The 71,144-nt window shown below is 45.3% G+C and overlaps 1 protein-coding gene and 1 long non-coding RNA gene across 2 annotated transcripts in view; one reads left to right on the top strand and one right to left on the bottom strand.

Annotated features, from left to right (window-relative positions):
- LOC132335693 (uncharacterized) overlaps positions 1-4,648 on the top strand; it is an 8,877-nt gene extending 4,229 nt beyond the window's left edge. The window contains exon 3 of the long non-coding RNA XR_009488719.1: positions 4,182-4,648. This is a non-coding gene — a long non-coding RNA (uncharacterized LOC132335693). The remainder of the gene's footprint in view (positions 1-4,181) is intronic.
- Positions 4,649-16,767: 12,119 nt separating this feature from the next.
- BMP7 (bone morphogenetic protein 7) lies at positions 16,768-57,869 on the bottom strand. Its single transcript, XM_059862544.1, has 7 exons — positions 57,356-57,869; positions 33,552-33,744; positions 23,509-23,657; positions 22,135-22,332; positions 20,823-20,899; positions 20,075-20,185; positions 16,768-19,559 (listed from the first exon to the last, which is right to left on the bottom strand). The coding sequence occupies exons 1-7, from the start codon at positions 57,867-57,869 to the stop codon at positions 19,410-19,412; spliced, it is 1,392 nt and encodes a 463-aa protein (XP_059718527.1). The 3' UTR covers positions 16,768-19,409.
- Positions 57,870-71,144: the final 13,275 nt, after the last annotated feature.

Genomic DNA, 71,144 nt, shown 5'->3' with positions numbered 1-71,144 from the left:
GGGTTTCACGGAAGAACCTGCTGTGAGTCCCAGGTTTGGGGGGCATCAGATGCATTCAGAGGTCTTTCAGGTCAGGTGATGAAATGCTGGTTTTACTTGCTGCTGTCTGCAGTTTCTCACTGGTCTCCAAACAGTCCTGAGCTGGTGATGGCTCTGGAGTGCTGGGATGTGCTTTGGCTGAGCTGTAAGGACATGTGTGTGGTGAGTTAGACCTGTCTGGAAAGGTTAAATGGGCTGGGGCTGTGCAAACCAGCCTGATTCAAGTTCCAGTTCATCACTGGATTGGCATTAAATCAAATATTATTTACAGACACATGTATAATGCCTGGGTTTTGATTAACAGATCTTGAGGTGAAGGGGATCTTGGGGATAATGACCCTACCACAGGCCTCCCCCCTGGAATCTTTGCAGGAAATCATATTTATGCAAGTGAGTCTCATATAGGCTATGAATTTTAACTCCAAAGTTCATGTCTTTAGTGTTCAGAGACAGGAAGGCAGCTTGAGATGTGGTTTCTCCCCATATCTAATGAGTGTTATTATGAGGAAATCTTCTACTGGATCAGATGCTTCCAATGAGTCTTTAAAAGGCTTTGGATGTATTTAACAGGGTACCAGAGCTCACCACAAACGGGAAGAGGAAAAGATTTATGAAGTCTGAGGCTTTGTCACCATGGTGACATCTATTTGAGTTTGGAAGCTGCATGAGTTTGAGCTCACAGATTTTTTCTTTTCCTGTCATTAAAGGCACGCCTCTTATCCTCTCTCAGTTCCCTCCTCCTTCTCTTCTTACCCCACAATGACTGCATTTAAAAACTAAATTTCCTTTCAGGGTAAAAAAAAAATACACAGGGTAAGTTGCCTCCATCCATTACTGCCTCCAGCAAGCTGCAGCTGCTGAGGTCCATGTCCAAGTGGACTTCATGTATAAAATGAGAGAAGAAACAAAATCTCTTTCCTCTGCCATGCAGTTGAACAGCTATGATCAGATCTGTCCAAGTGTGAGAGTCCTTTAATGGTCACAGGGCTGACCAGATCCACCCTGCAGCCACTCCCCAGGAACAGGTGGAGCTCACAGCAGAGGTGGATTGAGCCCAGGAAAGAACATCAGTGGCCTTTGGGTTTGCTCTGCAGAGCACACAGAGAGGCTCTTCAAAGGTTTGTGGTACAACATAACCCTGACTTCAACTCTGCTTTTAATGGCAGCTTGGAAGATGACAAGGACCACACTCTTTGGGGATCTGTGGTGGGGTGAGAAGCCTCAAAACCACAGGGCCCAAATCTGAGCAGAGCTGAAGCCTGTGCAGCCCACACAGCTGCTGTCAGGGGGATGCCAGAGCAAGCCCTGCTCCTGGCTGACAATGCAGGGCAGAGAGGCTGAGCACAGCTGAAAGGAGAAGAGTTTCTTTGATGGGTATCCAGGAGGGGTGACTGCTTCCTTCCAGGCTGAGCCTGCTGTGCTGGGAGAGGCTGATCAGCTCCCACAGCAGCCAGCACGGATGGGTGGTGTGGCAGGAGCCCTGATCCAAAGGCAATGGCACTTAGGGGACCAGGATTGATGAATTTGGGTGTTTGTTTGGCTTGTCAGAGGGAGAAGCCAAGCTGTGGTTGATGTGTAGAGGAGGACTGGGCTCATTCATTTGCTAATGGTTTTCTGGCCGCTGGGAGTCTTGGTCCTGAGCAGCAGGAATTCTGTCCTGGCACTTGGTTGTAGCAGGAGTTCTCTCCCCTGTGCTGAGCAGCATCACACACCATCCCTCCCCACCTCCATCTGTGCTCACAGCCCAGTTCACTCCCAGAAACAAGTATTTTATTAAATTTGGCTGTGAGAATGTCACCAGTTATGAAGGGGAAAGCAAGAGTGAAGGTTAGGGGGGAAAGGTGAAGGTTAAATTCAGACATTCATGAGTTTATGGGGCAGTTTGTCCTCAAATCAAAGCCAGGCATTCATGTCGAGCTACGTAAACAGGAATAAACACTCATGTGAAAGTCACTTAAGGAGCAAAAACCCCTAAGAATGTTTGCTGCAAAATATGTGCTTTCTTGTGTCTCCCTAACCCTCCTCTTGGCCCCACAGAAGGAGATTGCTCAGGGTGTTTCCAGCATGGGCAGTGTGATGCCTCCAAAGATAAAGACAAAACCATCCCTGCCACAGACACAGCTCGTGCTCTGAGCCACTGCTGGCAGCACTGCCTCAAAAAACAGCACAGGATTCCAGACCCTGGGGTTAGGACACATCCCAGGCCTTCCTGAGGTGCCCAGTGATGTTTTTCCTCAATACCACACTCTGTAAAGGTTCAGCTCAAAGTAAAGTTTTGGGAAGAAATGAGAAAACTGGTGAGAAGAGTTTTTTAAAAAGGCAAATTAACCTCAGATCCTCAGCTTCCTTTTATTTACCGAAGAGAAGAAGTTTCTCTGTGTGATACATTTCTCAAATTATAGGTTTCCCATTTCCTGGCATCCCAATAAAGTCTAGATGAATGATGAGAGAGTCTGCTGGGAGAATGAGTAAACATCTCCTACTGTCTGGAATGCAAGACGACTACTGTCTTATCCTTTGTTACAGGTTGTTAAGATAAAATTACCCTATATATCAACAGCACTGTCAATGAAATTAGAAAGGGCATTCTACCTCCACACTGCCCCCGAGGGTTTGAGGAGGGAGGAGGGAAGGCAGTTGTTTCTTTGTTTATTTTGGTTTTTCTTCTGCAGTGAAAGAAAGGAAGAAAAGGGGTTTGTTTTGGGTCGGGGGGAGAAGCTTTGTTTTGCTTCTTTTTAATGCAAATGAAAAAGAGGAGAAAAGCCAAGGAGAATGTGCGAGGTATTTCACTGTGTGCAAGCAGGAGAGGGAAAAATTGTGGTTTGATGAGAAATGCCCCAGGAGAGCTGAACTGCAGTGGCAGCAAAGCTCGGGTGCAAGGAGACCCTGGAGGTGCAACTGGTGGCTCCAAGCAGGGCAGAGTCCCCGAGCCAAGGACACCCCAGGGCTTTTGTCCCCATCCAGTGTGTGCTCTGAGCAAGGGCTGCTGCAAAATTTGTCAGCTGCAGTTTGGGGAGAACCCTCTTGTGCATGCCTATAACCCACTGACCTGTCTGGGGTGTCTTTTATCAAACCTAGTTGCTGTTGCACTTTTCCTGGTCTTTAGACAGAAGATCTACTTCTGGATTTTCTGGAAATGTGAGTCTCATGAGTGTGCACTTCATGGCCAAAATACTAAAAACACTGCATATGATCTTCCTGTGCTCAGAGAAATCCAGTTCTCCTTGCAATTAGGCTGTAGACCAAAGTCATTACCTGGTTTACATTTGTTACATTAATTGTCTTCAGCTGTCACTGCCCTTGAGCCATGAGAGTGGGGTCCAAAACTTAAATCCCATTGCCTTTTTTCCACAAAAAAAAAGATTCTCTGTTCCAGACACCTCTCCCAGATGATCCCGAAGCTGCAGGAGCTGCTGGGCTGTGGTGGAGCTCAAGGCTCCTTGTGGAGGAACAGGGCTCCAGTGCAAGTCAAAGCCTCATCACTTCCATGTCCTCTCTTGCATCCATATCAACTTCTGCCACAATCTCATTCCTTTGCCTTTTCATTCTGTTCTTCCTGAGAGCTTTGGATCACTTCTTTTTCTTTAATTTTTAAACAAAGTCATTCATTCATTTTTGAAACTCAAACATTTCGCACTTCAAATATTTTCATTTTGAAATAAAAAAAACCCAAAAATTAACTGAAAACAATACTGGAGGAAAGCTGGGCATAAAATGCTGAACTTGGGTGAGAAATGCTCTTGGATTCAAGAGCATTCCCGAGTTCCCCCATCCCATCTTGTGGCATGTCAGAAACTTTACAGGTCACTCTCCTGCACTTACGTGTGTGTGTGCACACATACACAGGAGAATTTTCTCTGACAAGCTGTAGGGCTTTGCTACAGATTTTCCATCCCTTACCAAGTCAAGGAGAAAATATCTTAATGCTCTATTCACAAAACACTTCTGGCCTGTTTCCATTTGAACGTTATGCTTGTTGCATAGGCAATTCAGAGGGGAGTTCATAAAACCTTGTTTTGCCTGAATTTGTGAATGTCTGCCCGCTGCACGGTCTTAAAATGAAATTACATTGGAAAAGGGGCTGGTTTGGGATGCATACGTTTTGCACATATCCTTTAAATAACTCAGATGTGTTTTCTAAGGAGGATGTTTTTCCTATGCACTGAAGGCCGTGTTTGTACCACCTACGAATTTCTTCAGCTTCAAAACAGCCCTGAGTAAACAGCTGAGGGCTTTGCCAACTCAGTGTTTCCAGCACTTGGATCTTCCTGTTGAAGAGATCCCTCAGCAAAGGACAACCTCTTGCTTTAATTCTTGCTGCTTAGTTCCAGCAGAAAATCCTTCTCCTGCCTCTGTTCCCAGCCTGAATCTGTGACGATGGGGACAAAGGCTCTTCTCTGCCCAGCCCTGCCAGGAGCAGCCAGCCCAAAATGGATGTTTGTATTAATCCAACACACAAAATGTGCAACCTGAACTGTGTGCAGAAACGAGTGGAAAAAGTGCAACCTGACCACAAAAGTATTATTTTATAAATAAGGTCCTTTAGTAGTAGTTAATTGGATGCACATTTTGCTGGATTCGTGGAACATTAAAAACTATCATATCCGAATTGACTGACTGAGTTCATGTTACATCTCCAAATTGCCAGTGACCATTCTGCCTCACAACATCAGACCCTGGGTTCAGCAATCTCGCTCCAGGGCCTTTTTTAAGTACATGGTGCTTTTTTTCTTTTTTTTTCTCCTAATAGAGATTGATTTAGTGTATGTTTAATGGCCCCATAAATCACTCAACATGCCCAGCTCGCGTACAAATTCTGCCAAAAAAAAAAGTTTTCATGGAAGCAGATGCCTTGTTGGTGGAACCAATTTGCCTTGCTCTCTGCATGTGCACGAACCCACCATTTCAAGAACCTCCTTATAAAAATGTTCTGCTCTCCCAAGCCTGCACATTGGTCATTTTCTCTGGGGCTGCTTTCTTACCATGCCAAGTTAAACCCGGGCGATTCCCCCGCTGTGCCCGTTCTGTTCGAGTGCCTTTTAGATCAGCAATAAATAAATTCATTGTGTGTTTCAACAAGGAGAAAGAGCTGGAGCTGGAGCTGCATTGTGCCTGCCCCTGTGAAGATCTATTGTGTGCAAAGCAGTGCGCTATCGGATGGCGTGGGTCATTTTTCATTACCCCACTGAGGATGCAGCTCAAAGCAGAGGATTATAGAAACTCATTTCCTTTGGTTAGGGGGGAAAAAAAAAGAGTTAACATTCAATAAACTCGAGGGCTATGACGCAATGTGGCCCTCAGAACCTTCCGAGCAGAGCTGTTAATAGCTTCCTTTCCCAGGACGCGGGTTTGCCCCGCTCACTTATCGACTTTGATGCATTAGTAAAAGAAAATATCAACCCCTCATAACTCTCAGAAATGATACAATACATCACTTAAAAGTAAGCTAGGATCAACACATTGTTAACTGTTTGATCTCTCCAGTCAAAATTAATGATAGGTGTTTTGCACACAAAAAAATGAATGTTAAAAGCCTATTTAGGCTAACTAAAGACATCCCTACAACATCAGGGTTGAATTGGAGGTGATTTCCTGCAATGCAGCTGTTATAAGTTTATCAGTCTGCGGGTGGCAGTAACCAGTAATCATAACCAGATTGCAGAGGGGTGGGATGGAACTTATCTTTAAATAGAAGATCTATCTGACTAACTAACTACAGAAAGCTGGTTGGGAACTGAGTCCACGGTATTATTCACTAGAACACCCAAGGGTCTGGGAGAAGCCAGTTTTCTGTATATTTTAAAGAAATGAAATGATTCTGAAGGTTTAACTGCTAGGCAGGGAGAAACCAAGGTTCATAATGATTAACAGCAGACCTCCTGCGCTCTCGTACTTGCAGCATTTACACAATGATGATAGCTAATAAGAAATGGCATTAAGAAATGACTTCAACTTTCTCCACTGAGATGTTGCCATAGGCTGTTGATGAACTTTTAGCTCATTCTCTTGTGACATGTAAAGGAAAGATCTGAAATGCAGCATATACTTCAAGCAGAAAAGCGATTGAAAAAATTCCAAGAAACCTCTGTGAAGAGCCAAAGAGAAGTGTTGCACTGTGAGACAATGCCTCTGGACAATTACAGCCTGTTAGTTTTAATGCAGCTCCAATTGCTTCCGTCTGCAGCTAATCTGACCACTGGAAACAGGCACTTTTGCAATGCCCTTTAATTTTTCTGATTTGTGTGTGGGCAGTATCTGTTGGTATTTATATGACTCTTTTCCGGATTGAATTAAGGAAAACAAGATGAGCTTTCAAAGGAGCCTCAGCTTTCTTTGAGAAACGTGAGCTGCAGAGCACGGGATCCACGTGGATGGTCTGCCCCAAGTGCCTGGTGTGCAAACACAGGAAGGAGGCACAGAGAAGTCCCATGGATGCCCAGATGTCCCCAGCAGCACCCCACAGCCTCTTTAGCCACCCTTGCTCCTGATTCTGCCAGGTACTCCAGGTATTCCAGCTCCATCCCACAGCCAGCAGGGATCCCCACAATTCCCAACTTTCTGGGCCATGCAGATCCACTGTTTTCTGTGGATGAATTAAACAGCTCATGAGTGAGCCAAAATCATCTTGCACCCCTACAGCCAGACAAATACACATTTTGTTTTTAAACTGACCCTAGTTTGCAAGAGCCTTTCCCAGATCCAGCTCAGTCCCCTTGTAGGGATTGTCTCGTGCCTGCACTTAAACCTGGCTTATGGAAACCACAGCTCCAGAGAAGCTCAAATTTGCTCTTTTTTATGAGGAACAGGCTGAAAAATGGCAAACATAAAGTTCTAATAAAAAGGAATGTATTTTAGAAAAATCCTTCACACAGCCTTCCTTCAAACTGTGCTGCAAGTTTAAACCTAAAATAATTCTTCCCCATGTCTGACATCTGTACGTTATTTATACAACACCTTTTTTCATAGAGGTTTTTTAATTATTCTTCCAGAGGTGTTTTTCAGGGGAGAAAAAGGAAATTATTGATGAAACTGTAAATTTGAAATACATTTCAATTAAGACCCTTAGTCATTTCCACTTTTTGTTTTTCAAGCCTTACTCAACAAAACCTCTTAATTATTTCTCCATGGCGATGGGATCAGCTCACTCTGCTCCTCTCCCTGCGGGGCCCATAAAACCCTCAGCTGGCAGATCTGTGTGTGCAGCAGGCTGAGAGATGTGACACATCACAAATATCTGGAGAGGATAAATTTTCCATTGAACAAAGTATCAGAGAGGCCCCTGCATTGCCTGCATGAGGACAGGTGGATGGGGGCCAAACACTTCCCATTTTCTTGACTTGGTGTGAGAATTCCCAGCTCCTGCTTTGCAGGTGACCCATTCCAGGCAGTCTGGTTCCCCTAATTCCTGTCTGCTCCACTGTGGTCACTCCAGACTCCTCACCACAACCTCAGCCCCCTGCTTGCAGGGCTTTCTGTCCTTTACAGCCCATTCCATCATAGCCATTCCTTCCAAAATTCTGCAAAATTAAAATTTTACAGAAGGGGAAATTGTGGCACTGGTGGGTGAGGCCTCCTGCACAGAGTTATGCAGTGGATGATGTGAAACAAATCAACACCCCAGGTCCAGCTCCTTCCAGTCATACTGAGTTATGTCTTGTTAAAGGACAGAAATGAGAGTGGAAATTACCAATATTCAATATAGGAACTTTTGCCAGAGTAGGCTCTGGAATTCTCTGGTGTGTAAATTTGTAGTAAGGGCTGTGTTAAGACAGGGTGTGATTTGGTGCAATCCTTAGACTCACACCCCCCTGCTAAACACACCCTGTGCAGGTGTGGGAAGTGCTGCCCAAAACCTCTCTGCAGAGAAGGGGGCACTGGTAAACAACCAGTTAAGTGTCTGGGCCACTGTCACCCAATCCCTGCTGCTCTGCCAAGTGCTGGATTCCTAAATGTGGGACCCAGATGCAGAGGGAACAAAGACCACATGAAAGTGGTGCTGATCACCCGAGCTGTGGCTCTGAGCAAGATGCAGCAGTGCTTGGGAGGCTGACACAGGGCTGGGGACAGCCAGCACAGCCAGCAATGGCTTTTGCAAGGCACATGTGAGGGGGAAAAGGTTTCTGTGCCTCCACCAAACCTCCTCGTGTGCAGCCTTGGGCATCTGAGACCACGCCTGCACACCCACACACGTGGGCAGGGCTCCCAACCCCTCTGCAGATGTGGGGCCCCCAGCCCTCTAGAGCAGCTTGGGAGAGGATTGTTTTGGGAGCAATCCTTGCTAAAATGAGCCGTGAGATGTGAAAAATCTACCTGTGTCACACCAGGCTTTCCATGGAACCAGTGGTTTCACTAGGAACTCCCTCCCCACTGCCCAGCTGGACTTGTAAACAGCCCAGAACTGCCTGCACCCCCTGATTCTCTGGGCAGGAGAGGGAGGCAGGACAGAGGCAGGTTCTGCCCAGTCCCCACAGGGATGGAGGGTAGAGAGTCCCCTTGCTGAGGGACCAGGTGTGGGGGTGGCTTCTGGTGGCCAGCAGAAGACTCGGGCTGTGTGAGACCACACCCCAGGAGGTGAAGGTGATCATCAGCACGGGTGATTGCTAATTAGTGAGGTCCTTGGGGTGGGAGCCTGGGAGAGGGGCAGAGGGAGGCTGCTCCATGCTTCAGGCATAGCACATGGGGGAGAGACAACCTGCTTGTGCCTCCTGATTGAAAACTGATGGGTAAGGGATCACCAAATGAGGTGAAAATCAGAATCTCCCAGAAGGGACTGAGTTGTAGGGTTTTAAACCAGTCACAGAGAGGCTGAGCTGGGAGCTTGGTTAGAGGGGCCAGAGTTTCCCCTAAGGAGGGGAAAGGTCTTGTGCTCTCTGGTACTTTGGTGACTTCAGAATGGAGCAAGTTCTCTTTTCCTTGGAAGGACAAAATGCTGCTGCTACCTTGGTGCCACAGCCTACTTCTCTTGAGAAGAGTGCATGGAGGAAAGGAAAAAGGTGACCTCTGGTACTGGAGAGGTAAGATTTATCTTTTGTTGCCCTAAATAAAATGATGCAGTGGTTTGCAGTGTCAGAGAAACAGGTGCTTGGGTTGATCACTGAACAGGCTGCAGCTTCAAATAGCCTGTGAATCCTGGTAGAGGAGATCCTGTGTGTTGTTTTTAGAGTTATGTTATTTTAATTTATTGTTCCCATGATTTATTTGCTCTGGCTTTGCCTTCATTTTGGTCCTGACCAGGCCTGGGGCTGCTTGTGACAGAAGCAATTCAGGCTGTGGCCTCCCTTGTTGTAGCTGGCAAAATCTGTCTGCAGGCTCTGTGTGTTGTGCCCTGTTCTGCTGCTGCCCACCCTGCTCTGCTCACTGACAGGGATGAGTACAGCCAGGGCTGGCAGTGCTTCCTGCAAGTTCTTCACACTCTGCAGGCAAAATAATCTTGAAATTGTGAATTTTGCTGCAGTAGCTTGATCTGTAGGGAAGAGTGGATGTTGCTCTCTTTGTGCAGGGGACCAAAAGCAGTGCTTGGAAGCAGAGCTGCAGAAACAAGGAATGAGGAGATGCTCTGCCTTTGGAAGTTGGCTTGCTCTTGTCCTGAGGCCAGCAGAGCTGAGCCTGCAGTTCTGGCTGGAGGGACCCTGAGCTCCATCCCAGGGCAGGCTGATCCCAGCTTCCCGAGGAGCTGGAGCTGGCTGGTTGGAATGAGCTCTGCTTTGATCTGGCAGACAGAAGCCACAGCAGCTGCTGTGCAGGGGAGAAGGACAGGCTCTCTGCAGGCTGGTGGTGCTGGAGATTAGTCCCCTGGATGCTGTGCAGCAGCGAGCTCTCCCACCTGCAGCTGGGACAGGGGAACCTGTCTGCTGTGTGCCAGGCCCAGGTGTGATGTAAATGGAGGAGCTTCTGCTTTTCCTTCTCTGCTGTGCACCCACAACCCCTTCCTTGGGCAGAGGCTGGGGACAAAAGCTGTTCTTGCCAGTAAAACGTGTGAGCTGACTCTGGAAGTTGCTGTAAAGATTGTTTTGGTTGGTGGGTTTTCCTCCTTCTTTAGTGGACATTGCTTGGTTACAAACTCCTCTCTCCCAGTTTTTTTAGCAAGAAGTTCCTAACGTGCATTATTCCAAACAGACTCACTAGAAGGCTTTTTTGACTGGAATGTTGATCTGATCTTGCAAGAGAGGGTGATGTGGCTTGTGTGGCCCTTTGGCCTTTGTGTGTCACACCTTTCTGCACACCTGGGCATGCTGAGAGCTGACAGCTCAGTCCCCTGTCAGCAATGCCAGCTCTCTGTGAGCAGCAGCCCTTGGACCTGGGGCTGCCAGAAGTGTGGGTGAGGCTGGAAATAACCTTTGCCTGCAGTCAAAGGTAGTCAGGAGTGGTGGTGGACATGACTTCAGCGTGCCCACTGCTCAGCATGAGTAACCAGTTCCATGCATTTCCATGCCAACCATTAATTTCCAGATGCAATGACTAGCACGGTATTTTCCATTTCCAGATCGTGTTTGTACTGGCATGATTTAAAATACTTTGTAATTACAGTGGTTCCTGTAGTCAAACTTCTAGAGCAATGCAGGGTGCTTAGAAGTTCTCCTCTAAGCAGCAATTTTGGTAATGACAGTAATTCACATGCTCTATCTTTGTGGCCTTGTGGCTTTCAGAGGTATAGGCCTTTTTTTTTTTTAATTTTTCAGAGCCCTATCTCTATATATAGCTCAGTAGATATCTGGTATTCTGGATGTGTTAAGACAAACTCCACTGAGGAATTCCAGTCCCATCACCACGAACTTTCTGATGTTGCTGCTGCTGTTAATGCAATTGAGTAAATGGCAGAAGAAAATGGGGTGGGGAGGGGGATATGGCAGTTTCCTCTCAAAGATGAGGAGGCCTCAACAAAAACAACTTCAGGCAGCAGTGGAGCTTCATTCTGGCTGACAAATCACAGCACAATAAGCAGTTTTTGGCAGCCAAATGTGACAACATCCTACTGAACAGGGAAAATCCTTTAGTTTGGGGGAGGTGGCTGAATCCCAAAGCTGCTCTCATTTACTGGTTCAGAGTAACAGAGACACTTCTAAATTACTTGAGGGAGAAGCTGCTCAGACAGATCAGAGGCAGACATCTCCCTCCATGTGCAATTAGATGTGCTGCCTCCTTTGAGAAGGGGCCAAGGCAAATGGGAAGCAGCAATTAAGGCAGACACCAGCAAAGAGGACCTAAAGTACAGGGCACAGTGTTTATCAGCTGTCACTGCACAGAAAAGGTCTTTAATTTGACTGAGGAGGGAAGAGCTGCAGCTCAATATTTCTGTGAATTGATTAACTGTTATTTTTCCCAGAAGATTCTCATATGTGCTGGGTGGGAGGGACAGATGTTGATTAAATGTAAACTTCTCTGCAGATGCGTGTGTGACCTCTGGCACGTTGTTCATTCACACTCCCTTCAGGGGCAGGGAACAGAGCTGGGGAGGGTTTTCCATGCCTCTGTCCAATTAACCTGGTTGTTTTCAAGCAGAGGCTGACAAAACTGGGGGATCCTGAGCCTAGAACAAGCCCCTGAGGTCCCAGTTCTCATCCTGGCAATAAATCACCCCCAATCATTTGGTTTTGAAGCTGTAGGAGCAGTAAATGCAGTCTCTGGTATGCCAGGGTGTGACCTAGATGGTGACAGCCCTGGGATCTGTCCCATCTCTCCTTTTGCTGAGAGTATTTCAAGAGGAGGCAGGTGAGGGACAAACCTGGTTCATCCCTGGCCTTCCACCTCTGTTGATAAGGGGAAGGAGGACACTCGAGGAGACACCAGGCTGTGTCTGACACATGGAAAGGAAGCAAAAGCCACTCCAGTGTCCTGCAGTGCCAGCAGAGATGTTTTTCTTTTCATTTTCTGAGAGGTGCTGCAGCAGAAAACCAGATCTGCTTCCTCAAAGACTGTCACTCCCATCTGGAGAACATAATATTTGACCTGTGGGCTTAATTTGCTGCCAATCTCCCTCAGCTCCCAGGAAGGAGCCTCCATCTCCTTTTAACTTGAGGCTGTTACCTCTTGCCCAAAAAACAGGTTTCTCAAGGCTTGTTCTTGAGCCAGATGAGAAACATGAAATACATGAATGCAAAATAGAAGCATCTTCCTTTTTAACTGCCATCAATAAAAACTCTTGGAAGAGGGAATGCTTAGCAAGTGTTAATTAATAGGGCTGTTACTGTGACTCCACATTGCACTGCAAAGTGCACTGAGTCACTGGAGACACACGGCTCTTTTTGGCTGAGATTTTTTTTATTATTATTATTTTTTTATTGAGCATCTTGTTCTCAGCTGCTACTAGAAGCAGGAAATCTCTCAAAGCTGGGAAGAGCTGGTCCAGTTTGTGCCTTGAATTGGTTATGCTTTTCCACCTCCTCCCATGAAGAAGTGCCTCCAGCAGCTCTCTGAGGGGGCTGGAGGAAGGAAATTTCTTCCTGGCCAAGGAAGAAACTTCAGGGCTTTGGGAGCCCCTGTCTCTATCAAGTGGTGTCTGGGCACATCCCCACTGATGTAGGCTATGAGGAGCTTTGTTTTTTCCTGCAAACCAAAATTACCTTTTTTTTTTTAATATCTGGAAATAAACAGTTACATGATCCACTGAAATTCATAACAAAGAACAAATTGAATCCTTCATGCTGTGTAACAGCCATAAATAAAGGCTTTATGGCTGAGAAGTTGTAGGCAAAGCTCCAGCACAATCAGATTTATTCCCTCCCCACCCCCTGCACTATAAGTCTCTGGAAAAGGGGGTTCCAAGGGCTGTTCTGACACAACATTAACTGCAGCTTCTTAAACCAGACTCCCTGCCAGTATTTACAGTTCACATTCTGTGCATGGTATGTGTCTGTGAAACTGCACCAGCTTTTACAGTTGATTTCTCAGTAGTCATGTGAAACCAAAACAACTCATGGGCTGAACTTGGAATCACTTGTGCATTTTTCTGATTGAGAATAAAAAAAGTCTGCCTTGGTGTTAGGGGGAAAAGATCTCCTGGTTAGAGCTGCTCCAAGCTGATGGTGGCCCAATCTCTGTGAGTGTCGTGTTCCTTCTCCCCAGAACCACTGGCTGGGTTTCCAGGGAGCCCTGCAAGGTGCATTTCAGAACTTGGTTGTACAATTTAAAATGCTGTAGCTGCTTTCTTTCTTCTCACAAAGGCCTGGTCCTACCTTTACTTTGTCTCCTCTAACACTTCCCCCTGAGGTGTCACGAAATCCATCTTTGGAGTAATTAACTCCTAAAACTGCAGTTCAGCCAGGTCATCCCCTGTTAAGGAAGAACAGCTCATTTCAGTGGATTTAAGAGCTGGTTTCTCACTTCAGGAGCCAAATCCAGGTCAGCAGTGGCAGTAGATCACTGTGAGAAATGGATAAACAAATCGGAAGCAAAGCTCCTCTCCTGTCAGTTTTGGATCAGCTGCTCTGTTGGTTTGTTCTCCTTTCTTGTGTGCTTAATATGTAGCCTAAGATAGAAGCTAAAATGAGGAATTTGTTCTCATTAAGCTGCTGCCCAAATCTCTCTTTTTAAAGAGTCTGAGGCAGAAGATGTAGAGCCACTGACTGCTCTGCTCTTGTCTACAGCTTGTTTTAAACACTGAGCAAAATGACTTAAATTGTTGGGACCTGAGAAATGATATCTTTGAGCTCTGACCCCTCATAACTGAATCCAGACACTCAATGTCTCTGCTTCCACATATTTTATATGAAGCACCTGAGACAGCAGCAGCAAATGGCACAGGGTAAACCCAGCAGCCTGCAACAGTTCTCCTTCATTAGCCAAGCCAAAGGTCACCTGGCTGGTGTCACCCTCAGTGTCTGGCCACTCCTGGGGCTGTTGTCCACTCTGGACCTTGGTGGAGAGATGGTGCAAGGGAAGGGAAGGTGAGGAGCCAGGTCAAGAGAGCCTCTGTGGCCCTTTGTGCTCTCCACAACCACAGTGACAAACCTGGAGTGCTGCTCTAGAAACTGAGCACAGCCCCAGCGTGCTGGGCTGGAGCCCCAGGTGCTGACACACTAAAGCACAACAGATCCACTGAGCTCCTGGCATCCCCTCCTTGCTTCTTAAGAGCTTCTTAAAATAAGCCCATTAGGCCCAGGTTATCAGCAGCACGGAGCTGCTCGCCCAGGAGCCACCTCAGCTCTGAGAGTGGTTTTAATTACAGGCACTGGGCACAGCCACTGACCCCAGACACAGCTGCTCCACTCCCCACATCACTGCTGACTGCCCTGGGACTGGGTTTTATTGCACACAAGAGAGGCAGTTCTGGAGGGTGAGGTTAGTTCAAGCAGCCCCATGTAGAGCTTTAGCCTGCAAATGGTTAAATGCATAACCATGCCTGCAAAAGCTGCTCAAGTGCAAAGTTGTCTTCCTAAGGGTTTGTGGAGCTGAGGCTGAGCCCCCTTTTCCCCCCAACATTCCCCAGTACCTTTAATGGGGGGAAAAAGTGTGAAGCTGATGAATCTGTCTATAGCTTGTCCCATTTTCCTTTTAAATGCAAAGCCAAACACAAACTGTTTAAACCTTAATTGTACTGTCTTCACTTATGGAATTAATTCATACACAAGGATTCTGTTGGAGAAAATAGCAGATTTATCCCAAAGTGGTAAACCTCACAATACCAAGAAACAACTTTCCAAATTTTAAAATTAAAAAGTCTGTTCCCACTGCTTGGTAAATGGACCCTTGGAAAACCAGCTAGGAAACAAATCAGTGTGTTAAACCTGCTATCCTAAACTTCTGGTCTTTCTCAGCTGCTGATTTAGGAATACAAATTCCACAGCATTAAGCAGAGAAAGGGAATAGATATTTTTATTTAAAACAGAGTAACTCAAAGTGGCCATAAGAACCCATTTCTGTTGCTTTTGTACTTGGGTAATGAGTGACTGCAGTATAAAGTGCTCCTAGTTTTTGCCTCGAGGTCTTGTCAATCATTACCTGATAAATAAAAACTTCAGACTGGTTCCTTTTAGCTTAATTGGGCAGAATTTCTCTCTGAAGGAAGGTTGGACACTGAGTGTTTGTGGCAGCAGTGGAAGTCAGCAGGGAGGGTATTTGGATGGAGGCATACAGAGGATGTGAACTCTGAACTCAAAAGATGAGTCTGTGGGGATTTTTATCCACAAGAGTCTGTTCCCACTGCTGAAGGACCAAATCCAGCAGCAGAGGGAATCCTGCAGCCCCTGGCCATGCCCTGAGCTGGCCTTGTGTGAGCTCTGCTGGCCCTCTCTGGGTTCAGGCTTTACAGCTGACACTTCCATAACAACCAGGAATCTTAACATTGCACTAAGGCTTATTTAAATCATTATTTTTTATTATATGAACACTGGCAGCAGCAGAGGCAGTTTCCTGCATAGGGACAAAAGGATTTTTTTGTCAGTACTGGAACAGATCTGAAACAGCTCAATTAAGCAAACATAACATCCTCAAAGTTTGGCCTGAAAGGAAGCTAGAATAACTGTTCTATAAAATGTTTTAAATGTGTTTTAAAATGTCATTACTCAGATAAATCTAGCTGTTTGGAAGCTCATTCACCAGGATTTTATGGCCCTGCCAGTTTATGGCAGTGGATGCATTCATGTCAAGAATTCCTCTTCCAGAACAGTAGATGAGGAGACAAAGCCACAGGAGTGCTGCAGACCAAGGGGAGGCCCCAACCAGCTTGGGAATGGAGTTTTGGCTCCTAGGCTGGGAAAGCTGCTCCAAAGCACATCCAGCAAGTTGTGTGTATTTGTGGCAGAGCTGGAAACCAGCAGATATTTCATGGCTGGACGTGTTGAACTCAGTGGTAAAGCTGCTGTTGGCTGCAGGACTGGCCCTGCAAAGTAAAAATATTTATTTTATTCTTTCTCTCCTTGCTGGCACCACCCCTGCCTTACACCTAAATGAAGAGAATTGGGACCCTAGTGAGAAATACCAGAGGATCCTCCTTCTAAATTTAGTCCAGGCCTACAAAAGCTGAGTAGGTCTTGTTTTACATCAACAAAAGTCTTTCCACTGATGCTTTACTGGACTCTCAGAGCAGTGCACAAAGCAAATTTACTTATGAATCTGTAACTGCTCGTGGAAGATGGCAGATTAACTCCCAAATGCTGATGATTTAATCCTCTGGCCCAGCAAATATATCTATGTAAGCTGGCACAACTCTGCTCACAGTTCAAAGAAAACAAGAACCCCCAAAATTGCTGTTGTGCCCTGAAGATATAATGCTGAGTTAATAGAGGGATTTAGACCACTATTTTTTTCAGCTGCCTCCATAGCAATGCAGTGTGGTATCCACAGTAGGAAACCTCATGCCAGCAGCATCTCTCAAATATGCTAAAACAATCTAAATTAGAAAATGTCAGCTTCTTGGCTGATGTTTCTTTGGAGTTTCTTTCTTCCTTTCTTGTGCCTCTATAATTTTATTGGGATGACTAAATCTCTGAACTATGTTAGCAGTAAACAGAACTAATTTACCCCCTGCTTCTTTGAAACAGCTGCTGACAGCTGCACTATAATTCAATCATGGATCTTTGCAGCACAGACTGCAAAACACATCCATATTTTTGCTATTCTTCCCTCCCTGCTGCATTTGGACCAAAGGAGCTGCCCCAAATAATGACATGTGACAGCTTTGCCCGTACACAGAGACTGAGCTGCATGAAAACAGAGGCCCAGGATGAAACATTGTCCAGCCAGAAAGGTCTTTGAATGAAAGGAGAATAACCACACAGATACACAATGTCATTGGGATATCTTTTGTAAAGTTGCAACGATTTATTTTACTAGTTTGTACAAAAAGGCTTCTGACAACTGCTCTATGAAAAGAACCAGAAATGTGTATGCATTTTTGCCAACTGTTAATAAATATCTTCTTAAATAAGGAAACAAATGTGTTTAGGAACCCAGAATCATTTTTCCTGCATGCGATTGAAAAGGAATTCAGAGATGGAAATAAATAATTCTTCTTCCACTTGTGACAACTATTTACACAAAAATGTACAAAGAGTGAAGCTGATGTTGAGCCTAGCAACAGAAATCCTGTTATTATGCTTAAAAACAACAACGAAAAACCAAAACAGAAACAATCCCCACATAATATTTAATATATGAGTCCCATACAGCAAGACACCGTGGTCCAAGTTAAAAACACAATAACCCAAGGCAGTGACCACCAACACTGAAACACCCAAGAGAAAACTAATCCTGGACTACTAAACAGTGGAAGCTCAGGCATGATTAGCTTTTAACTTTCTAGGCAGCACCTTCACTTCCCTTAGGAGGTTTGCAGAAGCACTGGTGTGTGTATATGTGTGCAAGGCCAAAAGGTGCTTCCTCTCTGTGTGATTTCCATTCCTCACCCTGACCAGGGCTGCACTGAGGGCAGGTTTGGCTGGCTCTGCTGGATGGTGCTGTCTGCAGGCTCCACGAGAGGTGGATTTTTGGCTTCAGCTGTTGTCCTGCCATGTGGCTGGCTGTGTTTGCCCTAAGTCTCCCCGTGGGAAGGTTTGCTGCAGTCCTCCCTGCTGCAGCCAGGCTGCTCCTGCAGATGTTGGAGAGGTCTAGGGGGCTGCCAGGCACATCTGGCAAGGTGGCAGCTGCTCTGCAAGGCCCCCATCCAGAACCTACCAATGTTGTATGCTTTTCCCCTTTCCCATCAGCCTAACCCTGCTGCTGAGAAAACTGCTGGGAAAACACCAATTGACTGAAATGAGATGAGAATTAGGCCATCAGAAACAAGTTTCCAATTTATTTCATGGACAGTAGGGGTTTTTTTCTTCCTTTGCTTATTCTTTCTAAAGTGAGGCATCTGGTCTGGATTTGATCTGTGACTTAAAGGGAGAAGAGCAGCGAGTGAAGTCCAGAATTTCATTTATCTTCTTTCTCTAACTCTTCTCTAAGGCAAGACAGGGAGCCAAGTCCCTACTGTGGCTGCACGGCCCCATCTGCTCACTGAGCAGAGACCCATCTCCAGGGATTTATGATGTCCTGGACCCTTCTGTTGGAGATTTAGCTTTCTGAAGTTTGGAGATTTAGAGCTGGATGTGCTGGACATGGTGTTTTATTGGGCATTATTTTCTTTTTATCTCCCTGGTGAAATTTATACCAATCCTACTTTGGTGGGTGCCAAAGTGGGGAATTGGTTTGTGATTGGTTACTGCAACTCTGTATTCTTCTTTGCAACAACTTTAATTGAGCCTTAATTACTTAAGTGTGATGTTTGTGTAACCTGTGACTCTAAAAGAAGGAAAAAGAAAAGCCTTGAGGGGACATCTTCTTGCCTCTGGTTCCAGCTCCTTGGTGGCCCTTGAAGGGATTGTTGTGGGGTTTTTTGAGGTGAAGCCAAGAGAGCAGGGGGTTTATCAGAGGCACTGGCCCCAGGAAGGAAGGCTTCCCAGCTTGTTCCCAGTCTGTGTGGGGCTGGGTGTGCATCCCAACTCACAGCACCTTCTGACTTGAGTCTCCATGTTCTTGGGAAAGGGCTGGAACTTGCTCCCTCAGGGAAGTCAGGGACATTTTCCACACAGCAGGATCTTTAGTTACAGCTCTTGCAGTAACTGCTTAGGGCACCCCAGCTAAACATCAGGTTTAATCCCTGTTTCTCAGCATTTGCTGCTGTCCTGTTCCAAGTTCATAGCAAATTGAAGTACCTTCTGGCTGCTAGAGGAAATCTCCTTCCTTGTTGATAAAAAAAAGTACACCACAAAACTGTCACTCTTTGAAGCCCTTTTCTTCAGCTCTTTTGCTTGCCAATTGATTTATTTTTTTTCCTTAGCCTAATCTGTCCTTTGAATTTGTGTCAATCCACAGCCAGCTTTTGCTACTGTAGTTTAAAACTGGAAGTTGCATGTAATTCATCCTTGGTTTTGCCTATGAAATTGGAGCAGAGGGATGGAAGCAATAATTCTCTAACAAAATACCTGTTCACTCCAGGTATATTTTGTTCACTTATTTTATTGCAAACCGTGTTACAGGAACTACACACACTTATTAGTCACAGCACAGTCTCACCTTGGATAGATTATTACTGTTTTACTCACAATCAACACTGGTGAGTTTGCAATCTCCAGAAAGACTCTTTTGCAAAAGTATGTACTGTAGGAGCCAATTTTGTAAGCAGATTTGGTTTTAAACGGTTTCTCTGGCTTGTTTCAGTTTACAAGCTCATTGTCTGTAATAAACTAAAACAAAATGTGTTCAAATGCCTCTTCAGATCCAGAAACTGTTCCATTGTCTGAACTTTCAGAGGCCTGGTCCTAAAATGGTTTGGGACTTTTTTAAACCCACGGCTGGAGCACCAACCTTTCCCCCAACCCCACACAGCCACACAACCCCACTCTTTACAAATTAAAACTTCTTTTTCTTTCTTCTTCCTCCGTCCTACAAACCTAGTGACAGCCACATGCTCGTACCACCATGTTCCTGTATTTTTTTAAGATAACATTGGAGCTGTCATCAAAATAGAGCACTGAGATGGCGTTGAGTTGTGTAGGAGCACAGCAGGGCTTCGGCACAGTCTCTGGGTTTATAAAGTGAACCTGGGCAATGGAAATAGAGCAATGTTAAGATTTACTTCTCCCCTCTCCTCCCCCCACATCCTTCTTTCCTGGCAACCTTCTGTCTGTCCCATAGCCTCGCTCAGACAGTAGCAGAGCTGTGTAACTTTGGGATTCACTGATTCTCTGCCTGACCCCAAGTCCACTTTTGGTGGCAGCACGGAGAGGATCCTTACAGAGATTCCCCCAAGAGGTGCTGACAGTGGGTCTCGTGTCTTGCTCCTTCCTTCCCACTCAGTGGGACCAAACCCCCTTTAGTGTCTATCACAGGGTCCTTTACACCCAGAGAGAGCCTGCCACAGCCTGCAGTGAAGGCAGGGTCATTTCTGGCCAGGTTCTAAGTCAGGCCAGACATGTGGGGCCAGGTGCTGCAGGCACCCTGAGAGCTCAGGCAGATCCTCCTGCTCCTGCTAGCTCAGAGACCCTGCTGTGCATAAATTTATTTCTGAGCAGCAGCTGGCAGATGCAAGCCTGTGCTAGGAGACAGGAGCACCTACCAGTGTCTGTACAATGGCATGGTTTGTAGCATTCATGTAGGAGTTCAGGGGGAAAGCACATTCTCCTTCACAGTAATAGGCAGCGTAGCCCTCCGGAGCGATGATCCAGTCCTTGAGGAGATTGAAGCCATTGGATTGTGGAGAAGGACAGAAATGCAGTCAAACAAAAAGCCAACCAGCACATAAATCTAAACATTCGCACACACAGTTACAGTGGCCTGCAAAATAAATAAAAATCTGCCCCCCTGGCCTTTCTAAAGCTCTCTTACAGGCCTCTGGAGTGCCTGCTCTTCCTGCAGGATCACACCCCACACTGCAAACGTGCCCACAGAGCAGCTGAACACCTGGGTTCAGTTGTTTATCCATTCAGCAGTGTCCTGCCTGTCCACGAGGATCACTTCACCCAGCAACACACAGACAGAAGCTTGCAGAAAGGAAAATAGCTTTAACCAGGTCTAAAAAACCATGTAGATGAAAATGGAGAGCCATGCCTTCAGCACTGCCAGAGGACCTGCAGGGCCACAGCCCCTCAAAAGGACCTGACTGTGTTGAGCTTCCAGCCAGTCTCCCACTAAATATTTGTATACCCAACTTAGCAGAAGCACTTCAGCATGCTCAAGGCTGTCAACAATACTTTTCCCCTTCAGGATTTAAAATAAAAAATCTGTTGGTGGCTGAACCTCGCTGCTGCAGTTGATAAATGATGTGCCAGGGCAGCCCAGTCCCAGCCTGGCCCCCCCAGCCTTACCTGCCACCCCAGGTCCCTGAAGCTGACGTAGAGCTCGTGTTTCTTGCAGGCCTGTCGCTGGTCACTGCTGCTGTTCTCTGTGAGGGGACAATGGTGGCCGTGAGCTTGGGCTGCCCCAGCTCCCCCAGCAGGGAGCGAGGCATTGCTGCTCACCTGGTGCACTTACAGCTGGTTTTTTAAGTGTTTTAGTCATATAATAATGGCTGGGTTCAACATATATGAAATGCACTTCTGGCTTTTTAGTGCAAAGCCAACTGGCCTGGGAAAGTAGGGTTTTTATCTTAATTTCTTTTTCCCCTGGACTTCCTCTGACCCCCCTAATAGCAACACACAGATCACTCTGATTACTGCCTATACATAAAAGGACAATCAGTGCAGTTTGAAGTTTTGTCCATCCTGGACACGTAGCCTGAGCTGAAGGCCCAAGCAGAAAGGATGAATTTCATCCCTGACAGGGTGGTCAGGCACTGGAAGGAGCTGCCAGGAATGCAGTGGAGTCCCCCTCTCTGGAGGTGTTCAAGGGACTGGATGTGGCACTCAGTGCTCTGGGTTGGTTGTCAAGGTGGGAGTTGGTCAAAGGTTGGACTTGATGATCTTGGAGGTCTTTCCCAGCCTTAATGATTCTTTAAAAATATGATTGTTTTCCTTTTCCTTCTGCGCCTCACAACCTCTCCTTCCACTCAGTGAGGCACTCCCAGAAGCAGCTGGAATTTGCTGCTGCCTCAGCAGAGCCAGCCCTGAGCTGTGGCTCCTGCTGGGATCCTCATCAAGGGCCTGTTCCTCTGAGGTATCGCATAATTAAGCCACATTTCTATTTCAAATGCCTGATGGAGTTTTCTTCCAAATTAGGAAGCACAGCTCCCCCCAGAATAGCCGTGGTTACCCAGAGAATGGATGGGTTTTCCTCTTCTGTGCAAGAATTTTGGGACTGCTGTGCTTTTTAGGGGCTAAACTTAAAATCCCGAGCCCTGAAAATGAACAGCGTTTGGATTTGGATACACTGATCACTTATTACTGATCGCTTTAATGTCATTATCTTCCATTCCAAAATGAGAATTTATTTCATATGGGAGAAAAGGAGTTTTTCTGGTTAGGTGCTTGGGGTATTTTTAAAGTTTGAATTAATAAATCCCTTAATCTAACATGCCTTCAAACAAACACTCTTTTCCCTGACATTTTTGGAACAGCCCTAACCCCACACCCTTTCAAACCAGCAGTGCAGACCAGAGGGACAGCAAACAGATAACGTGGGTGAAACCATTCCCACGCCACCCCAGAGCCCCAGTCGTGGCCCCAGGCAGCTGTGCTGTACCTGCAATGTTGGAGACCCGGAATGCCTCCTGGTTCTTTGGTGTTTTGGATCTGTTCTGGCTCCTCTGCTTGCCCCCCGTGGAGCGGATGCTGCGCAGGTGCACCTCGGTGGCCTTGAAGAAGGCCACGGTGAAGGGCTGCTTGTTCTGGGGGCCCTGCCTCCCGATGAGCCCCGCCAGCTTGGGGTTGATGCTTTGTCCTGCAAGCACGACAGACTGGTGAGGGTTTTGTCCTGGTTTTATCCTGGTTTTTTCCTGGCAGCAGCCAGGATAACTCAGGGCATGCCAGGATAACTCCTGGGAATGCCATCCACCCTCCAGAGACCTGGGCTCAACGGGCAAAGCTGCTCTGACAAGAGCAGCTCAGCACAGCTAACTTCATTTTGTGTCTGTGTGCAGAAGTTACATTAACTAGTCCTGCACACAATTGTTTTACCCCAAATCCGCTTAGCATTAGCTTTTCCTGCATTCTTTAGAGGGGTTTCTTCAAGTTCACCAACCTATAATTTGGAGTGATCCTATAAAAGGAGCCATAAAACTCAGCCCATAGGAACACTAAATTCCCACTGGAAGGTTATTAGCTTAAAATAAAAATGCCTTGTATGAAATGCTGACAGAGTTCCAGATACACCTCAGCTGAGAGAAACAAATGTTTAGAGGCATTTTGCTTACTGCTGCATCTTGCCACCACCATACCTGACAACTTTGTGCAAAACTTTGATTATCATCCATGATAATCATCATGATTTCATCATCATGCTTCATCTTGGGCTCTAGAATAATTTGATTTTTGGTAAAAGACTAGTAGGTTTCTCTGTAGAATTAAATCAATTATTCACAAATAAGGCAAGGAGAGGGTGGTAGTGGGAAAATGAATGTTTCTCCTTGTTGCTGTCGAGGGATGTCTGGGTGCTGCTGTGCAATGCAGAGGTGACATCCAGGATTATTCTCTCCCAAGCTACTGAGTGCTGCTGCTAAATCCAAGTGATAGTTTTGAGATCCTTTTGCTAAGGCCAGAGCTGTGCCTTGTCAGCCACAAATCAAACATGCCAAAGGAGAGCTGACACTGTCCTGGAGGAGCCCTGCAAGGCTACCTGGCCAGGGAGAGTGGGAAAAGGCCTCTCAGTTCATTTATTTTGTATGATTTTTTTAAAAATAGACTATTTGCTTCATGATTACAGATCATGTAACAGCAGATACAAAGGAAGCTTGGGGGTTGATTTACTTTGATATTTTACTTAAACCCTTGAGGATTGTCCAGGCATAAAGTATTGCATCAAAATCCTGCTGTACTTACAGCCTATGATATTTAGTGCCTCCCCTGGCTGTGAATCATGAAACAGAGTCCCTGATTCCTGCTGGGCTGTGACACTCACCATCAATGCCTTCCACAGAGAGCTGCAGGCCCAGGTTGTGCTGGGGATTCACCACCCAGTGGTTACTGGTCGCGGTTATGTCGAACACCAGCCACCCCTCCTCTGCAGCCCAGATCGTCCTGGAGTCCAGCAGGAACAAATCTGAATCCCTGAAAGAAAGGAGCAGAACTCCCAGTGAGCCAGGATTACCCCTGGAGTCTCCACAAACATCCTTTAGGCAGTGCATGGGGTTGGGATTTCAGCGACAGGCAGAGCTGGGCTGGTTTGTGTTCCCCTCCAATCACCCTCAGGTGAAACTTCTCTCCAAAAAAGGGAGGATGGGTTGAAGCAGAGCTGAGCTGGTTTGGGGTTACTTTGCTGTTAACCTTGAGCTCCTGGTGCAGCTTCAAAAAAACTTTTGCCAGGCCCAGATCTGCAGAATTACTGTTTGCATATGCAAATCCGGTAATTGGGCAGACAATGCTGCTCATTAGCCTTTCCACACATAATTTCCTGACTTTTATGCATAAGTGTAGTGTTGGTGCAAGCCAGCTGGAGCAATGGTGTGCATACATTATCATATGTAATAGGCTTTTTAAAATTTGCTCATCTGAGGTTACAGATAACTGACTGAGGCAATAACCCTCTGCACTGCTGTGGGTCACAATCTTTTTTCAATTCAGTGCTTGGGTTTTTTTTTTAAAGGCCACTGCTGGGTTACTCTAGCTGAAGAAGTAATATCAGAAAATGTAAAAGGTCCTAAATAGAGAGATTCTGATCTTTTGAAATAGGTGAAGTTATTTCAGATTTACGAGATGTTTCCTGGCAAATTTCTGAAAAATTAAAATTTGAGAAAATACAGGTTCTGTAAAGGAAGGAGTTTTATCAGAAAAGAAGGAGATAAAACTCAGATTAAAAAATGGATGCTGTTGCAGTTCTTTTATAAAAAATTACTTTAAAAGAAGAACAGAAACAGATGGGAGAAGTGTCTAGACAAGTCCTCTAAGAGCTGCTTTTGTGCCTACAGTGAACAAACACGATAACTTGTTTAAGTGTAATTATATCCTTTTGAAAGAAGAACTATCCTTGAAAAACCCTTTAATCACATCCTCAAAGCTTCAAAAGGCCTTATGAATTTGGTCACTATAGATCTGTCAGTGCAAATATGGATATTCAGCTTGGTTTACACAGTGCCTCTTGTTTGCATGAAACACCCGGTGATCAGAAATGAATCTGAGGAGAGCTGTTGGCATAAGGGCTTTTGACTCACAGCTTTTAGTGATTCTTTCCCCTTTGACATATCAAGAAATTAGAAGCTGTTGTCCCACACAGAACAGGAATTGGAGGGGGTTTTTGCAGTGCTTTTATTGTTCATCTTTCCTTTCAACCTTAGTGGGCCAGAGTGTGTAAGAGATGATGCTTTCTTCTGTGAGCTAAGGGGTGTCACCATCCCCCTCTGACTGTGCTGGCTTGCATGAAATTAAATTTCTGAAATCAGTTCCTGCAGAGCAGGTGAGCAGTGGCCCAGGGTGTGCAGGAAGAGGATTCTGTGTTTCCTCCCTCAAGCAGGAGGGATTTGGGCACCCCATGGCTGAGTATGCAGCCGGTGCTGCTGAGGGTGCATCAGTGCTTGCTTTTAAGCAAAGCTCTGGTTTGTGGAAGAAGCCCTACATCAGAGCTGGACTTGCTGCAACACCTCCTTGCTAAGGCAGAGGGGACCCTCTGGGAGTGTCCAGTGGAAGTCTGGGAGCCAAAGTGGGTGGCTCAGGAAGGGGGTGGTGCAGCAATGCTCAAGGCAGGTGTTGGGAGCTCGGTCAGCTTTGTTCCCAGGAAATGTGAAGTTAAACAGGACTAACAGGGTAACCCCTGCCACATTAGTTACAGCAATGCAAGATGATGCTTGACCTCCAGCCAGGGGACACATCTCCTGGGGTTCCATCCCCACCCAGGAGCAGTGGCCCTTTCCCACAGTGCAGGACACCTCCCACCCTTCCCTGTTTACAGCACACTGAACCAAGCACATCCCAGAGGAGCCAGGGACCAGGCAGTTGCATGGATTGGCCCGTCCCAGTGGCTGAGGCCAAGTTTCCAGGAGTAAAGGGTGTTTTATTCACATAGTCCATTATTTAGGCATGGCCCCTGACTGGAACTCATGATTCACACAAGGTTTAGTTAACAGGGACTTGGCTTGCTTGGTTTTCTCCCCTTGTAGTTTGCAGGTTGATGATAGTAGCAATCATGATATTTTTTTTGGTTTTAGCTACTGCTCAGCTGCAGTATTATTACTCAGAAAAAGCAGCCTTTAAGCTTCCCATGCTGACATGATGCAATCAGGGTAAGCAGACTACATGAGGCATCAAGTACCAGGGTGAGTCAGTCTGGGAAATTGTATAATACATTTGTTTTCCTGTAGTTACAGCAATGTGCAAACAATTGGCCTGGAGGGGAAGCCCGAAGTGAGAGAGATCAAAGGGACCCACTGAAGGGAAATGTTCTTCCCACACACACTTGGAACATTTGGACCCCAAGAAAGCCCCGTGTCAGATGCCCTTTGGAGGAGTTCAAGCACTCCTGGGTTACTGCTTTCTGCCCTGGCCCACCAGCAGTGGCCAGGGGTGGGATGCAGAACCTCACTGGGGTTGCAAGCACAGGCTCCTGAGATGTGGCTCCTGTTCAGATGAAAAGAAACCTCTCGTTCTTTTCAAAAAGCAAACCTCCTTTAAGTGGAATGTCCTGCTCTCCAAAGACAGGCAAACAGCATTAAATCACCAGCTAATAGGCAGCCAGCCCTCGAGATATCCTTGTTGGACAAGACACAGTAAACACAGCAAAGAAATGTTGTTCTGCTAAGACTTAAACAACATTTATTCTGAGGGCTCCCATCTAATGGCTTGTCACAGAAGAAGATAGTGCTGGTTAAGTCTAACTAATGTGGCTGCTTTGGGTTTTAGCTGAGAGATAAAGATCTGAGCCCAAAGAGAAAAGGTTTCTAGTGCACATCTCACTCCTGTACCTCACCTTCCAGCTGTGTACTCACAGATCATGTTCCTGGAGCCGTGTGAATGATGGCTCTCAGCAAGGAGGTAAAAAAACCCCTTTGGTTCCTTGGCCCTGCATTCAGTTCCTTCATTTTAGAATTTCAGTGCATGCAAGAAACTGTACTTGCTCTTTTTCCAGAGCAAGAGATAGGAAAGGCACACGATCCTCCTTTTACAGAAAAATTAAGCAGGGACATGGAAATGTTAATGTCTAGATCAGAGTTACATAAATTACAAAGTCTGGATCCAGACCACAAGTATGCTCTGTTGAGACCACATCAAAATGGCTCAGTGTTCAAAGAACTGACATCAGCGGGAGTGTCAGAGCTTTTAGCAATGATAAAACTTGGGGCTTTCTGCTCGCCTGTCTCAAGCACCAGGCTCTCAGTGGAGCCTGAGATGAAGACAGGAGGTTGGCATTTGCCTGCTGATGTCTTTGGTAGTGTCTCACACTGGATGCCAGACAGGAGAGTCACCTCCTGTTAGAAAGCACTCCCAAAAATTTGTCTACAGGTCATGTAAGTGCTGTGTGGTCTGTGAAACTTCCTGAGTGAGCTTGTTTTCTGGGCTCAGGGCTGAGTAACAAGCACTGCAGCGTGAGGGTGGCTGGGCAGGATGCATGTGAGATCGTGTCTGGGAAGCAGCTGGAGCTATGGAGGTGGAAGGGCTGACCTGCCAAAGGGCTGATGGTGGTAAGGAAAGGGATCACAAATATTTAGTGAAGAGAAAAGGGCTGGAAGAAGTGAGGCTTGAGGGGGTGAGCACAGAGACAAGAGAATAAGGCAGGGAAGGGAAGGTGTGGGATAAAGGGAATTGTTGCAACATGGCAATTCTAGAAAAAGAGAAAGAATTAATAACCATGAAGCTTTATGAAAATAGTATGTATGGCTTCTTTGCTTTTTGCTGGGGTACTTTTTCAGTCCCTGGGATGCAGCTTGGTTTGAAGCCATAAACACTAGAAATATACCCAAAAATGAGAAGTGCTGCATCTGCCCCAACCACCTGCCTTGGTGAGTTGGGGCACAAGGAGAGCGTGGATGAAAACATGAGAGACAGAAATTCTGCACGGGCAAGGGAACAGGAGATAAAACTCTGCATTTATAGACTATAATGCTGTAAGGTCTACACTATTTTAGGACCTTCCTCCTGCCAAGCAGTCTCTGCTTTTACGTCTGTTTTCTTCACTCACTGTCCCCATCCTGCTTGTCAGCCCTGTTATTTCAAGCTGCTGCTTACAAGTGGTAGTAAACACTAATGAGCACTTCCAAGTGGGATAAAAATAAATGGGAAAAAGGACAGGCAGCAGCAGTGAAGGTGACTCTTGGCAATTTCCATTACACAAGGTGATTCCTGTGACCAGGCAGCACTCTGTGCTGGGAGCAGCCCCCAGGCTCGCCTGGCTCTGTCCCTGCCTGCATCAGGGACAGGGAATCCCTCAGCCCAAAGAGCACCCCTGGCAGCTGGGCTGCCCTGATCCCTCCCTCTACCTGCAGGAATTCCAGCATCAGTGCTTTAAACAGAAACCATACAGAGGCACCTTGCAACAGCCTTTGGATGGCTTTACAAATGTGGGTTAACCCTCCTGCTTCTGTTTTAAAGTAGGAAACACCTGAGGCATGGATATGTTGAATTCCCATTGATTCAGCATGTGAACCCCAGAGTCTAAGGCAGGAGCACAATCCTCTCCTCTCCACTCATATTCTAACCCTAGAGGGGCTGTTTGGGTCACAGGCACAGGGCAAGTTTTCCAGCAGGCAGCCCAAGGACAGGGCTGGCATGGGGGAAGGGGTTACTCACATCCAGGTTTGAGCAGGTGGAGGGAGGAGAAGGCAAAAAGGGCATCCTGGGAGGGTGAGAGGAGATGTGGGCTTAGAAGACATCTGTTTGGATTAAAAACCTGCCGTGTCCAGATTCCAGCTTGCTTGGTGTCATTGCTTAAAGTCAGCTGCAGCTGTCCAAAGACAAGCTTAGGAAAATATTTTTCAGACTTTCCTACTTTGAGAGGGCCCCAGGATCTCCCTGGGCCTCTCCCTGGCACGTTTGCAACACCCTCTGTACATGGACCTGATGCAGCCCTCCTCCCACACCTTCCCTTCCCTGTGCCTGGGATCCCCTGCTTATCCTTCCCTCTCCCTCCTCACTGATAAGAGCTCTCCCCACTGATAAGAGCTCTTCCCACTGATAAAAACCCTCCCCTCTGATAAAAACCCTCCCCTCTAAGCTGTCCCTGTGCCCCCAGGCAGGAGCCACTAGCCAAACACATCCCAGGGCTCTGCCAGGTGAAGGGATGTCCACAGCAGGAATTCAGTTTGCTAGAGGTGTTTTCCAAGGATTGGCCTGAAAACTGGCTGTGCTGGTAGTGAAACAGATCTGTGTAAATTCTGCTGAATCTAGGGGAAAAATTAAATTCACTTTAAAATTGTGGCAGATTCTTAATTCTGCTTTGTGTGCTTCAAGTAGCTGTGTTGCCTTTCTTAGATGGTGTTGGAGAAGGGTAAGGTCTAAATCTCAAAGGCTGATTAAAAGTGGCAGTGGGAGTCTGTTGCTGAGATGCAACACGTTTCCTAAACATGAAGCCTGTTGTAAAAGCAGTGCTGAGAGAAATGAGGTTTTACACATCTCTCTGACACCTTCTGTACAGCTGTTTCTGCTCAGCATTGAAGGGCTGTTCATCAGTGCATCACTTCCCCAGCAAGGACCCACTGGGGTGTGCAAAATGCCTCCTGCAGCTCCTCAAGTGCCTGTGAAGAGTTGTGCCTTGCTAAGTTCAAGATTTGTCAAAGGTTTTGCAGGTTGCAGTGGCTTTTAGGAATGGTCTGAAGGAGAAAACCAGATACAGCTCTGCTCTTGGAGAGCTGCAGGATCTCTGTGCTCAAGTTCCCTTATTACTTGCTGAGAGATAAATGACTGAGTTGCAGATAAGTCACCAAAAAAATCAAATTCATTGTCAGTATTTGGAGATACTGTCATGGTGCTGGGGCACATCAATAAATCCAACTGTGCTGTGCTGCACCATCTCAGAATGATCACACTGGTACTTAAAAAAGCCCCACAAAGAAGGCACATCTGCTTTATGGGTTGGGTGGGCCTAAGCCTTTCTTAGGTACTAGAATTACATGTTTCAACCCACAACATGGAACCAGACTCCAGTGAATGGCAGAAAGGGGTCTGGAGAGGGGCTCAGGTTTGATCTGCTGCAGCAGTGGTGTAGTTTGAAGCTCAAGCTAAAGGGTTCCAGCTGCAAGTCAAACCCAGGAATGCATCCTGCAAGATCTGATTTTTCTGTAGGGCTGGTAACATGAGCATTCAAATCACTGCCTTTGAAGCCCGTGAAATCCATAATGGCCACAAAGTGAACGTGTAACAGCTACATTTCAATTACCAAAGGCTGGTCAAGTACCTGGTTTTATTCTCTCCAGTAACAAAACTCCCATGGACTTCAAAGGGGTTGGGATTCACTCTGCAGTGCAAGAGCTGGGTCCAACGAAACAGGAGATGTAACTGGGATGAGGTATTTCAGCTTCAAAAGGTGCAGACAGAAAAGCAGGATCGAGCTCTGAGCTTTAGGGCAGCTCTACAGTCTGCATTTTTTTCTGCAGCTTCAGGTTAATAAACTGAGGAGGATGCCCTGACTGAGCACTGGCATCTGCTTTGCTCTCCCTCCTTTTTCCAAGGGGAGGAGACTCAAGCAGCCCCTGGCTCCCCATGGCCACCTTCAGCTCCCACTGAGGAGGGTTTGTCACCTCAAACCGGACCTGGATGTCCTGCTGCTCTCACCCTGCTCATGTCAGGCCCTGGCTCTGTCAAACACCTTCCCAGGCTTTTGGGTGAGTGAGCCATGACGTCCAAACCGAGGTTGGACATGAGTCACTGGACTTTGAGCTTCACACTTGAAAGCTTTGAGGCATGTTACACCAGTTAAAACATCCTCAGTGTTTGTGATATTTGGGACATTTTTGTTCATGAATGTACTTGTTGGCCTAAAGTGAATAACTGATGCTGAGTGCCTAAAGAATGCTGTGCACGCCTTTTTATCGAGGAGATGTTGGCAGTTTGAAGGGCTTGCCTTGCAAGGAAAGGTTTGGAAAAGTGAGAGAGAATGTTTGATCACTTAGCCTGATTCCTACAAACACCTGTAATAATATCTTCAGTCTGACAGAGATGTAACTTCTGGCAGTCCAAACTTTAGTGGCATCTCATCTGCTGCAAAGGAAGGGCTGGGCCCTCATTTTTGCTGCCAGGGCTGTTAGGTGGAGCAGGTGGATGGGGAGAGGTTCTACCCTGCACACACTGAGCTGTCGAGGGGCAGGATTTCAGGAACAGTCTGCTGGGGGTGCAGCTGTTGCTCTGGAAACACCTAAGCCTGTATTTTTCACTGACAATGGAGTGCACACAAGAGATGTTGCTGGTTAGATGCCTCCAACCTGTCTGAACTCGTGAAGTCATTAACTGCTGAACTGCTCATACCTCGGCTTTCTGTGGGCTGAGGGCACCATCACACCCTCCAAACTGGAGCCTCTTCTGTGGTTTAACTGAAAATCCTGCCCTCAGCACATCTCACAAAGGAAAATCTCTCCAGTCGCCCTCAGCCTGAGCTCTCCAGCTCGCCCTGTGCTGCAGTGTGGCTCTGGGAGCTGTCCTGCTCTCTGCTCTGTGTGAGAGGATGCTGAGCTGCCCTGGCAGGAGCTGCTGTGCCTCTGGCTCTGCACAGCCCGGAGAATTTCAGGTTCAGGTCTCAAAAGGCAATTCCAGCAGGGCTCCTGTGTCAGGAGAGCCCTGGGAGAAGGAAACCCAAAGGCAGCAGAGGTTTCCCTGCCTGCGTGGGGGGGAGGGTTTGGCTTTGTTTTGCTCTTGTTGCTAACAACGTCAGATGGGGCTGACTTTCCAGAGCTCAGGATGAGACAAACAGCCAAGGAAGCATCAAAGTCAATGGGTGTTTTTTGATCAACACTGGAGAGAGTTTGTTTTCTTTCTCCACTTGCCCAATGACACACTGACTTGGATGACTGGGCTGTGACAGAGCCGGGTGGAAAATGTCAGTGGAAAAATGCAGAAAAAGAGCAAATATTTTTACAAATGGTAGTGACAATATTTTTACCTTTGGTCAATCCAAACCAACAGGAATATTTTTTCAGGACAAGCTGTTCAAACCTCGCCATAGCCTGTGCCAAAATGTATGCAAAAGGGGAATATGCATGAACACTCATTAAAAATAGTGTTGCTGTGGTGAATATGATGCAGTAAAACTGCATCTAGTCTTGTGGCTGGAACATCTGTATAATTAGCAAGATTCCTCACCTCTTCCAGACAGTGGTTGATGTATATGCCCACCCTTTGCATACCTTATTTTTCCTTTAGGAACAGGAATTAGTGGAGGAGAGAGTTTGCAGAAGCATTTGCTGCTCCCCAGCAGTACCTTCCCATCCTCTCTAAACAAAGTGGTGACAACCTTTGGGATGCACCGTGGTAAAATTAGGATATCAGATCTCATTCTGACCCTGTCAGTAAGATTCCTAGTGGGCACCTCACTCATCAGGACCCGAGGGGGAACTTCCCTGGCATCTGCTGAGGAAGGTCATTTACCTCAGAACAGGTTCCTGGCAGTTCCCCTGGCAGTGCCCTGGCACACAGGTTGGGGCCTCCTCCTTTGCCAGCACATCTACAGTTTCTGCTCTTCCCAAGACAGGAAGGTCATCCCTGCAGGCTGGTACCTAAATAACCCTCTCAAGAAATACAGCAAAGGGAGGCTGCTGCCTCTGGAATGGCCTAAAAGGGAATAAACTGAAATGCTTAGGGTAAGCAGGACATCTGATGGGTCCTGTGCACAGCTCTGGCTTGTTGCCCTCTCCTTTAAGGAAAACCTGGTTAAAATGCACAGTTTGAATTGCCACTATTTGATAAAAATAGATTACTTTTAGCACAGTCCCCAAACACTGCAAATAATTGCATCATTAGAAATGCCAGGAGAACCCTGCGTTTTAAGCTATAAAATCAGAATTTCAGATGTGGAAGAAAACACACCAGTGGTTAAATATTTTTACCATCCAGCAAAGCCAGCAGAAATTCTCACCATTAAAAAAAAGTTGACAAGGTTTCCTGACATATTTCAATTATTTCTGCATTTTTATTAGCTCTTATAAAACTATAAAGCCAGAGTCCTGATTATACTTTTTTTTCTTACCCTTTTGGACTTTCCAATTTTTAAATCCCTAGTGTTTCTCTTTTCATAAACCTAAATTAGAACTGTAGTATTATTAGCCCATATTTAGTAGTCCTAAAGAGTAACTTCTGACTAGAATGTGATTGTAAATACTTTTCACATAAATAAGTGCAATCTCACTTTTGGTAAGATTTGTATGTGAAAGAAATCCGTGCAAATGAAACTAAGTGCCTTTGATAAGTGGTTTGGGATTGCTGATTAATTGAACTAAAACCAGATGAGAAAATTGAACATATGTTCTTATTCAAGTTCCCTGGAGGATTTATCAGGGAGCTTGGCATACATTAATAATTGCTTGGAAGGGATTTAATAGCTCATCTTGCAGTTTTGCACATGCAAAACAATCAGTCAGTATAAAAAGCATGGTGTCATCTGTCTTTGTTAATTAGGGAGCTCGAATGCCTTTGATAATAAGGCCTAGTAATTAAGCTACAGTTCCAAAGGAAGCATTTGGGTTTGCCACCTCAGGATCCATCAGAGGCAGGAGAAAGGGGGGAGTACTTCCAGAAATCTTGAGATATTCCTGGTTTATGAGACTTTTTCTGCACTAGCACACAGCCAGGCTACTGAGTGCTCCCAGAGGCCAGAGCAGGAGTGCTGGGGGTGCTCCCTGGGCCACGGGGAGGCTCCCAGGGCACCTGTGCCCATGTCACAGCACTCAGGAGCTGCTGCAGCAGCGCCGCTGGGATCCCCTGCACGCCCCCATGCCAAACCCAGCCACTGGTGCTGATGGCACCAAGAGGGCGCTGGCTGTGACTCCCTGCAGGAGCTGTGCCCTCAGCAGGGTGTCCCTGGGGGTGCCTCACCTTCCCGGGTGCTCCTGCAGGACCTGGTAGACGCTGATCTGGAAGGTTTCGTTGTCGAAGCGCTCGCGGATGAAATCCTTGTAGATCCTGAACTCGGCGGCCGTCACCGCCTCCCCCTCGGGGATCCGCGAGAGGTCGAACCTGAACTCTCGGTAGTGGCAGCGCTGGTGGTGGAACTCTCTGTCATGCTCCACTGGAACAGAAAACAGCCCATTAGGCACCTGCTTTGTTCCCCTTCCCCTCGCCAGCAAACGCGCCCCGAGCTGCCACAACAGAGAAGGGCGGGAATATCTGATCGCAGCATCTCGGGGGCTGCTCAGATCACTAAAGCACAGAGGAAATACCTGCCTCTATCTGGGCTATTATGGGCATATATGTGTTTATCAGGCTCCCTCTGGAACAGTTTCACAGTTGGCTGGCACAGGGGGCCATTGTGTTTTAATGATTTTTGGCAGCTTTGTGCTTGACAAGTGACTCTGGACATTTGCCACCGATAACGACCGAGCTGCTGTGGGAAGGAGCTGAGACAAACAGATGGGGCTTTTCAGGAGTGCTGGTTCTTGGCCTGCCTCTGCTCCTGACAATCACACACGTACACACACATACCCACACGCTACAGACACAAATTCCAGCCCTCGAGGCTTTTCATGCCATGACCCACATCTGGTGCCAGCTGAACTCATCACAAGCTGGTGGCTCCTCTCTGTAGGGTCAAAGCTTTCATTTTAAAGGAGCTTTAGTGATCAGGGCTGTGAAGAAACTGTTCAAAGTGAGGGCTTTCTTCCACCTCCCAACCCTGACTGTGAAATAACAAGTGCCAGATCCTCCCAGGCTGGTGTTGGGATGTGTGCTGTCCCACGGGGTGACAGGCCTGCCTGTCCCCTGATGGACAGCTGGTGGTCCCCTGTAACCCTGCTTGTGGCATGGAAGCAGGGGGTCAGTGCTGGGAGGAAACAAAGACTTCAAGCCAGTCCTCCAGCAAGGGGGAGGAGAGGTGTCAGCGCCCCAGCCCAGCACATGAGCCAAAGCACCCTTCTTGGAAGAAATTCCAAATTAAACAGACAAGTCAGACAAAGGAAAAGGGGGAAACGGAGCTATAAGGGGATGAACTGACTCGCCCAAGGTCACAGCACATGACATTTTAAGAGCTGAGGTTTGAACCAGGGACTTCCTATATGTCCCAGTCCTGTCGTCTGCCCACTTGACCTCTCTGCAGCTTGACTGCACAATTCAAGTAGTTAGCTCTGAGATTTCCTTGGCGAGGAATGTGTGTCTTCCTACAGGCCTGATTTTCTTCTGGCAGCAGCAAATCCATTGTGTAAATCCATTGACTTAAAGGGAATTACTCCTGAAAAAAGAGGAGTTTCAAGCCCGGGTCTGGAAAGTGCTGTTGAAATTGACAGCTCTGCATGGTGCAGACACAGACCAGCCCTGGGCAGGGTGTCCCCATGGCAGGGACAGAGCGTGGGGAGGCTCTGGGAGCAGGGCTGTGTCCAAGCACGGAGCAGGTTCAGAGCTGCTTTGCTGGCTGAGGCTCAGCCGCTGGCCATGGACTCTTCCTCCTCTCTCACATCCCTTCTGTGAGGAGTCCAGTTTGCCACTGTGTGATTGCTGCTCAGGGAAATGCTTCAGAGCTCTTACTCATAGCGGGGATTCATCTTAGAGGAGTTTTTTAGGTATGAAACCTCTAAGCTTTCCAAGGCAAAGGTGGTTAAGTTTAGCAAATGGTTTTATGTGCTGAGTGGTCTCTGTTGCACCTCTGCTAAAACATCTCAGGGGCAACATTTAGTGTCTCATACCCTGATGTGGAGGAATATTGTGAATATTCACCAGTGTTTGTGAAAGACTTGGCAGGCTACAACTGCCCTGGACGTGCTAGCAACACTATTAAATGAGCCTCAATCCCTTTCCTCCAAAGTACTCCTAACAGAATAAGATATAAAGAGCATAATTTCAATTTTAAAGGAATTTATCTGCAACTAAATTAAAATGGAATGAAAAATACTTTAATATGGGATCCCTCCTTTAACCACAAATGTAGAAGAATGTGTATAATGCTGTGTGGGTTTAGTTGCAGCTGTTAGCAGTAGGATGTACAAACATGATTTGCTTCCAAAGACATGGGAAGGCTGAATTTCCAGAGGAAGGTGGGTGCAGTTTTTCAGAACGTGTGTGATGACAACTACATCAACCAACACTGGCCTTTAGCTGCACTTTATACACAAGGTTTGACAACAAGCACATGAAGATGAAACTTTTTGGGGTGCTGCTAAAGTTCACAGCAATTCCCACTGCTGAGCCCTAGAAAAAATGTGTCGTGTTAGTTTGAAAAATTAACAGCCAGGGTCATAAAATAAAGAGCCCCAAAGTTTGAACTTTCCCATGCTTTGCAGATGTTTGGATATAGGGTTTTGGCCTGAGCCATCTTTAGTGTTAAAGCAAACATTCCTGTGGCTATAGTCATTAAGATCATGAAAATATGTGGATATGTAACTGAAGAAAGAATCCCAAGAAACCCTTCAACTCAGTGTTTATTGTTTTTCCCCTTTTTCTTTGCACTCTGGACCTATCTGCTGACCCAGAAGTAACAAATCCTTTCAGAACTAATTTATGAGAAACACTGACCCTGAATCAACATCTGTTAGATGACTGCAGTAAATCTTATTACATAATTAAACACCAAAATCTATGTTAAAATAACGTTAAGGGTCTGACTCGAACTCATAAAAGCAAGACTCTTCATTATGAAGGCTGAAATCCTATCCCCAAGTCATGCTGCTGTGTGTTGGTATTTGGGAACATGTGGTACAGTATATCTGATCAAGCACTTTTTGCAGACCCCTGTAATACCTTAAGCACAGCAGCACGGGGTGAGCAGGGGAGCATTCAAGGAGCCTGAGTTTCCTGGGTTTGATGGGTGTTAGACCTCTGACAATGCTGCAACTGGGTCATTTCCAGTTAATTACCTGAGGAGTTGGAAGGGGGAGAGTGGGGGGAGAGCTTACAAAAAAAGGCAAGGGGGAATAGTGGTATTTGAAGTGTTCACTGGAACAGTCAAGAGAATTGCAGCAGTTCTTTGGATAGGACTGTAGTTTTGCATCTTGCAGAGATGCAATTCTTTGCATCTTTGGATGTGGCTGCAGTTCCTCCATTAGATTGATAAAATCCATGGTCCCTATTGACACAATGACCATAAGAAGAACCTTTTGGTCATCCTTGAAAGACTTAATCTCAGCTGTTTGTTCGCCATTAATGTTAAATGCTCCCTTAAAACACATCAAGCATTTTGAATATTTGCTGGATGTGCTTCATAGCCCTTCTGCCCACAGAACTTCAACTCATCTTTGTCCCAGGCTCACAGTTCTCACAAATCTACTACCCAAAGGCTTTGGTGAATGGTTTTAGCCCAGATGCTAATTTCAAACATTGGAAATTCCAGCTCACAATTCAAATGCCTTGGCAAGGCAGCTGCTTGGAGAGGAAGCCAAAGCTCTGGATGTGCAATCAAAGGTTGTAAAATAGGAAAAGGAAGAACACCCTTGAAAAATAATTCTGCTGTGAAACAGACTGTGTGCCTTGACTGTGGGAAAACAGGGCATTTCCTCTCCTTAAAAAACAATCCAAAGTCACTCCCAGGTGAGCCTCTCCTCATTCTTAGAAGCAGTATTGCATTTTGGAGGCACAACCACGGCAGACAAATTCTAACTTAATTTGGCCTAATTTAACACAGGGCTTAATCTGGCCTAACTAAAAGGCCTAATTTAACACAGGGCTCAAAAATTGCTGGTGTAAAACAACCCTTGGCGTGGTGAGTGTGGCAGTTAATTGGAGCTATGGTGGAAGAGGATCATCAGACTCTCCCTCTGGCACAGTCCTTGGGAAAGGTGGAGACAATGGGAGCTGGGAGCTGAGGGATGGAGGAGGACATCAGATGCATGAGAAAATAAGCAAGGCATCCAAAATCGTGGGGGAGCAATTAAGGTGATGCAGCCAAAACAAGGAATATCTCGGGCTGGTGGTTATCAGTGGCTTGGCCACACCTGTCACAACTATGCAAGTCAGATCAGCACCTTTGAAAGCCTGGCCTTGCCTATCTGAGCAGGATCTGGGTGCTGCTCTATCTGACACAGAGAGGGCTCCCAGCTCTCTGAAGTCCTTTGTGTCTCCAAGGCTCTGTTGTGGCCTGGTGGTGATGCAAGAGGGGGCAGGACACAGTTGTGCAACTGACAGGGATGGTTAAGAGCAAACAGGATGGGTACATGTGCTCAGGTGTGAAGAGCCAGGTATCAGATCCAAAAATATGGGAAAGCTAGAGATAAAACGTCAACAAATACTGGGTGCTTGTTCTGGCATGTGCTGAAGATACAGAACTTAAAAACATTAGCAGACAGGGATGGAACAGTGTGGCTGGTGCTATTTAGAACTTGCAGCAATGCAGTTAAAGCCAGTACCAAAACAATAATGTTGGACAGAAAACCTTGAGGTCCTGATTTAGCACCCCAGGTGCCCAAACTTCCCAAAGCAAATGACACATCAGCATCAAGCTGGAAACTTCAACTGATCCCACCTTTGGTCATTTTCACAGCTAAGTATGTTGAGGTTAGAAATAAACTAACTCCAACTCCTTGCAGCCCCTTCGTAAATCTCTGCTGGCAAGTGCAAAGCCACTGAGGTAATTCTGCAAACCCTGGTTGGACCTTTGGGGTGGTGTCAGGGATTGCTGGTGGCCAGGCCTGGCTCGTGACACAAGGATTATGGTGAGGCACAGCTTGCAGTGTTTTTATTTCTCCCCACACCTCCCAGCTCAGCCCTGGGACCCAGCACAGGGTCAGCCACCAGCCCCAGGTGCTCAGCAAAGGACTAGTGAATCACAGCAAGACTTTTTCCCAAGAATGACTGTGTTACAAATGATTATTTTTGAAGAATTAAAGAGCTTATCTAAATGCCAGGCAAGTCAATAGAAATATTTTCACTAATTTCAATGGATTTCACAGGAGGCCAATCTCCCTGCTTAGGTATTTTTACTCTCTTGTTTTCTGAAGATACAAAAACTGCTTTTCAGAAAGAAACTCAACATCAGATTAATAGGCTCTGTTCTCAGGTTGCCAAACTGGGAAAGCTTTGGCAATTCCACACCTCTTCCTCCCTGGCACATTTGGGTGATGCACTTAGAAAACACTTTGAACATATAAACAAGTAAAAACTTAAATTTTCTTCTTAACGCTTTCACCTGATAATATGTTAATTGTTTTTATAAGGCACTTTGAGAGCAGTTGTCTCATTTATTGTAGTGCTTACAACAATTAGAGCTACTCGTTTCTCATTTACAATGGAAAAAGGCACCAGAAGGAATGTGCAGCAGGGTGTCTGTAACTTCTTCACTCCCAAAAAAGGCCAGAAGGGATTTGTTAAGGACTTTAATCTCAAATAGATTAAAGGTTCCTGAATTCCTGAGACTGAAAGATAAGTCAAAGGAAAATAGATTCCAAAAGACAACACCCCCTTGCCTCAGCCTCTCAGCCAGGCTGCTGCTGAGCCATCAGCAGTTGCCTGAGAAACCCCTCAGAGATTCGGATGCCAAAAAAAATTCTGCCACACTCCTGCATTAAAGTCTAACAGGTTTTCAGAGTCTACCTGTGTGGTGAGTTTAGAGGGAAGCAAAGTCTGTAGCTGCAGAGCTACAGAAAACGGGCAGTGTTTCCTCAGAGGTGGCCGAGGGCTGCCTGCACTGTCCTGAGATCCAGGGTGGATCTCAGCCTCTCAGCTCTGACTGACACATTTGCATCCAGCAGTGCAAAGTCTTGTTTGAGTTTTCCAAGAGAATTTACCTTCCTTTCCCTCCACTGTCACCCCCTGAGACCGAAGCCAAGGCTTCAGAAGCTCTGTAGCATCATTTCAGTGCAGGGATGCCCAGAAACCAGCTCCACCTGAGCCCCACCAGCCCTTCCAGCCCGGGTCCCACAGGGAAGCTCCCCTCCTATCCCCTGCCTCACCCTCCTGGCTCCCCGGGGAAGTGTATCCAACTTGAAAAAAGTTTCCCCTTTCCCAGAAGATCTTTTGGGTGGATCCTGGCCTGTCCCAGCTCCCCAGAGCAGCGTGGCAGGAGGAGCAGGGACCTCCCAGCACGGCGGGAGGGAGGCCAGGGCCACCCCTCGGGCTCGGGGCTGGTGGTGCTGCTTGTGAAACTGAGCCGTAAATTTTCGGGATGCCAAATTCGAGACCTCTTGATGGGCTTCTAATTAACAGGCATTAAATGTTCCCTCTATAAATTGCACTTCTTTGTCTCTAAATTGGTGGATAAAACCATGGCACTTATGAAATATAGGCCTTTTCTCCTTATATTGCTGAGGTTCAAGAAGGAGGAAACCAATTAGGGGAAGGATCCAGCGGTCTCTGCAGCTGAAAGAGCCCACTGGGCTCAGCAGGGTGCCTGATTGAGCAAGAAATGTGAGGTCAGTCCTTATATTTTTCTGAGGAAAAGGGGGACTATAATAAAGATTATTGCAATAATGTCATGCCAGGCCACAGTCTGCGAAGGCACATGTTTCCCTCCTCATTGTCCTTGACAGCAAGAGTTACAGGGGCAGTGGCAGGAAATTTATAATGGCAAGAATTTGGGAATGCAAAGTTCTGTGATTGGTTTTCATCTGTTTCATTCTCTTGGCTTCATGATTTACATGCTGACATTAGGCAGCTAAAGCAGCAGTTACAGAAATAATTGAAGAAATAGTTGAAGAACATAAATTGGGAGTTCTATAAATGGAGTAGAGCAAATGTCCTGGGGTGTGTGATGGGATATATTTTAAAATTTTTTTTAAAGAGTGATAAAAACAGTATTTGGCATGCCTTTTACATGGAATAGTTGCAGCTCTCCAAGTCATCTAGAAGCTAGTGCAGGTTTTTGGAGAAACCTAAGGAAAAACAAACACAGCCTAGATTCTGATCCGTGACATAAGCTTACTAGAAAAATAGCCTGTGGTTTTTCTATAACTCATTAATGCATCTCATCACTGAGGATTGCTGCCATCCTGCCACTTCTGAAAACACAGCCTGTCCTTGAGCCACAGGCTCAGCACCCCCAGATATTTGGGGGGCTCTGGGCTCATCTGCCCAAGCCCTGCCCTGATGCCTTGTCCCCGTGTGCCCTTTGCTGAAGGGGCTGCTGTGAGCCAAGGCAGAGCTCAGCAGAAGGGAACCTGCACCCAGCTGCTCCCTGCTCTGGGACCCATTTTACAGCCAGGGAGAGGGAGGAGAAGGTGATAAACTGTTTCTTGCATGGTAAATTCAGTGTGTGCCAGGGCAAAGTCCTGCCCCATCCATGGGCGGAGAGCAGGACTAATGCACTAATTTCAAAGAAGATGAAAACCAGGCTCCATAAATCCCTATCCCCAAACCCAGAGGTTGGAAATTCTTTGGTGCTCTCTCTGCAGAGTGATCTGGGGTAAGCATTTTTGCTTCGAAAGGGGAAAAAAAACCCTCTGGAGTTAATATTCTCCCTTTAGCCATCACTTCATTTGTTCAGCTTTCAGCATGGAGCTGGTATTGCCAGCGAGACCACCTAGCCACAAACCCAGCAGGGAGCTTCCAAAATTCTTCTGAACACTGACTCCTTGTTATAAATTGAAAAGTGGTAATAGCAACAGTGCATATCACATCTGTGCCAGGCTTCAGGCCTGGGAAGCAGCAGCCTCCCTACTGCAGAACACAACTTGGAAAGATCCTTTCAGTCCACACATGTATCAGCATTAGCCATTTCTTTGTCAACAAATCCCTTAATACGTAGCCTTTCTATCATGTACAGATGTCCAAAAAATAATGGAATACTGTAGTACAAGATTAAACACTTTAATGTCAGCATATGTGTTGCATGACTCTGAACAATGGTATCATTGTGCGTGTGCAAACAGCCGGCCGAGGGAAGATGGGTTTAATTATCTCCCAAACAGCAGCAAGTTCTTCCTAAGTCAAACTTCAGCTAGCAAGGGCTGCTCAGGACAGAAATCGGTGTTTCTCCCTTCCTGGTGTTGCTGAATTGGTGTTCCTCCAGGGCTGGGGTTGGTGTGGTGCCCAGGCCAGGCAGCCACCTGCTCCCCCAGGAGCCACCACGGAATGTGGGGTGGGGACCAGAGGATGCTGTGAGTCACCACATCCTCTCGCCCCATGTGTCACCCAGGAGTCCTTTAAGTTAAAATTCCCAAGTATGGTAGATGGCAAAGGGGGAAGCAGTCCCTGGGAAGGAAATGATGGAGAGGATCGTGCACACTGCTGTCTGAATTCAGAGACATTCCCTGCTGGGGTTTCTCTGCAGACACTTTGAGGCGATGCTGGATGGTAAAACCATTTCATTTTAAAGAACATCCATGAAGTTTCTGGGCTGGTTAAGCACAGGTAATCCATTTTCTTTCCAGAGTGTGCCCTGATGGGTGCCCGCTCAGGCTGTGGTTTCCCTGCTGAAAGCAGAGCCAGACGAGATGAAAGGTATTGTGAAAAATTTACACCTGGGACTGCTCTGAGAACACAAAACTCTCCTAATAGTAAACAGACCCATGGTGGTGTGACTCCTGGTGCTGTTTGCTGTGTCTGCATGTGTATCTGGGGAAAGCAAAGTTAAATAAGCAGGGAAGAGATGTGTTTCTACAGAATACCTTATTCACAGCCCTGTCACGTGAAACACAGCAGCACATGGAGCTGCAATCCATCTGCAGCTGCTGTAATGCACTGAGGATTGCTGTGGGATTTGAGTGGTGTGAGGGAATGGAGAATTCGGGGAGGGGTGACAGGGAAAAGGAAAAAAATGGGAGTTCATGAAGTTGTTCCTTTTGACAGACTCCCTCTATTTCTACCTTCATCCTCCTGGAATCCACTAGAAGGAAATCTCCTGCAGGGCCTTCCTCTCCAGGCACTCAGATCCTGTTTCTCCTCCTCCTTTCACAGCAAAGGGGGAACCCAGGACAGTGCTGACCTGGGGATTCACCCCACCAGCTCTCCCCTTCCCAAAACCTTGGGGGTGGCTGTTTTCCAGAGAGGCAAGCTGGGGACTGTGCTGATGCTGAGACCCTGTGTCCCCCAGCTGGGCAGTGTTGTGGCCATCACAGACGTCTCGAGCTCTCGTGCTGGCTCTGGAGCAGGGTTAACACAGGCTGGTGTTTATCCCCGGCAGAGCAGGGTTGTTTTGTCTCTCTGTACCTGAAGATGGGCTGCACCTGGGCAGCAGCTCCTGCAGGGACCCTGGGTGCACAGGGCAGGCTGAGGTGAGTGCACAGCACCCAAAGGCAGCCTCAGCTCTGCTCCACACCCTGCTCTAGAAAGGTCCCTGCAGCCAAACTGAGCAGTGAGCAAAAGGACAGGCAGAAGCTCATCATTGCTCCTTTCTTTGCTCTGTCTGCACAATGTGGGATGACACAGCCTGAGAGCAGGGGCATGCTGCTGCCTAGCACATCCCCCAAATCCTCTGGGTGCAGCTGTGGGAGGTATGTGAAGATGTAGGAGCACATTTTTCTTTTCCCCCTTTGAGCAGAGGTGATGGCTACATCCCACTGCTCCCTGACTTTGTGATTCAGGGGACAGCAAGGCTGCTTCCCTGGTGCTGAGGAACCAGGGAGCTGCATCTGGCCAGCCCAGCTTCCCAGGAAAGCTGTGCCAGCCTTAGGTGTGAATTGCAAGTCACACATTTTGCCAGGGCATCCAAGGGTCATGGAGATAGTGGCAGCCTGGGGAGGATTCCTGATGAGGATCAGGCTGGGGTGGCAGCCACAGCACAGAAAAGGGAGGAGGAGAAAGCAGGAGGGTGGTGGGTGTCTCGAGGGGGAAGAGGTTGCAGAGCACAAAGAGGGAGAAAAGTTAAGTGGCAATAAGGTTTATTGAGAAAAGTAATCCCCCAGTCCAGACACTTGACAAATGGGGCCCAAGGTGCTTCCTGCAACCTGCTCTGAGACTGAGCAGGTCTCAAAATATCACTGATGCAAAAACCAGCAGCCTGCCCTGACTGCTTGTACACACTGAGCAAATGGAAACATCCCCAGGCCCAAGGAAGGAGAGAGAAGTGGCTGAGCAGTTCTGGTCAGAAATGAAGTGTATTCAGCCAGGGAGATAAGAGGCAGTGTGAGAGACCAGGCAAACCTAAAATGGGGAGAAAAGCCCCCAGGGGAAGGACTGGAAGGAAAATGGGAGCACAGGCACCTCAATCTGCAACTGGCATGTGCAGAGGGCATGCAAATTAAAATCAAATCTCGTTATACTAATTGTTCAATGCAATGATTTGATCATGCAAGGATGTAACAGGATCAATTTTTTTCCCTTGCATTCCAATATCTACACTGGGGCAAAGTAATATGTTTTTAAATAATTTGATAAATTAGCTACTATTCATAATACACAGCCTGAGTCAGTAATTTTGGGAAGGTCACTGCCTGAGCATCTCTGATGTGTTTACACAAAACAGACAGAAATGGCTAAAGGTACCTCTGGTGTCTGGAGAGTAAGCTCCAAATCTTCCCTCCAGGGCCAAAAGAGCTTTATGAAAGTTGTGCTCATAATCTGATGCTTTTAAGCTTATATGTTAATTATCTTCTACTACATTATTTTTTTCCCAAGCTGCTCTCTGTTTTTTATTACTATTGCAGTATCATTACATAGCACAAAGTTACTTAAGACAGCAAAAGATTCAACACTTGGAAAACTGATAGAGAAAGAAGGGCTGGATTCTGGACTGGTACAGCTGGTTTAAGGTATTTTAGAAGTAAATGAAATCAAATGAGAATTTATAATCCTTCCTGAGGTCTGGATTCCATCAGACTAAACTCATTAGGCATTAAGGTGCAGGTGCAGCTAAATAAAGGATTGTTCTGCTTTTCTTAATGCCATAGATTTACATCTTGAGTTCAAAATAAAAGTCTTTTAAAAGCACATGTATGTGTTGTGCATCTACTGGCAGCACTTGAAAGGGAAAGCTCAGCTGATGGAATCTTCAAATGCCTCATTTTTGCCAAAGGAATGTGCCCATTTCTGCACCAGCTGTGCTGAGGGACACGAGTGGAGAACTGACTGGACATTGGCCTCTTCAGGCTTTTTCATTTCATTTGCATTAGACTTCCTTTCATCTACTGAACAGCTGCCCAAATAAATAGCATAAATCTAATTAATCCTCCTTTAATATTGTATTGCCACAACAATTCCAGCATCCCCCCAAATGCTGCAGGAGTGTGGGCCTACACCTGCACAGGCTCCCTGGGAGGAGCTCAGCAGGAGTTGCAGGGAGTCCAGCCTTTTTTGTGGTTTACTGGGATAAAAGGAAAATAATTAAAAACCAGTTTCCCAGGTTTGAAGCCATGCAACTTGCTGGATTTCTCAGCTGAAATCCCAGATTCTGGTGCTGCTGAGAGAGCAGTTTGTGGGCTATTACAAAATAAGCAGCAGATATCAGGCACAGGCCACCAGATAAGGATCTCAGCCTTTGATTGTGATCAGCAAAATCTCAGCTTGGAATGTACACACTGAGCTGTGCCCCAAGACCACAACCAGCTGGGCCTTTCGAGCTTGTCTGTGCACTGACAAACATCTGCAGCTCTGGGCCAGGAGAGCTGGGGGATTAGGGGACAGCAAACTATTGAGGGGAAAGGTCCTGCTGCCCTAGAGGGGAAATCCCTGCCAGGGCAGTGCTCTCCTTGCACCCAGGCTGCTGCAGCCATTGCCTCTTTCTCAGGTGTTCTGTATGTGGGAGGTCCAGTCCTATTAACACAGTTTATAATTATTAGACAGAAGTGAAGTATTTGGAGGGATGTTTTGGAAAATAACCATTAGAAACTTCAGTTACTGCTTACAAAGACACTGTGGAGTGCCCTTCCTCATGCAAGTGTGACTTCATGACCTAGTTCACATTTTTCTTTGAGATCATCATGTTTCCTCTGTGCTGCCAAGAGAGGCGAGCTCAGGTGGGGCACTGGGTTTGGGACACGGGACCTGGAGAGGAGGTCACTGCCTGGAATGACCCTTCCTGCCAGCACCACACGTCCTCTCACCATCCTTTATCCTGTGATGGGACTCATGGCTTATGCATAGGAGCTTTTTGCTTTCTAGGAATATTTGCTGTGCAACACATTTATTTTATTGAGAAATAGGCAGGCAGCTGTTTGTTCTTTATTAACTCTGTACAGCCCTGAGAGCTTTGACTATTGAGGACCTGGGGGTTGCTGACATCCACATATACTCCTGTTTGCAGATGTAAAATGTTAGTGTCTCAGAGTATTTCTAGGAATATTTGCTGTGCAACACATTTATTTTATTGAGAAATAGGCAGGCAGCTGTTTGTTCTTTATTAACTCTGTACAGCCCTGAGAGCTTTGACTATTGAGGACCTGGGGGTTGCTGACATCCACATATACTCCTGTTTGCAGATGTAAAATGTTAGTGTCTCAGAGTGATGGCAAGGTTAAACTGCTATTTCAGGAATGTCCTCAGGAAGATAAACATGTTCTATTCACGTGTAGGGCATGGGAACGTGTCTGTCCCCTTCACACTCCAAACGTTGGTGGCCCATGCCCCAGGCATAACGGCATCTGAGGGTGAGGCAGAGATTTATTTGCAGTTTAATTCCCACCCACGATCCCTTTTATACAAGAGGAATTTTCTTTTGGTACAAGATAAGCCCATCAGTGACATCAGCAGCACCTAGCCCTGCATACCATAGCCCTGCTGGATTCCTGACACTGAGCCTCTCACTAGGGCTGGGCCATCCAGGCCTCCTGAGTCAGCCCCTAACAACAGCATTTTCTGTTTTGTTTTGGTTTTTGTGTGTCTTCAAACACAATTTTGCAATTGCAGTTCTGGGGTAAAAGATCAGCTGTTGAAATACACCCTGGTGTCCTCGCATGGGTCTGGATGAATGGAGGGAGCGCAGCTCACGTCCTGTTGTGTGCAACTGGCAAAAATAGCACAGGAGTGAGTGTGGGGGGTTTGTGAAAGCATCTCTGCAGGAGCAGGAGCACAGAGCACTCTTCTCCAGCTCGGTGTCCTCCTGCCAGGCCCTGCTCACTTCTTGGGCTGCAGCTGCCAGCCCAGGGAGGAGGCTCCCAGCGTGTCAGACGCACTGGTGAGATTCACCTCCCTCCTCTGCAGGATTTTCAGTGAAGCAGCTCCCATCTCACAGCTGGGGACTAATGAGCAAAATGACAGTTTCTGTTTGCTGAAGAAATATTTGGGGTTTGCTTGGATGAGTCTGTGCCTCATTCTGGATTATTTTGTGTGTTTCTGTATTCCCTGTGTGGGGCTGTAACGCAGCAGAACAGTCAGGGATTTCTGTGGGTATGGACTCCAATATCCTGGTAATTTCACTACAGTGCATGCCATGGATTGCAGGAACTAACGTATTCAGAGGTCAAAGTTGTGTCCACACCAATGAGAGAAGTTTTACACCACATGTCTGATTTGCTTCTCCTTTTCACCTGTCTCAGGAGACAAATGATTCATCACATAGTGCTGAAATATCTTCATCTCCTGATTTGGGCCAAGATTTAAGAGTAGTTACCCAGAAGTTTCTTTTTGAGCTGAGGAGAAAGATCTGTGATGAATGATTCTTTTTCAGTTCTTCTCTCCTGCAGTTTATTACAAGTATATTTGTGTAATTAGGGGGCCCAGTAGTAATGTTGTTAAAATACAAGTGGGCACATTTATTGTTTCCTCCAAAAGGAAACAACTAGTCTCTAGCAGTTCTGGTTTTTCCCTGCCTCAACTGAACGTTTACTGTTTTATGTAGCTAGCAGATTGAGGCTAAAGTTACTTCTTTTCCCCCCCCACCCCTTTTATTTCTTTTTGTTAAAAAGAAAAGAAAAAAATTCCCTCCCTTCTCTTAACAAATGCTGGATTTTTTAAGGATATGGTCAGAAAGGGGAACTTAAACTCAGCATAATGTTTATAGTGCCACACAAGCTTCAGGAAAAGTGATGTGCAGTACCCTTTATTAACATCTAAAAAGTCCCTGTGGGATTATAATGACTGCAGAGTAATAAACAAATAAAAGTAGCAAGATTAAATTGTTCAGAATATTTTTAGTGATGGAAGAAAGCAATAAGTTTTAACCTTGAGAACCAAGGGAAGAGCAGCTTGTGGGTAGAACAAATACAATTAGGAATGGATTCCTCTTAGTGATGACTGGTTCTCATTCATGGCATTACAGACAATTGCCTTATATAAATAAATTGTTAAAATATGAATACAATACAACAGTACCCAAATGTAAGCACCAGAATTCAGAATTTCTAAACTACAGTAATTTTTAACCTTCTGTTTAAATGACAGACCTGAATTTGCTTTCCCTTGTGGTGCCAAAGGACTCAGTAGAGCCAAAGGGTGTTCCAGGGAAACACAACCAGCCCCATCCCCAGTGCTCACCCAGGAAGAAACTCTTCTCCCCATCAGAATTAAAACTCCCAGCTACCAATACTGCAGCATTTAATGAGCATTTTTAGTACCTGTCCCAGAGCTCTTCTGGTCTCTTTTAACAAGTTTTACAGCCACTGAGCTGTGGGAAGAACAATTGGTAAATCCAAGGGAGCCCCCCCAGTGCCAAGGCAAGGCTGTGGCCAAAGGCAGCACTTGGCCCAGGGGCTCCAGGGCCAGAGTCAGGGCTCAGGCTGATTTACAGCCCCCAGGCTGGGCACAGCACACCGTGCCAGCTCCTCGGAGGGTGCCAGGGCTGGTGACTTCACTGCCAGGGTGGCCTGGGGCCAGGCTGAGTGAGGATGCTGGGGTGACATCAGTGGGGCTGGGTGACATCAGTGGGGCTGTGAGGAGCTGAGGTGACATCAGTGGGGCTGGGTGACATCAGTGGGGCTGTGAGGAGCTGAGGTGACATCAGTAGGGCTGGGGTGACATCAGTGGGGCTGGGTGACATCAGTGGGGCTGTGAGGAGCTCTGATTCAGCCCAGCATGGGGAGGCTGCTGCAGAAGCACAGCAAACTCAGTGCTCATTTGAAAAGCTCTGGAGTGCAGCAGGGCAAACCTTGCAGGGGGATGCTCCGTGCAATTATCAGCTCATCTGCTGCTCCCCCAGCACTGAGAGAGCTCCTGCTCGCTTTAATTATTGCTTAGGGGGAAGCTGCTTTCCCTCTGCCCTCCTTTTCCTTGTTTTTTGTTGTTTTTTTTTAAGGAAGGTAGCTTTTAAGAGCTTGCCATGAAGATCTAAGTTGAGGGATTTTCTCCACTACAAAGCCTGCATAGTTTCCCAGGCCAGGTGGACCCGATAGCACTGACTGCATGCTGAAAAATCTCATCCCCACCCTTCAGGCACTTTAATTGTAAGCCTTTCCAGATACACTGGATAAACACTGTCAAAATGAACCTGAAAGGGTTGTTGTTGTTGGTTTAGCCCTTAAATAATTATGAGTTTGTCTGTCTAATTACAACATAATCTTGTTTAAACTTGGATGGTTATTTGCAGTATCTCTTAAATGAGGTGGAAGCAGAAACACTGGGAGAAAAAAAAAAAAAAGAAAATTCACAGTTCTTCCACTTTAAGAGAAGGAAAAAAGGATTTTTTACTCCTGTACAATTTAATTCAACCTGACAACAAAATACTCTAACTTGGAAGCTACTGTGGTAGGATAAGGATGATAAAGAATAGTGTGGAACCCCCGAGATGCAGCAGAAACTTAATCTTCCACAGATAATATTTTTCAAACAGTTTAGAAATAGTTTAAGGTAATTTACGGGAAGACTTGAGTGACAAAGCACATTACTTGAAGTGCTTTCCTTCACTAGGCACTTTCTAAATTCTTTCTCTTTCATTTCTTTACTCTCAGGAGACTTTTAAATCCAGTGAACCAAAACAACACTTTGTTTGTTGGTATAGCACGGGGCTGGCACAGATGGCAGACACTGCACCTGTTCCAATAAACTGGGGAAATGGAGAGATAAACCATAGCACTCATTAAGGGGAATCTACTGAAACATGAACAATTTGTATTTTGAATATCTTCCAGGAATTAAAGGGGAAATACATAAACAAGACTTTGTTTTTACCATTATCAGTTTAAAATAAACTTTGCTTAAAGGGAACTTCACATTTGGTTTATGTACAAAGGCAGACATACCACTAAAGAAGTTATGATAATGCTTGATTTTCTTTAAGAAAGGCAAATGATTTTATCTAGCTGCTACTATTCTGCTAAAGAAAAATTACCTTTTGGCAGTTAAACTAAAATCAGTTAATTCCCCTCTTCCTTAGTAGTGGCAGCTTTTTCTGCTTTTGCATTTTCTCACGTTGAGTAATATCACATTCTTACAATCTACTTCAGAATGATCAGAGAAACAACAGCATAAACTAAAGTCCATCTGCTCATCTATTAATAAATAACTAAAATTATTGGGGGGCGTGGGGGGGAATTGTTGGATCGTTAACAACAAAGTTCCCTGCAAAACAGCTTTTTGCTGGGCACAAGGAATGTGCTGTGTAATATCTGACAGATTATTAAAAAATCCTAAATAAGAAGAAACAATGAGCAACAGTTCCTCAAAGGATAAATTTCTTCAAACATTTGCCTTGATCATCAGAGTTTGTGCTGTTCAGCATGCCATACATCTCCCTCAATTTCTCTCTCTCACACACACAGCATTAAATACAAAATGTCATGAAAATTCCTAAGTATCATTTAATGTTGGCAGCCCTGCGCTGTAAAGCCATTTATATAAAACTGTGGTTGGCAGCTCTCACTCTTCCATGGGAACAAATTAACATTGGCATTCCAAACACAGGAAAGTAAGGAAATTAGAAACACAGTTTATATTTGGCCAGTGCTTTGAAATACTGTACCATGCTACTGATGTCAATTAATGAAAAGCAGGATTTTGCGGAGAGGGTCTGGTTTTGAAACACATTAACACACGTTAAACATGTTTGCACAGGAACTGGATTGTAAGCATCTTGGTTCCAAAACAATAAAGCAATTACACTAAAACTTGTAGTCTCAAAGTTGCCATTAATTCAATCCGCTCAGTCTGGATTTTCACTGACTCTGAGATGTAGATGGCACAAATCTTTAAAAAAGTGAAAGGCACAGTGTGGTGGGGATCACACCCACGGTGGCTTCTCTGTTAGCTGCTGTAAATCAGGTATATTTATGTATAAATAATGGAATTGTAGAATATACACCCAAATACAGGGGGGGCTCAGCAAACTTTGTGGTCCTCATCCATGAAACAAGGATTTCCAAAAGGGCTTTTTGAATCAGAATCAGTTCGATCTTTGCTACCTGCAACCTTTTTTGTGGCAAAGATTTTTACTGACAAAACCTTCAACACCAAAAAAATCTAGATGGCAGTTTATCTCCTGGCACAATTCCACTCACTTCAGTGGAATTACTCCAGCACGGAATTTGGCCCCGCAGCCTTTACAAGGCACTGTTTATTTGTACTATGATTCAGATATTTTGATACCAGGAATCTTTCAGCGCTGAAGTTTCTCCATATGAAATATGTCTTGTATTAAGAAATATCAGTTTCACATTTTTGTCAAACATTATTTGCTAAATTCTGTTTGTTGCAAGGATGGGAATTCAGCTGTAGTTCAACAACATGGATTGGGCTAATAATAGTGATAAGCAGTGACTAATAGGAGCTGGTTCATGTTTTGATTGTTTGCAGCAAAGGAAACTTCCTTCAGAAACAATTTCAAGATTAGGAGAGAAAACTCTGTGAAGCTCAAGCAGAAACTACTGCCTGCTCATTATTTCAACAGAGGGGCACTGCTTTGGCCCAATTCTGCTCTCAGTGGTGCTCGTGTAAATCAAGAGGGAGTTTATGGGAATTACTTTGGACGTAGAGTTGTATAAATGAGACCACAGGGCCAGCTTCAGTAGAAATTTGACAATTTACACCAATGAAGACCTAGCCAAGAATTTTCTCTTGGGTTTCCATTTTTCCAAACTTAAGCATGTGCAGAACTTTATCCATGTGATTAGTCCTTGTGTGTAGTCTCGTTTGTTTCAAACAGTTGAGAAGGAAAATCTTCATCCTGAAACTAATTTAAACAGCCCTCTCATTTCTTTAGAAGTTTCTTCCATTTAGAGAAGAAATATACTTACATAAAATAGCATATTTTATTTATATATAGTAATGGTATATATTTTATATATATATATATATATATATATATATATATATATATATGTAGTTAATTCATAAAAGTACTTTGATGTAGGCCCTAGAGAGGAGGACTGGAAAGGGTTTAAAATATCATGGTCTCTTAATGCTGTATATCAACAGGTAGTCTCCTTATCTGGCATGCTATCAAAATTTGCTTACTTGTGTTCTTGCTCAGACAACTTCATCCATCATTGCAACTTCTCACTGGTATTCATCCAGTAAGGACAATTTAGAGGCATAAAACTAAATGTGTTATCATTTTAACCACGAATTAACAGTTTCCACATAAATATTAGCATTTCCTCACTTGGTTCAAGGATAGCAGCCCTAATGGCACTAACCGTATATTTGATTTAAACTAATTAAAAACACGGGCTCTTGCAATTTAATATATTGATTTTACCAGTGGGACTTAAATCTTTTATAATAAGTGTACACAGCTGCAGCACTCACCCACCGCCACTCTCAAACCTAATCCCTGCATTCCTCCTGACAATAACATGACAGGATCCACACATCCCAGTATTAGCCTTAACCCCGCTGACACTGCCAGAATGTATTAAACTAAAACATCACAGTGTCCTATTTAAAAGGGGCCTGTCAACGGCTCTGACTGGGCTTTAATAGTTATAATCTTTTTTTTAATTAATGTTTCCAACCACTTGTGTAACCTTCTCTCACACGTCTCTCCCCGCCGACCCGAAAATGTGTTTCAGGCTTATTTCCAGGGAATGTAGTGCCTGGTTTTGTGCTGCCTGTCCAGAGGCCATTAAAGCTCCTTTGCAGGGGGAGTGCTGGGACACACACAGAGACACAGGCATGGCACAACTGGGGGCACTGGGAGCAGGTCCTGCACGCTCCACTGGTGCCCAGCTCCTGTTACCGGCATCACAAGACCCGGCCATCAAGGCCTGTCTCCTTCAAAGCCCTTTAAGAGCTGCTGTGTTTTGGCTTCTAAACTGCAGCTCACAGAGGGGGATTCACCCCCCCAGGACAGCCCGTGTGGGAACAGAGCAAGGACCCTGCTCTGGGATAAATCTGCTGTGTGCCAGCGGATGGGGACAATTTCCAGGTCCTTTTTCCTTGCGTAAGGACATCTGTCCTTGGCTGCTCCTTTCTCTGCTGCCAGCAAAGCCACGTGGCAGAGGTAAATAGTTCCTGTCCTGCTCTGCTGTTTTACACCTGGAAATTAGAAAATTAATTAAATTCTCTCTGGGATGGGTCTGCACATTCAGAGAATACCTGCTGGTCACTTGCTGCATGGTCCTTGACTTGGCTATGAGCTTTCTGCCTTAGCCAGTGTTACACCACCACAGGCTGCACAGATCCACACTGTCCAAAACAATTATGGGATGTACCTGTTCAGGCTTGAGGGCTTTTACCAGCGTTAGGTGGAAGAGAAGAAAATAAAAGCCAAGGGCTTGGCCTAATGTATGGACAAACCATGTGATCAGGAGCAGGCATCCAGGGCTAACTTTTAATCTGCTTTGTTTCAAGTGGGAAATATGTGAAGATCAAATAAGTTCAAATCCAGGTCAAATATCCTTGAAAATCTTTGATTTATACAAGCAGGAAAATGAGGTTTAAAAGAAGTGATTATGAAAGGGTTACTAAAAACACAGCTGTACTCGTACTCTTATATCTGAGGCTCTCCAAAGAAAAACTGTGTGACATCTATATTAACCTTTGGCTGTACACCAATGAAGGCCTGTAGTGAGCTGGAATGCAAGGCAGCCCCTTCCAAATTTTAACACAAGCCAGGTTACAGCTGCAAATGCCTGCAGCCCGTGCTCACTTTATAAAGTATTCCCCGAAGGAAATTTTTTAACTGTTATAGAATCTTTTTCTAATACCCCACAGTGTTAAAGCCTGTTATTAAAGGGCAAAGAGATGGTTCTCTATGCCAAACACTTGTCAACAAAAAGGATAGCCAGATGGTATGAAATAAAAGGAAACTTGGGGGCTCTTCAGCTTCTTGATTTATATTAACAAAAGCCACTTTCAAGTGCTCCTTCCAAGAATGACTAATTCCCCCCCCACTTCTTTTTTTGCCAGGATTAAACAACGTTGTTCATTTTATAATCAACCACGAGACAAATTAACAAATTGCGTATCACTTGTGCCGACTCTTTTAAAAATATTCTAAGCAAGTCTGTTTACCAAGGCAAGTTTACCAGCATAAGGATAACGCAATTATTTTTAGAAGAGGAGGCCTTAAGTCATCTAGAGGATGTTTACTCCTTAGCTGCTGTTTATAAACTGAAATTAAACTTGTGCAGAAAATGCTTTGCGTTTTTTCAGTTCCTAAAATGGATCAGTTTGCAAACTGTATTGGACAGGATGTGAAATTAAATTCCAAATGCTAAAATTATAGTAATAAATTTTACAAAATTAGCCAATAATTAACTGACTAACTTAGACCACTGTGGCTAAATTGTCTTTTAATTTACAAATTCATTCTTGACACAACTCCATTCCCCATTCATCTTAGCACAGGTGTAAGCTAAGACAAAATGTAGCCTGTAAATTAACTGGTTATAAATCTAAATCTAATTAGTTGTCAGGATTTTACAGTAAGTAAAACTTTGCTTAGTACAAAGCTCCCTAAAACGGAGCACCTGTATTCTGGTTCCTCCCTACCAATACCCAGCATAAATTTTCTGGACTAAATATACACAGTATCTCCATAGAAATCAATGTGTGTGGGGTTTGTTGTTGGGGTTTTTGCTATGTAGCCCAGTAAATCTTGCAATGTAGTTTTTTAAAAAAATATTATTCGCTCTAAAATTGTACAACTAGATGGATGAAGAATAAGAATAAGGCAAAAAAAGTGCTTTTGTAGATTAGCATTTGGAAGCCTGGAATTACCGTTTTTTATTAACTGAAATTTCAAAGTATTATTTCTTTACTTGCTTTTACTTCCTCCATGCTAAAATGAAACTTTATTATGCTGTGACACTTCCTCATTGTGATGGCTCTGGTATAGTAATAAAAGCCTACCTGTGAAATGCAATGCTCACAGAGTATCTCTTACAAAAGTAGGACACAGTTTACTACAGTCTGCATTTAGGAATTCAGCTCTGCTTTAAAAGGGATCATTGTAGAAAGTCTCCACAAAAATTCAGTTCTACAATAGATCTTCTAATTTTCCCTGAATGTCATAGAAAACTGTACGTCTCAAAGCAGGTGTTGTGTTTGATTATATACGGAGTGAGTGGCTGCTCTAATTCATTAAAACCTCCATAAACAAGCCTGCCTTTGTCCTATAAAGATGAAAGAGCAATGACTATAATGGGATGAAAGGTGTGCACAGTGTTAAGAAAGCTATTATAGATCTGTGTCCTTTTTAAACTCGTCCTGGCATGCACTGTTGACAAGGGAACAAAACAGCACAGATAAACCTCCAAAATGTGCCTTGCTGGTCGTAATTCCACCTGTCCTTAAAACTGCTGGGCTTTGCTTGTGCTCTTACTACTCCCTGACCATGCTGACAGCAATTAAATAAAATAATCATTTAGGATTTTGCATGAAGAACACTCTTGCGTTTCTAAGCTGACAACAAACCCTGGCAGGCTGAAATGAATGAAATATCCATTGCAGTCACCAAGCTGCATCAGGACGTTGATTATCGGGAGTTATGGCTTATACAGGCAAAACCTGCTCCATACAAAGTTCTCACGTAGACACAGACGTATCCAAAATGTAACTTTTATTTCACAATTATGGATCGATTCCGCTCCTTTGTATTCAAAATCATCAGTGGCCTAAATATTAATTCTTCCTTATAACCCTTACATGGGCTGACAAGGAGACTCTTCCTTGCATCGGCAATGTGGGATGGGAGCACTGCAGTTTCACTGGTGATTCAGTAAATTACTACACCTGAGGAGCAGAGCTAAACTCCCTCCCATTATGTACTTACATGTTTCATAAGGTTCTTTCCTCTCTACTGAAATGGAAAGCAAAGTTTTGCTATTGTTAGTTGAACATCTTTTGTCTTCGGCTCAGGGCTCTCCTTGCACTCAGTGTAGGACCCAAGAACCACGGAGAACAGTGTTAGCAAGGTCACCTTTATCTTTAAAGTCAAATATTTGACTGCTATTGGTACTTTTGACTGCTCAAATATTTGATTTTAAATGTATCATTGCTCATCGGCTTAAGTATCCAGCAGTGAGTAGACAAACACTGTAATTCCAAATGGAAAGCACCAGCCCTCATAGAGCCCCCCTGGGCCAGATGTAATTCCGAGCTTCCCACTGTGAAGCTTATGGCAGTTAATAAGGAGGTGCAGCTCATGCAAACTAGAGCTCTCCCACAGCGTCTCGTGGCTCCTTATCATGCAGGAATTGTGCCGGGATGGCTACCGTGTCTAATAATTATTAACGTGTGTCACAGAGCCTTTGCAGCTGGTGAGCTTTTCAAGTTAGTTAAAGTGCTGGGATTAGAGAGGTGGTGGTTTAGGTGGTGATTTAATCTTTGCTGCCTCTGAAGTTCCAGACAGTGGAAGTGTCCAGAACAGTGACATCCATAAAGGTGTTAATGGATTTATTGGAGATGGGGGTCTGTAATTCCTGGCAGGTTATGTGCCAGAGGTGTGCTCCTCTTGCACTTTGCATTTCCCTTTGTTTGGGACAAAGTCTGAGCTGATCTTGTTTTGGAAATACGATTCAGGTTCTGCCTTGAACTTGCAGGCACCCAATCTGTACGTGTGTGGTTTGAGAGCCGCACATGATGAGGTCTAAAAACGGATAGAGCGAGCCAGGTCTATAATTATATATTTAAAATAGAATGCGCACCCTGACAATGTTTTACTCAAATCCGGCCAAGTCAGTCCACACGGGTGTGCAATCTACAGCGAGCAAATAGAAATCAGATTGGGCCGTGGCATCCAATTAGGGAGGCCTAGTGAGGCGCATACAAAGCGTGCCAACTCTCGTATCGTTTGCATAAACCCATCCACATGTGCTCGTGAAAAAAGGCGAGTTAGCGGCATAAACTGGGGTCAACAGGAAAAGCTGCAGGAGTAAATAAGGATTTACTGTGGAATCCCTCCCAAGCCATTAGGAAAACATGTGCGCGCAGCTCAGCCCCTCCGGCCGAGCGAGCGCGGCGCTGGGATGCCGCAGGGAACCGTCCCAACCATCCGTCCCCGCAGCCCCGGTGGCTCCGCATCCCGCAGGAGCAGCGGGAGCTGTGCGGGACCCGTGCCGTGCTCCTGCCTGGGTTTCGTGTCTTCCTTGGCGGTGTGGGATGCGGAGCAGACCTGCTAATCGTCCTGTTAAACTCCTACCTGCAAATCCCATTTCTGACGCGCAGCAACTATCAAAGGGAGCAGACGACAAAGAGCTCAGTGTGCCGGCGTGTGTGGAGCGTGGGGAGAGCTCGTGGCTGCCCAAATGCTGCGAGGGGAAGTCAGAGCCCTCTCCCCTTCGATGCCACTCAATTACCGCCTGGCAAAGCAGCCACCCTGCCGAGGGCCGCTACCTGCCCTTCCTTGCCCAGGTGGGCTGTCACCCACCTGACCCGCTGGCAAACAGCTCCCAACCGGGGCCACCTGCGCCACCAGCCCCTGTCCTCCCTTCGGTGGCCAGGTCCCCGCTCCAGCCTCCCCCTGGTACGGTTCCCCGACCGGCTGGCCCGGACCCAGCCCCGCCGAGACCGGCACTCACCCAAGTTGACGAAGCTCATGACCATGTCAGCTTCGGTGAGGAAGTTGCTGTCCTGCAGGCTGGCCAGAGGCGGCCCCTGGGTGCTGAAGATGGGCTTGTAGGGGTAAGAGAAGCCCTCGCCGTCCTCGGCCGCGGCCCCCGCCGCCCCCTCCTCCACGGACATGGCATTGTAAAGGTCCAGCATGAACATGGGGGCCGAGTTGTGCTTGCCGTGGAGGTGCGGCCGCGGGCGGTGCGGCAGGCCGAGGATGGAGAGGATCTCCCGCTGCATCTCGCGGCGCTCGGGGCCGCGCAGCCTCCGGTGGATGAAGCTGGAGTGCACCTCGTTGTCCACCGTGAAGTCGGCGAGCACGCAGCGCAGCCAGAGGGCGGGCGCGGCGGCGCCCAGCACCAGCAGCCAGGAGGCGGGCTGCCCGCGCCCCGCCACCGGCATCGCGGCGCGGCGGCGGCGGCTGCGGGGCGGCGCGGGGGGCGCGGGGCTGCCCCGCCGCGGGACGCGCCCCGCCACCGGCATGCGCGGGGGGCGCGGACGGACGGACGGACGGACGGGCGGCCCCGCGCTCAGCCCCCGCGGAGGCGCCGCAGCCCGCTCATGGCCCGGGGCGGCGGCGGCGGCGGCGGCGGGGGCTGATCAGCGGCACCGGCCCATGGACGGGGCGGCGGCGGCGGCGGCCCGAAGCGCTTCCCCCGGCGTTGGCGGCGGCAGCGGGAGCGGAGCGCTGTGCCCGCGTCCCGCACGCCGCGGCGGAGCCGTGTGAGCGGCGCGGCTCGGCGGGGAGCGGCGGGAGGGTGTCTCTGGTGGGAGGAGCAGGCAGCAAAACCCAAGCGCTCTCTCTCGCTCGCCCGCTCCAAACCGCTTGGGAGAGAAAATCCCTGGAACTGCCTCGAGGAGGGACGTCTGCTCAGGTTGCTTTTCAGGATGTTTGTGGAGGCTGCGGGCTCGGCGAGAGGCTGAGCCGGTCCCGAGCGCCTAAATTGCCGTGAACGTCATTAAGGAGAAGACAGCCCAGGAGAGAGGGCGGTTTATGTATAAGGAAGGGGCCCAGACTCCCACAGACTTTATAGATGCGAGTACATCGGCTGTCTGCACAGGCAGGCGTACACACTTTTTTTTTCCAGCCTACTCTTTTTTTTTTTTTTTTTTTTGAAACTCAGATTAGAAGAGACTGCCCGTGACAAAACAAACTCCATTAAATAATTTAAAACGTGATGATTATATATTCACCTGCATAGACACGTATGTGTGTCTCTGTGCACAGAGCCCCGGGTCACTTTTTCCAGCTGGCAGTGGGAAGAGTTAATGGAGAAGCGTTAGAAATCCGAAGTGGGTGATATTCGCTAAGAATGGTAAAACCAGGAAAATTTACTTGAAATTAAACTATCAGCCCGTGCACACGGGTGCTTTATGCCATTCCATTACCCTGCACCCTTTCGTTCCCATTTCCTTCCTCTCCTGGTACATGCCATTTTTGGGATATTGCCTTAAAATAGATTGTCAGCTTCTTAAAGCAATGACTTTTTAAACTCAGTGGGTGCAACATGTACAGTAACAGAGTTCCAGTCCCAATTAGCCCAGGTAGATGTCTGCTACAACAGTAATTAATAATAATAATATCAGATGACAAATGTAAACTAATGCTTCCCAAATCTTACTTGGAAAGAAGGGGAAGCCAGGATGGTGTATTTGGGTCACTGAATCAAACCTGAGGTAACCTCAGAAATCATGCATATATACATTACGTTTATGCTGACATTAAGATTAATTCCCTGGGCAAAGGAGAAAGAAGAGGGGTGGAGGATAAAGCAGGTCAGTGTTTTTGGAGATTGGTCAGTGTTTTGATAGATTGTTCTGTTAATATTTTCAGATGAGCAACATCTGATTGTATCCAGCACCAGATCCTGCAACTCTTTTGGAAACGAATATTCAGCACTTCTTTTAGTTCTTTATGTTTCAAATCTCGGTGTGAACAGCAGGTAGCCAGTCAAAAAACTGTATGGGAACCATGATGAATGATATAATGTGTTTGTATGCATGCATGTGCACCTCTTAATAACAGGGAAACTGAGGCATCACATAGAAATGACTCATGGCTATTGAAATAGTGGTGGAACCAGCATCAAACCCTCAGCTCAGACCTAACACATGTTTAGGAATGGTTCAAGCTCAGGGAGGATGAAGGGGGCAGAGAGGTTGGGGAGCTACATCCACCTTAGGTAACAAGAAAGCACTTGCTGCACTAACTGGTGCTGCTCAAAAATCCCCCCTGTAGCTGCATTCCCAGTGCTCCCCAAGGATGGAAACACCAGTACCCAGCAGCTGAATTTTGGCTGCCCAGTTAAGATCAAACTCTCCAGCATCTTTTGTACTTCCTGAGGAGCAGCACTAACCTGCTCTTCACCACGCAATTTGCCTAAATTTCTTCCTTGCCGAGGGTGTGGTTTCTAGATCAATTTAAGCTGGTTTAAAGCCAGGCTCCCCCTGAGAAAGATCTTTGTTTTCTCATCCCACCCCAGCCTGGACCTTCAGCTGTGCAACCCCACCCCTCTGCAATGCTGGTACCAACACACAGGTCAGAAAGCTGATTCTGTTTTTAAATTTTAATTTTTTTTAACCACTTATGTATTTGCTTTTGCTGAAATAATTTTCTGCTGGATCAGCTTGTTCTGAGTGACTCCATGTTGTGGTGGAACGAGGGAGGCCACAGGAATGCACAGCTGGGGGCAAGGAGAGTGTGCCTGGGTCAGGCTGCCGTAGGAAGGGCAGACAGATGATTTGGGATCTCTCTGCTCTCCCTTTCAGCTGCAGACAACTTGATTTTTCTTCCTTTTTTGTTCCTTGTAGACTGTTTTTCCAGAGTTGTGAGTGTTGGCCTTTCATCAAGCAGCAGTAGGACAAGGAGCCTTGCCTTTGGCATGGATATGAGATGAAAAAGTCTGCAAGGATGGAACAGTGGGCTGGAGAGCAGGTGTCTCTGCTGCCTAAATTACTTGTACTGGAATTGCTTGTAGCTCCCATTTAAACACTGACTAAACTTCAGGTCAGTGTTGTGCTGTGAAAGCAAGAAAAGTGTGTGAGGTTTCTCTGCTCTCTCGTTAACACCTTAGGTAACTGCTCTTGGAGTTGTAGGTGTCACTGGAGGAAGAGCAGAGATCAAAAACTAAACCTTGAAACATTTGATTTGACAAATTTCTTGAAAAAGTGATGTTTGAAACTATTTGTTTTGTCTAAGTGGTTTGGGTTAGGCCACATTTAGCTATATTCTGATTTAATGCAGGATATGCTCTTAAAAGAGGGGCAATGTTGCAACTGTAACCTGTGCTTTTGTAGGAACAGTTGGGAAAGTTTTCTCTTTGATACAGTACTTTCTATGATCCTGCTGCACCTGTACATCTTTTAATAAATGCATCATAGCTGGCAACAGGGGTGCTTAAAACAGCATAACAAAACCATGCCAGCAGCATGGGATGAGAAAGTGAGTTTGTTAAAGAATAACTTTTTGATGTGAAGTCCCCCAGCTCTTGCCTTCATCTTGTTTTGGGACACAACAAAGGGCAGCATTTATTCTGCTGGATACAATAAAGGATGATGCAGCTCAAACTGCAGTGGTTCAGGCCTCAGATCTGAGCTTGAATTTCAAATACCTTTCAAACAGAAAGGCAATCCAGTTTGTACCTTTTTTCATGGACAACGTCTTTCTCTTCCCTCCTTTCCTGCCTGCTGTGTAAACCCTATCCTGCTTCCTGTAGGATCAGTTCCACACAGGTTGCTGAAATATTGGCACCTTCTTGTCACTGTCTTTTTCCTCCTCCTTCCTGGATCAATTAAGAAACCAGTTTTTCCTCTTAGTCTTCTCTACTTCTTTTGTGTAGCCTCCTCTTCTTGAGAAGGAAAACTTAATGCTTGTGATGAAGTAATCCCTGTTTGTTGGCACTTGCTGCTTCAGATAATTTCTATAAAAACAGACTCCCAATGTTTCTGGGGTTCTGCACAAGCCACATTACCAACGGAGTAACTTTTTGATCTCTGTGAGCTTTGTGTGCACGCTCTTACCTGAGTTTAGTACCAACTACTGCCATTTTTTGTTTGTGTGGAAACAGACAGAATATTTGGAAGTGTGTATTTAGGAGAGAAATAAAGGGGCTGATTTAAAAACAAGAAATGCACAAAAATGTGCAGGTTTGTGCTTGGTGAATTTGTCATCCTCATGTACCCATGTGAGGCATATGCCAGGGGCAGAATTTGGCCATTTGCATTCAGTTTTACCAAATGGGCAGTAAAAAGTGTGGGTTCTGCTCAGAAACTCGTTTAATGACTTTTCAAAAATTAGACACAAAGCATTTTGTCCTCTTTTCTGCTGATTCAGTTTCAAGCTCCTTGTCTTCCTACTTTGATGTCCTCTTTTTAACTTTAACCATGGTTCTTTTCCATTCTGTTTTGCATCTTCTCTCATTTGTCTTCAACAAAGTGCAATTCCTAAATTATAGCAAACTTTTTTCTCCTTCCAAATAGTCCCACTAAACTAGCATGTGTTTGGGGAATTTCGAGCTGTTTGTCTATGCCCTTTGCTTGAAAAACATTAGTACAGCAAAAACAATAGCATTATTATTTGCATAAGAATGGATAATTAGATCACGTATTTTTTTACGCTGTGTTGGATCATTCTTATCAAAAGATTCTATTATTACTGAGAACATATTCACCACCATGGAGTTAATCACATTATGGATAAAGCCATTATATTAGCTCTAATCCAGGAATTTGAACAGATTTGAGCTGAGCTGTGCTCTGCTGGACAATACTGACCACGTTATAAAAATTAAGTGTTGATTCTCAATGCTACTGATCAGAGGAGAGTCAGAAATGAAATCTATGTTTTGGGCTTTGAAAAAGGCATTATTACTTCTGAGGATGCCAGTGAAAGCTAAAATAGAATTTTGGGATTTATGAAATGGGGATATGGCACTGAATTTAATGTTCATCAGCTGGGGAAGGTGGACAGAGTTCAGTCCTTCACAGTTCAGCACTTCACTTCCTAAAACTGGATCTCCACAGGGATCCTTTTATTGCTGTTTACTTCAGAGAACATTAGAAATGAGCTCATGTTACTGAAACTTTTGTAATGTTACATTTATTATACATTTATCTACAATTTGAATACTGGCATGTGCTATATTTTCTATATGTGTTTATGTATTGGTATGAGCATGCATACCTACACCAGTGTACCTCAATCATCTCTTTAAACTTTATATAACTACTCTATTTCTGCAGCATAGATACACACATGGGGATATTGTTTAACGTAGACTCCAATATTACCAAAGCAGCTCGAAGAAAACTGAATTTCATTTTGTACTATTAAATTATTGTGTGCACACTTGATTTGGTTGACGCTTTTGGCACAAGCCCAGGTATTTCCTTTGTTGGTAACGTTGTAATCTGAACGTCTGAGATCTCAGGCTTGTATTTGTGAAAAGCTAAGCTGGGCACGAGCTCGGACGTCACTGTTGGGAGCGGATTTGAGTTGTGCTGCAGCACCTTGGAAATGTGCCTCTGAAAATCTGCTTAGCTGTTACATTTTCTTACAATACATGGTGATCTTTGTTCCTACGGACATTCAGGATTCTTCTTATTAACATATATTTATGTCTTTTTCAGTTTTCTGCTGTTTGCATTCACTAAAGGCAGAGATGTTTGCTATTTTTTATACAGAACCAAAAGCATATAAAACAAAATCATTTTTTTCAAAGGGAACAAAATAACTGATCCCAACCTGTGAATGCAATGGGATGAATTTGGATGGCTTTACTTTTCCTCTCCAGGCAGGTGCAGAGTAATACCTCAAAAGAACCATTATTTTGTGCCTTTATTCCAATGTGTACATAAATGCTTGCATAACCCTTGCACAGCTGCTGTACAAACTACTCATGCCACAAGTATTAGTAATCCTAACAGGGGAGGTTGCATGGAAAATTGGGGTGTGTATGCTAAACCATATGTACCATGCCCCTGAATCATAAAACTCGTGTTGCTGGAGCAGAGAGATCTTTGGAGACTGCTGGTTTTACAGGTCTGAAGGAAGCAGGATTATATACAACAGCTGCACCCCGCAGCTCCTCTCCTGTCGAGGCTTATCTTGTGCATTTCAATAAGCAGGAAACAGAATTTGGTCCAACATTATCTTATATGGTCTCAGCTCCTACTTTTATTTATATTTCATTTCCATAGGAACAATTATTTTCACAGTTTATTTTGAATACACATTAGAGCCACTCCAATTGGAAGTTTTGAGCTGCCAATTCCAAGCTGCATGGGGCTGCAGAGACACAATGTGCATTTTTTGTTTCTGGTTCTGCCTCTAAAATAACTTTCTTTATATCTGCGGTGATTTATAGCAGCGTTTCTGAACCAGTCTGAAGGAAGATGGAAGCTGGAGAGTCGTTTGACTCTCCAAAGCCCTGGCCACAAAAATCCCCTCCCAAGCAGAGCAGGGTAGCAGGGCTTGGCCCAGCTCTGCAGGGCCGGGGGAAGGTTCCAGCGCTGCCGGCCGAGGGAGGAGGTTTGCCACATTCCGAGTGCCTGCGTGAAGCAATCTCCCAGACCTTTAGCAGCACAAAATCAGGAATCAGGAGGATTTTAAAATCCCTGAAGAGCCCATTTCCTCTGCCGGTGTGTGCTGGTGCAGCACTGTGGGAGCAGATGGAGGTGTCCGTGTTTGCCCCCACCCAGGAGCTCCCCGGGCTGGGTGAGGAGCGCTCGGTGTCACCGCTGCCCCTTTTGTGGAGGGTGCTTTAGTTGTAAGTGCAGTGCTGCCGGAGTTTATCTTTCCGAGACTGGCACTTCTAAGTTTTCAGTCAGAACAAATGCGCTTCCTAAATGGTGCTCGGAGTGCACTGAGTTGGCTTTGTCAAGTGCATCTTTTCAGCATTCATCCAAAGCCCTTTCTGCAGTTGTCTGAGCCCCATAGGCGAATATATACTGTTAGACTATTAAGATAATTTTTCAGTTAAGACATCGTCAAACTGCAAGGGGGACAATAGAAACAAAACCCCTTTTGTTCTGACTAAACTGTTCCTAATGACCCCCTCTATAAACAGTGGCACCAGCGGAGGTCTCAACAAGGCTCTTCATTGAGCCCCCTTTGAAAAGGACAAGCAGAGCAGAACATGGGGCAGAAACTCTCCCAGTTACTGCACTTTACTCCGCTCTGGTGGTCTGACCGCAAGAGAGAATCTGTTGTTTTTGTTGTTCGAGGCACCCAAAAAGCATAATTTAAAAGCATGGATTTCCACAGTTAGCATCCTATAAAGAGTACTAAATATTTGGATTGTCGGGAAAAGAGCAGAAGGAAGCAGTTTGTATGTTTGTTTCTTTGTTTATTTAAATCAAGGAGCTATAAAATAGACTATTTAAAGACGCATATAAAAATTTAACTTATTTCCTTGGGATAAACTGCTGTCTGTTAAGCTCATGAAAATGTAAAATCCAGAGCAGTTAAGATTTTTACATTCCAGACAGATCCTTACATTTGTTTTGGGAGTAAAAACAATCTTCGTGAATAGCATGTTTATCATGAGCAGGGGAAAGGTTTCAGTTGTTTAATGTGTACAGAAATTGAAGTTATGATGATAAACTGAAACCACACAGGACCAAACTCCTGTTCTTCCAGCTGAGTAACTGCAGGATACGTGCAGCACAGGCAGTGTCCTCACACAGATGAGGGCTATGGAGATTTTGAATCACTTCCTGATTATTCCTGTCCCTATTTCCATGTTCTGAATACATGAGGAGAACAGCACAGGAGACCTTCCACTTCAACAGAAACCTGTTTACAGAGCATCTTACTGTCTGTAATTGGGAAACGATGACAAGTCAGACAGCAAACATCCCTAATTTGGACGGTTTGGGAATTTACACTGGCTACATTTGCAAGTAAAAATGCCAGCTTCTTTTGAAAGAAGTTGGCGTTTGTGTTTTAATATCAGATTTAATAAGGGTATTTCTAACTTAAAGCATAGACTGCTGCTTTATTTGGAAGCAGGGAGAAATTGAGGAAGGAGAAGAGAGAAGAACATCCGTTAAGACAGAAGGACATATTGAGTAAAGGCTAAATCATGGAGAAAAGCAAGAATATTCAGAAAATCTTAAAAATTCCATGAGGGGATGGGGGTCTGAAGGCGCTCTGCCATTTTTGGGAGGAGTTCAGCAGTTCATAGCTCTAAGGTTTTGGTTTTTTGTTAGGGATAGTGCCTTCACTCTTCCTTTGTAAAGTGTGGGATGGAAGGTTTTAGTATGTCCTGGAAAAAGGAAGGATTTGGGTAAGTCCCAGGATGAAGGTCCAGTGCCCCGTGACAGGATACTGAGAGAAAGAGAAATGTCAAAGAAATCTCTAAGAGATTTTCAGCAGAAACAAAAGAATCTTTGTGAAAGATACTGTTAGCAAGTCTAATGGAAGGAATGGGGACGAAAAAGCGAATTGAGAGGATTTGCAAGTTGTTTCTAAGCCTTGAGGCAAGAACAAAAAGCTGAGCATTTACTGTTTACTATATTTGGTAGGTATGGAAGAGCACTTTAGCCATCAAGGGAGCTCATAAACTGCAGAGCCTCATTGTCTCCTGCCTGCTTGTTGTGCTGGGGGTAGAGAAAATGCTCCTGTTAAAGGACAGTTCTGAGGAGGAGCAGCTGAGACTTGACCCTGCCTTTTGTGAAAATGCTGTTTTCACAGCAGCACGGATGAGATCCGTGAGCACATACCCGCGTTTCCAGGAATCTGATTTTATTTGTCTTGTTTGTATGCATGTAGGCATGACCCAGAGTGTGGTAGCTCTAGTTTTCAGGATTAAATAAGTTAACTGCAATGTGATAGCATGAAAGTACAGTATTCATTTTGTCACATCTTTTCTTAAAAATACTCATTTGAAGACAGTTTTTACTGAAAATTTCTGGGAACAAGATATTAACTTTATCTGACTAAAATTTGCTGCCTCAGAGAAGTTGAAGTGGATAGACAAAAGAAAAAAATGGGTTTCTTTAATCTATCTAAATAAGTTTATGGGAATTAATTGATCAATCATAAAAAAAAATTAAATGGATTTTTAACAGCTTAATGCCACATAAAGTAGATTTTATTTAGCATTTTGATTAGCCACTCACATGTTTATCCCATCTCACATTAGAGATGGGATAAATTTTAACCACGAAAAACAAGCGTGTCAAACTGATAATTTTGTCCACTTTTCATATGGGTACATGAGGCAAAAGTAACAACATGAACTTTATATTAACTTTCACTGTTGTAAAATTGCTTTCTCTTGAAAGTGATGGATCTGGTTATAAATGCATCTCCTGAGCCAAAGTATTCTTCTTACGCTCTTCCAAAAAATGTTGTGATTCACTTAGTTTTTAATAATGTTAATGGTTTTTTTATCCCAGTGCAAATAAAAGCTTATTGCAAGCTTTCAACCTATACTAACAGCAGTAGGACACAGGAATAGCTACATAAAGCAGTGATCTTTAATGTTTTCTAATTTGCAGACTTTGGTGGCAGCCAATTCTTTATGTCATGCCAAAACAACGTGTCTTATTTACCTTTTTGGATCCCTGTAAAAGCAGCTTATGGGCCCCAAAGGCCTGTGAAATAATTTTAAAAAACAGTGATATAGGACAATACAGAATGCACAAATCAAATTAATTTTCCCCATGCAAGAGCTAAGTATCTCTCACTCTTCTAAAGGCCAGCAAGTTGGACCAAGTTAGAAGAGAAGGAATGAATTGAAGAGTTAAGGGTGGTGCACTGAGAATTAGAGTTGACCAGAAACAGAAAAAAAATCTAGTGTATGAAAAAATTAATGGTTTTGACATTTGTTTTAGATTTGTCACAGAATGATTTAAAAAACAAAACATGAATAGAAAGAATGAGACATCCCAGAATAGCCAACATCCAGTGGCTAGGGTATTTACTTGGGCCCTGTCCAAGGAGTGCTTTATGGGATTTGGAGCAGACATTTGACATAATGTTTTCAACATTATTTTTGTCAGACTGAAATCTGGGCTCTGTAGTGGGTTGAAAAAGAGCTTGCTTGGAGTCCTGAGCTTCATAGGTGAGACTTAGTCACCAGCTGTTTCACTAGGCAGCTTCTCTTCAGCCTGGGGAATTTTATTTATTTATTTTTTTTAAATAAAATAAAATAGCTGCATGGAGAACAGACAGTTATTCTGTTGTGTTTGGTAGGGTGCTAGAATATATTTGGGTATATTTCTGGCTTTGGGAGTCTTATAAATCACCCCTCACATTTCTACTCTATTCTCATTCAGAACAGATTTTTCTCATGGAAATATCTGAATGTACCTAACTGTATTTCCATGGAAATCAGCAAGAATATAATTTTTTTTTTGCAAGTTAGCATTTTCTGATAGAACAAAAGCATTTTGTCTAAAAATTCTCAACCAGGTTTTCTGAGGTGACATCTTTCTCTGTATTTGACAAATGGGAGGTTCTTACCTTCAGTATTTTTGTAGGTTGAAGAAGAGATCATAAGTGAAGTGTGGTCTGGGGTGATGAAATCTGGTGGGTAAATTTGTGGGAACTTTGTAAGGAATATCTAAAGAAAAATATAAGATGTTCATGACTGTCTCTCAGCTCTTACTGAAATTAGGTTAAATTCAGTATGTGGGGGGGGAAATCAGAAAATGCGTTGAAAGGTGGAAATTTCAACCCTTCTCCTTTGCTTTGCAAACACAGATCTTTCAATCCAATCCTTTCATCCTTGTTCCCACTCTGAATCTCATCAAGCCACTGGACACACATGTTCAGCTTCTCTTTCTGGTTTAGCCTGTGCTCCTGCCAGCCTCCCACAGGTTTGTATTCCTTCCTTCTGTCTGACACCCCAGCCTGATCCTCCCACAAAGGCTCTTCCCCAGTGCTGGGCACCCTTGGGCATTCTTGAGTAAGAACTGAGACTTGCAAGTGTCCCAGGGGACTCTAAAGGAGGGGAGCGTGTGTTTCACCAGACACAGTTCCACACCTCAGCACCTTCCGTTCATTAATCAGCAGAGCTCATCTGAAAGATGTTTACCACGTCTGAGGCTGGTTTTTGGATTACTGGGTTAATGGCCCTGCTTGGAAACAGTTATCCCATTTCTGTAGATGAGGTTGGTGCAGGGCAGGGCACTTTGTGATAAAGCCGGGTCACAGATCATGAATGCAGTCAGTGCCTTGTTTCTTAGAAGAATCAATATTTGGCACCAGACATTAAATGTTGCTTGACCAACTCCCCAGGTAGTTAGAAGATATTGAACAGTATTGGGGGCAGCTGTGTTTGATGTCACATGTGTCCCTCAGCTCCATTCCCTTGTCCAGATTCAGTATCTGCAGTGTTTCACTTTTAACTGAAGTATCTAGAAGTGACAATTCATGCCATGCAGGGACGACAAATCTATCTCAGTCATCTCCAGCCCAGGATTTGGTGTAGCTGTGCTAATTCGCTGACTGAGAAATAAACCAGGGTAATTATCTACTGAGAGGCAGAATTTATTAGGTCTGATGCAAGTGTCTTGTTGTGCTCCTAGAACCCGGTCCAGCTTGTTTTTGAGACCATGCAGGTAGTCTGGACAGGACACACTATAAACAAGATTCTACTGACTTCTGGTCAGTGCAGATCCTATCACACCTCTTAGTCTGGTTCCCTAGGGAAATCACTTACACAATCTAATTATTTGTCTGACCCAGTTTCCAAGATGCTGACACATTTGTCACAGGTTATGTAGATGATTTGGAGACACTTACCAGTTGTCCTTACCAGTTTTGCAAGAATTAGCATCTAAGGAGAGGAAGGAATCCTTATTAATTCTCCCACTGAGGGAGAAGGCAGAGTTCAGCAATTGTTCATTGTGTTTGACAGCAGCAAGGCTCTCGACTGATTTGCACATTGCTCTGATATTCCTTGGTGAAAACACTGCTTCATTCAGCTGCCAAATCAAAAACAAAAGTCAAGGAATGGCTGGGAGAAGATGCCAAGGCATGCTAGGGTATTCCCCAGGGAATAAGGGAGCCTGCATATGTTCTTGCAGGGGGGAGGTGAGGGATGAAGGGGGCTGGAGGGCTTGGAGTGGGATATGGTGGAGGACACCTGGGGTTATTCCAATAGGGAGATGTGAGAGCTGCAAAATAAATCCATGAATAACCAAGCTTCATTAGCTCCACTTTCAGGGAATAATTTGTTAGGAAAGTACTGAAGACTTTATTTTGCTGTTTTGGATGCATTTTCACGCTGATTTAACCTTCCTACAATTCCTGCAGCAGTCAGGGCCGGTACACCACCTTGCTGTTACACAGCAGGCATCTGCTGTTATTTGACCCGAAAAGATCATTATAGGAGCTTTATTTGCTGTGCATTTAATAAAGCTGTAGCTGTTGTGACTATAACTCATGGCTCCCAAGTCATTCCGCAGTGGTGCAACCAGCGATTCAGCATTCCAGGCCCATCAGTTCAAAGGGAAGTGTGAGGGACCAATGTATGCCAGAGCATTGTGACTTTTATTGCTCCTCTCCTCTGTTGGGAAGATACATTCTCGAGGAATTGAGAAGTACAAAGCATCCTCAGACCTTGTAGTGCAAAATGTAAAAAGTGATGTTATCTGCAGAAAGTGGACTTTAGATTCTATCAGTGCACATTTAGCATAAAGCATTTCCTATGGTAATGCCTCTCACTTTCCCAGACTTTTAAAGGCTCCGAGTGGCACACAGGCTGCAGACCTCTTTGTAATGTTAATGAATCATCTTAATGGACTGTTTTAGCAGAAACATTCATCACCTTTTGTCCCACAATGATTTTTTTTTGTTATACTTAAATGGTTAAGTAGGCAATAAATGCCTATCAGACCAACCACTATGCTCTAGTAATCCACCTCACTATAAATCACCAGTGGATTATTATTGTCCTGTTTAATTAACACTCTTGAGGGATTCTATCATTGGATAGACTTTCACCTTGCACTAAGAAGGCATTAACATTTGAAATAAGAAGTGTGTTTATGTGAAAAGCATTAATCAGCATGACCTGGAACTGGTAGTGGTGGGTTGGATGAAATATGTGCCTATGTCCATGGGTGAGGGTTCCTTACATCAGTTTTCAGTGGAAGCTATGGAATACTTACCTAAGTCATAGCAAATGACAGTTGCAGAGTAATCTTTATTTAGGTCTGAAAGATATTTGGCTACATTTGGTTGAAAACAGCAAGTTTAACAATTTTTATTCTGGTAGTTAGGAAGGCAATGGTTTTGTGAGTGTAACCGGTTTGTTGTGGTTCAGTTCAGTTTTTAGAGGACTGGATCAAACCCTTTTCTTTCTCTGCAACAAAAGGTGAGAGGGGAATTCTGATCCTGTTGCTCCTGTGTGAACTCTTTTCAGACTTCCCAGCCACAAAGAGTAAGCCAAGCAGCCAGAGCTCCTGGGAAGGGCAGGCGTGTCCGGAGGCTTGGATGCTCTTTGCAGAACAATCCCAGCAGCTCTTTTACAAACAAAATTCCCACACTGGGACACGAACTCGGCACAGGATCACTCTCAATATACAAACATTTTTGTACCTAGGCGGCTCCGTGGTGGTTTTCTCCTCCTGGCACAATATAAATGTGGCAGCTTGGTTTTTCCCCCCCTCTTAATACAATTTAATGCATTTACAAGTAATTTCCTCATCTTTTGTCAGGAGAGGAAGACATTTGAAAGAGGCTCTTGTTAAGGCAGTGTTTCCCATCCATGAAATCTTATCCTGCTCTCTTTGATTTTGCTA

The sequence above is a fragment of the Haemorhous mexicanus genome, chromosome 18, assembly GCF_027477595.1.
Source record: "Haemorhous mexicanus isolate bHaeMex1 chromosome 18, bHaeMex1.pri, whole genome shotgun sequence".
Taxonomy (NCBI): Eukaryota; Metazoa; Chordata; class Aves; order Passeriformes; family Fringillidae; genus Haemorhous; species Haemorhous mexicanus.
Note: the sequence above shows the minus strand (reverse complement) of the source record. Positions and strands in the feature narration are given on the sequence as shown.

Excerpts from the sequence above, each read along its gene's own strand:
- BMP7 (XM_059862544.1), bottom strand. The coding sequence starts at position 57,869 with ATGCCGGTGGCGGGGCGCGTCCCGCGGCGGGGCAGCCCCGCGCCCCCC. Across the intron at positions 23,658-33,551 it reads CTGCAGGAGCACCCGGGAAG|GGATTCAGATTTGTTCCTGC; the intron begins GTGAGGCACCCC and ends CCTTTCTTTCAG. Across the intron at positions 20,186-20,822 it reads TCAGGGACCTGGGGTGGCAG|GACTGGATCATCGCTCCGGA; the intron begins GTAAGGCTGGGG and ends AATCTCCTCAAG.